This window comes from Talpa europaea (genome assembly GCF_964194135.1).
Source record: "Talpa europaea genome assembly, chromosome: 13".
NCBI lineage: Eukaryota > Metazoa > Chordata > Mammalia > Eulipotyphla > Talpidae > Talpa > Talpa europaea.
In genome coordinates this window covers 41,894,626-41,966,714 of record NC_140080.1, presented here as the reverse complement: position 1 = coordinate 41,966,714, position 72,089 = coordinate 41,894,626, and the positions used below count along the sequence as shown (strand labels likewise).

The window sequence follows — 72,089 nt, the reverse complement described above, 5'->3', positions numbered from 1 at the left end:
ATCTTCTTTGCACACCACATTTTGTAATTTAAATTATTTTTAAGAAAGCTCTTGCTCATTAACTAGACAAACCATACAGACATTGATAAAGAGGTTAATTAGTCCTCCATTACCAATCCCCAAATAGGTAGCCAAAGATACATAGGAATCACCAAGAGCACCAATTAGGTATGCAAATTCTTTCTTCCACAAAGTTTCTGATTCAGCAGGTCAGGGATGGACATTTTCACACGCCCCTGATCAAAAGTCCCTTGTATCAGGTATTCTGACGCAAGTTGTCTGCAGATCATTTTTTTTGAGAAATTCTGCTCTTAATCTTGTCCTACTAAGGAATGGTTGAAGGAATGAAATAAATAAAGAACCTTCAAATAAAGAACCTATGCCTGAGAGCCTATGCCTGAGAGAACAAACATGTTTGCTCTATGCCCCATGAAGCACATAAAGGTCAAATCAGAAAAGTCAGAGCTATTTAGAAATATTAGGCCACAGAGCCAAGAAGGGAAGGAATTGCCAAAATCACTATGCTTGCAGAGGAAGGACTTCTAGGTTGAGAAATAAGTACTTGGGGATGACATACAGAGTAGGCAAAAGACATCCCAGAAACATGATAGAAAGAGAGAGTTTTCTGAGGAAAAACTCCCCTCTATAAACACATGAAAAGGACTACAACTCACTAGACAGGTAATGTGTGTCTTAATACAAACCAAGTAGCAGCTATTTGCCCTAAGTCATATTTTCCTGGCTTTATCTGCAAAGCCTAAAATGGCAGAGAAAGAAGAAGGCACAGTATTTTGCAAGAGCAGTCCTTACAAATTTTGTAATGGCAGTTCTTGCCCAGGCCCTGTTCTTACAATTTTGGATCCAGAGATTTTTTAAATTCTTAAGCCTGTCAAGAAACAAGCAACAGACTCTAGCTCAACAAACATCATTTTGCTTCCATTATGGAACCTAACCACACGCCCCCCCACACACATACAATCGTTAATTAAACAAAATGCTTTTATTTGATCTAGAGCAGAATCAACCAAGGCACCGGTTAGCACAATAAGCTGCTGACCCAAGGGGATGTGAGCCAACTGCCAACAGCTCCTGTACCCTGGCAGAAACTCAGCTGAGCCTCCACCTCTGGGTAATGTTGGGTGTTGCCTGGATCCCCATTTATGTCCTCCTCTTTCTTCTCATTTGAAAACAAACCATTCAAAGAGGTTAGCGAGGCCCAATAAACAGTCCTTGTTAGAATGTCTGGTAGTTTCCACATAGATACATTCAGCATTTTACCCTGGGTCAAATATTGAGAGTGGTGCTTTATTCTAAATAAGTACACTCTTACTTCAGTTCTGTCACCAACTTTATGTTTGCATGTTTATAATTTTATTTATTTCAGATGCAGCCCAATTTCTTGCAGGTCATCCTTTCCAAACTGGCAGCGCCATGATTAGTCAGCACTTTTATGGAGCAGATACTACATGCCAGGCTCTGGGCTCATTCATTCTTAAGTTTAACAATAACTGAAGGATGAAGCAAACAATCTTAACTCCATTTTACAAATAAAACTGGATCTTAGATAGGCTAAACTCTGTGTCCAAAATCACACAGTTAGCTGTGTCCAGCAGTTGTCTGGACTCAAGGTAAGTAAGTACTCACTCCTTCACCAGTTGCTTTCTTTCAAAGGAGCAATGAAATTACTCTGGAATGGCACAACCCAAGGGCCAGGCTTCAGCCTCTCCTTACGGCAGGAATGCCTCACGCCAGATCTGAAACTGTGTTTCATGGGCATGAGCCCCTTTGTGGGAAAGGGATCCAGATTCCAAAGGGCTCAGTGATTCCAAGAAGGTTAAGAACCAGTGCCTGGGCAGACTGTGGGCATCTCCACTCCCCTTTAAATTTCGGGTGCTCACTGTGTGGGGTCACAGACATTCTGGCTTTGAGTTCCAGTTTCAGCAATATTTTCCTGAGGGCCGCTGGTCAAGGCAGCTCACCTTATGGACCTCATATCTACATTCTCTTTACCCCTGGCCTCGTCCGTCTATTCATAATTTTACTGTCCATGGCAAAATTCTTTACCATTGTTTGCATTATTCCATTGTTTAAACATGAGTTCTTTTGAAAAACTGCCCCAATTCAAAGCAGGTAGGGATAAACAGACACCAGGGATAAGAATTAGTTCTCACTAGACCAGCTTACCTCTTTGAGCCTCAGTTCCCCTCTGTAACCCAACACCTGGATCACATGGTCAGGTTGCTTGCATTCCCATAAGGCTCAAACACACGGCTGGATACCCAGCAATCCCCACCGTGAAGGCTCCTGCGGTCCCCCCACCTCCCTTTTCGGATCTGTCCAGCAGCTATTTCCCGGGCCCCCTCCCCGACCCCATCCAGCCGGCCAGCCCCAGTGGCCTTGGCAGACTCACCGCGCGCGCCAGATGCCTAGCTCACGCGCGTAGCTCCGCCACCAGGTGACAGTGCAACCCCGGCCAAAGGGGCTACCTGCTCCCCCGACCCGCGCCGCGCTGGGGCCTGGGCGCGGCGAGTCCCACGAAGGGCGCGGGAGGGCGCGGCTCTGCTCACTCTGCGCGCGTGCGTGCGCCGTGGAGGCAGTGGGGGCGGCGGATCCCCTGCCTTTGTTAATTGTCTCTCTGAAGTCAGGTTGTTTTTCACTCTCTGCTACTGGTGGCGGCCTGGCCGCAGCAGCCACCCGCCGTGACTTGGCCCGCAGCCATGCCAGGGATCCACCCACTGCTCACTAAGCCGCCTGCTCCTGGCCTTGGCTCCCCAAAACGAAAAAGGGGCAAGCACTTAGGCCACTGTGTTCACTGGCTGGCTGTGTTCCTGCGTGAATCATCAAACTTCAGGGCTGTGCCTTGATTTATTCTGAGAGCCTGCTGCCTGGATCTCTGAATTCTTACCCCAGCTCTTCCTCTGGAAGATTTCTGCTCAACCTTAGACAGATCTGCCAATCCGCCTGCACCCTGTGAAGGTATTTTCTGTGCTGTGAAGGTATTCGTTCAATGTCTCATTATTGTGAGCTGTATTAGCTAAGTTTTCAGCTGGGAACACGACATCACAAGGTCCCCACCCTCTTGGGAGCTTGGTCTGACATTGAAGATATATGAGTGTTAACAGCTATGATATATTACGTACTGAATGCCCTAGAGATTCCACCCAAAAGCTATTAGAAACAATAGATAAATACCGCAAAGTGGCAGATTAAAAAAAAAAATACAGGGCCTTCCTGGTGGCGCAAGGGGTTAAGTCTCAACACTGTGACGCTATCACCAGCTACTGCAGCAAGAGTTCCACCCCAGCCAGGGAGCTAACTCACATAGCGCAGCAGTCCTCTCCTGTCTCCCTGCTGCTTCCCTCAGCAGTGTATTTCAGTGGATCCACCTGTTCTGCTCCAGGCTCTGTCTCTGGTGAACCGTCTCACAACCCCCCTCCCATCTCTGGCCTACACCCCAGCTCTAGTGTGCATAAATAAATAAAATAAATCTTAAAAAAAAAAAAAAAAGAAAGAAAGAAAGAGCCTCCCCTAGTGGTGAAGGCGGTTGAACACAGTGCTGTGAAGCTGTCTGCAGCCTCTGCAGTGCTGGTTCAATCCCTGCTGGCGGGTGAGGGTCCCACATGGCACGGCAGACCTCTCCTGTCTCACCCGCTGCTCCCCTCAGCAGTGTATTTCGTCAGTCTGCCTGTTCTGTTCCCTGCTCTGTCTCTGGTGAATCCTCTCACCCTCTCGCACATCTGGCCTGTGCCCTGGTTCTTGAATAAATAAATAAATAAATCTTTAAACAAAAAAAAAAAAAAAGAAAAGAAAAAGAAAAATCCATAGCTACAAACAACAAACAAGGAAGAAAAAATTAAGAAAATAACTCCATTTACAAATGTTTCAAAAACAATCATACACCTGGGAATTAACCTAAGGAGGTGAAGGACCGGTAGGACAAGAACTACAAGATGTTACTGAAAGATAAGAAGACATCCTATGCTCATGGATAGGGAGAATCAAAATAACTATCCGGTGATATGTAAATTTAATGCCATATTCATGAAAATACCAACAATATTTTTTTTAAAGAAATTGATCAAAATTTATTGAAATTTATATATAACCACAAAAGGCCTCAAATTGCAAAAGCAATTATGAGAAAAAAGGAAAGAAACAGAGGCATCATGTTACCTGACTTCAAACTTTACTATAAAGCAACAATACTAAAAACAATATAGGTATAGGTACATGGATCAACAGAATAGAACTGAAAGCTCAAACATAAATTTGAATATAGATCAGTATCTAATCTAAGACAAAGCAGCTACAACCATACAAGGGGAAAGGAGAGCCTCTTTAATAAATGGTTAGGAAAACTGGAAGGTCACAAATAAAAGAATGAAACTGGAACACTCTCTAACTCCATATACAGAAATAAATTCCAAATGAATTAAAGATTTAGATATAAGACTTGTGACAATAAAATATAAGAAAAAATATTAGTGACCTGTCCCATGACATCAACGATAAAGATGTTTTTGGAGACTCAACCATTCGGGCAAAGGAAATAAAAGCAAAAATAATTATAAACATTAGAGGAATAAAACAAACAAGAAACAATTGTGTTGGGCCTCCTTGGTGGCGCAGGAGTTAAAGTCTCAGCATTGTCAAGCTATCACCAGCCACTGTGGCATGAGTTCCACTGCAGCATGAATTCAATCCCCAGCCAGGGAGCTACCCACATGGCCCAGCAGACCTCTCCTGTCTCACCTGCTACTCCCCTCAGCAGTGTATTTCAGTAGATCCCCCTGTTCTGCTCCTGACTCTGTCTCTAGTGAATCCTCTCATCTCCCTACCCCCCGCCCCCACCCCGCACCTCTGGCCTAATCCCAGTTTTTGTATGCATAAATAAATAAAATAAACCTTTTAAAAAAAATTGTGATTACCTAATGTTAAAAAGCTTTTGCACCATGAAAGAAAATATCAGAATATTGGGAGTCTCCCTGGTGGTGCAAGGGGTTAAGCACAGCACTCTGAAGCTATCCACAGTCTCTGCAGCATGAGTTTGATTCCCAGCCCACCAGGGAGCTACCCACATGACGCAGGAGACCTCTCCTGTCTCACCCCACTGCTCCCTTCAGAGTATTTCAGTAGATCTGCCTATTCTGCTCCCCACTCTGTCTTTGGTGAATTCTCTCGCCCCCCACAATTCTGGCCTATACCCCAGTTCTTGTATGCATAAATAAATCTTTAAAAAAAAAAGAAAAGAAAATATTAGAACATTGAAAAACATCCCACTGAAAGGGAGAAAATTTTTACATAATATATAACCAACAAGGGATTAATATCTAAGATATATTAAAAAATTCATACAACAGTAAAAAAAAATCCTGGGTCTCCCCTGGTAGCACAGGCGGTTGAGCGCAGTGCTGTGAAGCTGTCTGCAGCCTCTGCAGCACCGGTTCCATCCCGGCTGGCAGGCGAGGGTCCCACATGGCGTGGCAGACCTCTCCAGTCTCGCCCGCTGCTCCCCTCAGCAGTCTGTTTCATCAGTCTGCCTGTTCTGTTCCCCGCTCTGTCTCTGGTGAATCCTCTCATCCTCCCGTGAATCTGGCCTGTACCCCGGCTCTTGTGTAAATAAAAAATAAACAAATAAATAAAAAATCCAACTAATATATGGGCAGCAGATATGAATAGATAATTCACCAAAGAGGATGATATCCAGAAGGCCAGCAGACATGTGAAAAAAAGTTCATTATTGCTTCCAATAAGAGAGATGTAGGTTAAAACCACAATGTGGCTTTTTAACACCAGTGACAACAGCACGTATTAAAAAGACCCTCAACAGCAAGTGCTGAAGGAGACTTGGAAAAAGAGGAACCCTATTACACTGTTGGTGGGGATGAATGTAAACTGTTGCAGTCATTATGGAAAATGATCTGGATTTACCTTTAAAAACTAAAAATAGAAATACTGTGTGGGGCCTCCCCTGGTGGCACAGTGGTTGAGCGCTGGGCTGCGAGGCTGCATGCAGCCTCTGCAGCGTCAGTTCGTTCCCCAGCCGCCGGCAAGGGTCCTACAAAAACACAAACAAACAAACAAACAAACAAAACAAAACAAGAAGTGCTGTGTGACCCAGCAATCCCACTCTTGGGTCTATATCCAACAAACATGAAATCATTAATACAAAAGTCTTCTATGCCCTCCAATGCTTATTACAGCACTATTGACAATAGCTGGGATGTGGATGCAGCCTTATGTCCATCAACAGTCGCTTACTCCAAGAAGATGTGGTCTATCCACCCATGGAGTACTACTCAGCCAGGAGGAAAGATGAAATGCAGCCATTTACAGCAAAAAGAAGGGATTCAGGACTCCCTAATGGCGCAAGGGGTTAAGACACAGCCTATGAGGCTGTGCACAGCCACTGCAGCATGAGTTAGAGTCCCCGGCCAGGGAGCTACCCACATGGCACAGCAGACCTCTCCTGCCTCATCCACTGCTCCCCTCAGCAGTGTATTTCAGTCAGTCTGCCTGTTCTGTTCCCCGCTCTGTCTGTGGTGACTCCTCTCATCACTACCCCCACCTCTGGCCTGTGCCCCATTTCTTGTATGCATAAATAAATCTTCAAAAAGAAGGGATTCAAGGGAATTATGCTTAGTAATGCAAGTCAGAATGACAAAGACAAGTACTGAACATTTTCATAGCAGATGATCTGACATAGTAAAATGCTTATTAAAATATTTTGAAAATACTTATTTTTAAATATTGTGAGGGCTCTGAGGTACAGGGAGGGAGAAAAAGACAGGAGGTAAAAGAGCTGGTGGTGGGGAAAAAATAAAAAGAAGTGTGGGATACATCGTTGAGGTAGTTTAGGGGGCAGAAGAATTTTATAAGCCTAATACATCCAATTTACTTTTCTGATAAATTTTTTTAAAACTGCCTACTTATTTTAGAGTCTTGAAATCATATCTATTTTTTCATTTAACTTTGTGAAAGTTAGCACTCTAATTTCTACAGTAATAAAAATAGGCACCACTCATTGAGGGCCTAATACATGTTAGGACTTATTCATAGATTATTTCTAATCCTGATAATTACCCTCAATGATAGATATCATTCTTTGCATTTACAGATGAAGAAACTGAGGCTCAGAGAGATCAGATAACCTGTCCAAGATCACATGGCTCACAGGTGACATGTGGTAGCCAAGTCTGCTGCTACACCAAACTGTTGCTTGTGAGGTTGCTTTCTCTTTTTTTTTTTTTGGTGGGACCCTCGCCAGTGGCCAGGGATCGAACTGGCACTGCAGAGGCTGCGGGCAGCCTCGACCGCTGCGCCACCAGGGAAGGCCTCGTGAGGTTGCTTTCTTCAAAAATTCCCATCACCATTTTTTAGAAATTTTTCTGGGTCTGAATGTCAGTGCTGCGATTTATTTCTTCTACCTTCTGAGACATTAAGTTGATAGAAACATGAGTCAAGAAATTATTGGCTTAGTATCATTCTCAATGGTGAAAAGCTGAAAGCAATTCCATTAAGATCTGGAACAAGACAAGGATGTCCACTCTCACCACTGCTTTTCAATATAATACTGGAAGTCCTAGCCAGAGCAATAAGACAAGAGAAAGACATACAAGGAATCCAAATAGGAAAAGAAGAAGTCAAACTATCACTATTTGCATATGATATGATAATATACATAGAGAACCCCAAAATCTCCACAGAAAAACTAATTCAACTCATCAATCAATTCAGTAAAGTGGCAGGATACAAAATCAACACGCAAAAGTCAGTAGCCTTCCTATACACAAACAATAAATCTGAAGAAGAAGAAATCAAAAAAACCACCCCTTTTATTATCGAAACAAAAAAAATCAAATATTTGGGAATAAATCTAACAAAAGAGGTAAAGGACCTATACAAAGAAAACTATAAAACACTGTTAAAAGAAATAGAAGAAGACACAAAGAAATGGAAAGACATCCCCTGCTCATGGATTGGAAGAATAAACATTATTAAAATGGCCATTCTACCAAAAGCAATATACAGATTCAATGCTATTCCAATCAAAATTTCAATGGCATTCTTCAAAGAAATAGAACAATTATTGATGAAATTCATATGGAATCACCAAAAACCCTGAATAGCCAAAGCTCTACTGAAAAAAAAAGAAGGAAATGGAGGCATCACACTCCCAGACTTCAAACTATACTACAAAGCCATAATCATCAAAACTGCATGGTATTGGAACAAGAACAGACATACAGACCAATGGAATCGAATAGAAAATCCAGAAATAAACCCACAGATTTATGGTCAACTAATCTTTGACAAAGGAGCAAAGACTATGCATTGGAGCAAAGAAAGTTTGTTCAATAAATGGTGCTGGGAAAACTGGGTCGCTACATGCAAAAGAATGAAGCTTGACCACTACCTCACACCATACACAAAAATCAACTCAAAATGGATTAAAGAACTAGACATAAGACCTAAAACCATAAAATACATAGAAGGAAATATAGGCGAAACACTACGTGATTTGCACATCAAAGACATCTTTACAGACACATCACCCAAAGCAGTGATAGTGAAGACAAAGATAAACAGCTGGGACTACATCAAATTAAAGAGCTTCTGCACAGCAAAAGAGACAATAACAAAAACAAAGAGAAACCCCACCAACTGGGAGAACATTTTTGCACCCAACACTAATGATAAAGGACTGATCACAAAAATCTGCAAAGAGCTGATGAGACTCAGCAACAACAAAGAAAACAATCCAGTCAAAAAATGGGCAGAATAGCTAAAAAGAAACTTCTCTGAAGAGGAAATGCAAATGGCCAACAGACATATGAAAAAATGTTCAACATCACTTGTCATCAGGGAAATGCAAATCAAAACTACCATGAGATACCATCTCACACCAGTGAGAATGGCACATATTAAAAAAACTAGCAATAGGGCCTCCCCGGTGGAGCAGCGGTTAAGCGCTGGATTGCGAAGCTGCCCGCGGCCTCTGCGTCGCAGGTTCGATCCCCGGCTGCTCCCCGGCCACCAGAGGAGGGTCCCACATGGCGCGCAGACCTCTCCTGCCGCCCGCTGCTCCCCTCAGCAGTGTACTTCGGTCCTTCTGCCTGCTCTGCTCCCCGCTCTGCCTCTGGTGAATTCTCTCACCCTCCTGCGCTTCTGACTGTACCCAGTGCATGTATAAACAAACAAACAAACAAACAAACAAACAAATAAATAAATAAAGCATGCCTCTATTTTAAAAAAAATAAATAAATAATAAAAAAACTAGCAACAACAAATGTTGGCGAGGGTGCGGAGAAAAATGAACTCTTCTGCACTGTTGGTGGGAGTGCAAACTGGTCCAACCACTATGGAGAGCTGTGTGGAGATTTCTGGACCTACTAAACATAGAGCTTCCATATGATCCAGCAATTCCACTCCTAGATATTTACCCAAAGGACACAGAAACATCAATTCCAAAGAGCACCTGCACCCCTATGTTTATAGCAGCACTGTTTACAATAGTTAAGCTTTGGAAACAGCCCAAATGCCCAAAAATAGATGACTGGATCAAGAAGATGTGGTACATATACACCATGGAATATTACTCAGCATTCAAAAAAGATAAACACATGCAATTTGCAGCAACATGGATGGCGCTGGAAGGGATCATGCTCAGCAAAATAAGCCAAAAAGAAAAAGAAAAATACCGGATGGTCTCACTCATAGCAGGAATCTAGAAAACTTAAATAAGGGACCAGGAAAATGAATATAAGAAAGTGAAAATCAAAATCAACAAAAAACTATGAACCAGAGACACTTTTTGGGGGGTGGGGGGCGGGAGGGGAAGGATTGGGGTCAGAATGGGGCGTTTGCAATTGTATGGGGGAATATAAAAATAAAATTTAATATTAAAAAAAAAGAAATTATTGGCTTCTGTGTCTTTAGCAGAATTAAACTTTTATCATATGACTTGCTAGTTTAGTGACCTCATTATAACATATGAACATTTTTATAACAAGAGTGTCCGCTTTATTGAATCCATATAATAATCCAGGTGTTCTGCCAGTTTGCCCTAAAAGATAAGTATCACCATCTCTTTTTCACAAATGAGAAACGTGAGATTTAGAGAGGCTCAGAAACTCACCTTCCTATCTGGAGCTGCAATTGCAGTATCAGCACCATAATCTCGAAGCCTGCCATTTCTTCCAGTATGTCATCCTCCGTCTGGACCAGTTTTATTATTTGCAATGAAAATGTGACATAGTACCTCTTCTGTTTCTTCCTTTTTCTTGCTTCCAGTGCCTTCTACCTGGGTTCCTGCCTCTTGGCAGGTATAAAAACCCTCCAAAAGACAGATGTTCTCTCTTCCCTCCAGGTTTCCAGCTCTCTCTTCAAGGGCAAGGTCACCATATCCCCATAAAGACTTAGCCCTCACCTATGAAACAGTGCTGTCATAATCTATAGAATTATTTAGAATCTTAGCTTTGAAGCTTAGGAGGCTCACTGTAAGTCTACTTTGCTGGAACTATGCCACAGATAAGTGTGTCACTTCAAGCAATTGCCTTTAACCTGTAACCATTGTCATTTTTAGCCCAGTTTTAGGAAACTTGCTTTGCTTTCATCATACTACTTGTATTAGTTAATACTCAGTTCTTTTTTTTTTTTAAGATTTATTTATTTATACAAGAACCAGGGTACAGGCCAGATGCGCGGGAGGGTGAGAGGATTCTCCAGAGATAGAGCGGGGAACAGAACAGACAGACTGACGAAATACACTGCTGAGGGGAGCAGCAGATGAGACAGGAGAGGTCTGCTTAACCATGTGGGATTCTCGCCGGCTGGCCGGGATCAAGCCCATGCTGCAGAGACTGTGGAGAGCTTCACAGTGCGGTGCTCAACCTCCTGTGCCACCAGGGAGGCCCCAATACTCAGTTCTAATGTCAGAAATCCAACTCATCCAGAAACAGTACGCCCAGTAGAAGAAAAGGACATCTCTGCCTGTGTATCTCTTATAGCAAGAGCACATCCTTCCAAAAAGCTCCCCAGCAGACTTTTCCTCTGGCTTCCTTGACTAGAATAGCATGTCCACATCAAGCCATGAAGCCATTCCTAAACCAATCACTGGCTGCTTAGAGGGATGAAGACCCAGTACTGAATCAATGCCTTCTGCAGCAGACACTCATGTTGCCTTAATGAAATTTCAGTCTTGTTGGGAAAGAGGAAGGACAAGGGGAATGTTCTTGAGAAGGCAGCCAGCAATGTCTGCCACTGAAGGAGAGGGCAATTCTACTGGGCACTAGCAGAGCAGAGGATCAGGGAACTTTTTCCTACTGAGTTTTTAAAAAGAGAATTGTTGGGCCTCCCTGGTGGTGCAAGGGGTTAAGTCCAGCACTATGAAGCTATCTGCAGCCACTGCAGCATGAGTTCAATCCCTGGCCAGGTGGCTGACCCACAAGGCACAGCAGACCGCCCATCTTGCCTGCTGCTTCCCTAAGCAGTGTATTTCACCCAATACTTCTGTTTTGTTCCCCAATCTGTCTCTGGTGACTCCTCTCACCACCCCTCAACCCCACACACCTCTGGCCTGTACCCCAGTTTTTGTATGCATAAATAAAAAAATTTTCTTCAAATTTAAAGAGATAGATGGGCATGGAAAGTTATTCCAGGTAGGAAGCACTTCATGCAAAGGCATAAAAAACTTGGTGATTTTCAGAAATTATAATCACTTCTTTGTCACTGGATTGAGTGTTATACACTGGCAAGTACAGTGACAGAATGGAGAGGGTAGGCAACAGAACATGGAAGGTATGTATTTCATGCTAACAGATTTTATCTTTAGATAATAAGGGATTCACTGAGGAATGGACATGCATGATATTATTTGAATTTTGGAAATACCACCTGTTTAGAGAGTGGTACACCATAGAGGAATTCAGGCTGAAGGTAGGGAGATCAGTTAAAATGCTGAATAAAATTTAGCCACGGAAGAGATAATAAGGCCTCAGATTAAGGCTGTGGTAACAGTGAAGTAGAGGAGATGGTAAGAGTAAAATGTTGAATGACATAGGACTTGATGACCTACAGGATGTGAGGGGACGGAGGACATACGCTGACTAAGAGTTTGTCTTGGTCATGTAGGTAGGTGGTATAACCTTCACTAAAGAAAAGGCTAGAGAAAGATGCAAATGTTTGGAAGCCAATGATTGGAGCAAATGTTTGGGAGTAAGAAGTGAAATCAGTTTGGGACTAGCTGAAAACTGTGGCTTATACAATGAAGGTTTCCCATGGGAAGATGGATGTAAGGTTCTGGGAGAGGGAACTTTGGTTTTAGAGGTCACTAGCATGTTTATTGTACTTGAAGCCATAAGAATGAATGAGATCAGGCCTCCCTCATGGTGCAGGGGTTAAAGACACAGTGCATCAAGCTATCCCCAGCAACTGCAGCATGAGTTCCATCCCCAGCCTGCCAGGGAGCAACCCATATGGTGCAGCAGACCTCTCCTGTCTCATCTGCTGCTCCCCTCAGCAGTGTATTTCAGCAGATCTGCCTGTTCTGCTCCCACTTCCTCTGGTGAATCCTCTTACCCCCGTACCTCTGGTCTACACTCCAGTTCTTGTATGCATAAATAAACACATCTTTAAAAAAAAAAAAAAAAGAATGAGATCACCGCGTAACAGAGGAAGCTGTAAAAGGAAAAGGACTAAGGAATTAGACCTGTAGAACACAACCAAGGGGCAAACAGAGAAAGAGGAGTCAATGAAAAATACTGAGAAGCAGCAATCAGATAAATCCCAGAGGAGAGCAGGCCTTTCATTAAACTTCCATATGAACATTTCCCTTCCACTGCTGTGTCCCACACCACCACGCAATACTATAGTTAAACTATTTTAACCAGCATTGTTTGAATTATTCTAATATCTGATTTTTATTTGTTGATTTCTAGATGGAAATTTCCTCTGGGTCAACGCAATGCTTTCCTGGAAACCGCATGAGAAAACAGTCCAGCAAGAAAGAGAACCCTTTCCTGCAATATGCATTCACTGCCCTGGAAACACTGTCTTAAGGGCTTGTTAATACCCACTAAGAATGTGCAATTGTGAGGGCAAGGGTGTAAATACAGTGATATGTTACATAACAACAAGGATCCATCCTAAGAAATGAGTTGTGAAGAGAGAATCTCATAAAACGTAACCACACAAACCTGAATGGTATAGCCTACCATACTCCTAAGCAGGCTTTAAGCCCACCAGCATTGATGTGGTTCATCACCGACCAAAATGTCTTTTAAGGAGCACATAACTGCAGTTTGTTAGAGTGTAAGCTGTTAAGGCCTTTTGACTCAAATTTCACTTCTATTAATTTATCCTACAGAACCCCCTCCCCCAAAAGTGCACAAAGGTACCAGCATAAGATCGTTTATTGTGCCTTTTAAAAAAATCAAAATGAAAAGCTAGAAAGAATCCAAATATCTATCAGCAGGAGCTAGTTAAATAAATCCCAATATATCCACACCATGAAATACTATTCAACCCGCAAAAAGCAAGGCCAGGCTGTGGCAGCCTCAGCAGACAGGCACTCCAAGCGGTGGGGCTGTGTCTACGTGGACCTGAGACCCATTGAACCCTTCTTATAACTTGTAAAAAGGGATAGATCTTGTAGGCATTCGGGATGTTAATTTTAGTGACGGAGTCTGTAAGATTGAATTTGAACACAGAAGCATATCAGGCAAGAGAATGGTGTAGGATAATGGGAAGGAAAAGGTAAAAAGAGAATGGATGTTCAAATTAGTAGGCAAAGAAACCTCCTGCACTGGAGCTGCAAAGACAAAAGCAACCATAAAAAGAGAGGCTGTCAGTGGTTCTGTTTAGGAATGCACTCTGGCAATGATGGGAAAACTCTTCAGAAGTATATGGAGAACAGATCAAACACCACAAATACTTATATATTATGCTGAGGATATTAGAGTTGTGTTAGAAAAAGACAGGATGGATGTGTCATGCAATGGTAAAAAGAAAAAATGGAGACAGGGCCTCCCTGGTGGCACAAGGGGTTAAGACACAACCTATGAAGTTGCCTGCAGCCACTGCAGCAAGAGTTTGATCCCCCAGCCAGCCAGGGAGCAACCCACATGGCGCAGCAGACCTTTCCTGCCCGCTGCTCCCTTCAGCAGCAGTGTACTTCGGTCAATCTGCATGTTCTGTTCCTCACTCCATCTCTGGTGAATCCTCTCACCCCCCACATTTCTGGCCTGTACCCCAGCTCTTGCATGCCTAAATAAATAAATCTTTAAAAAAAAAAAAAGCTTAAAAAAAAGGGAAAGAAAAAAATGGAGACAGCAGCTGATTTTGTAGATGATGAAACTGAAACTCATTTCAGTATTGGCAACCATGACTCTTCCATAAGGCTGTCTGTAGTGGGATGTGAAAATAAAGAATTATTCATACTCTCAAGGTGGATAGTGAAATCCTGGAGATTTCTGAATGAGTTTTAATCTTACCAAGTAAAGATCAGGACTATTGAATTAACATGATAATTAAATGTATTCAATATACATACTTCTCAGTACATTAAGTTTTCTATCACCTCATTTTTTAGTTACATGAAACTAGCATTCCAAAGATCAGGGGAAAAGTTATGCACAATCACAAAAATTGCACTTATTTTGTAAGTAATGTAAAATATTCTACAATCAAGAGCCTCTCTGGTGGTGCAGGGGTTAAAGACACAGAGCTATCAAGTTATCACAGCCACTGCAGCATGAATTAGATCCCCAGCCCGCCAAGGAGCTAACCCACATGGCACAGCAGACCTCTCTGGTCGTGCCCACTGCTCCCCTCAGCAATGCATTTCAGTAGATCTGCCTGTTGTGCTCCCTTCTCTGTCTCTGGTGAATCCTCTCACACACCCCCATACCTCTGCCTTGTACCCCAGTTTTTGTGTGCATAAATAAATCTTAAAAAAAAAGAAAAAGTGTTTTGAAGGAGAGAACATTTTAGTAGTGACCTGAATGAGATGAGGAAGTATATGAGAGTTTTCCAGAAAAGCAGAGCCAACAGGAACAGGTGTGTGTTTGTGTGTGGGTGTATGTTTGTAGAAAGAGAGTGACTGATTTATTTTTAGACATTGGCTCATGTGGTTGTGGAAGCCTGGTAAATCCAAAATCTGCAGGGTAGGGAAACAGACTGGAGACCAGGGCAGAGTTGCAGTGTGAGTCCAAAGGCAGTCTGCTGACTTGCTTAGTGGAAGTCTTTCTGTTTTTTGTTTTTGGTTTTGGTTTTTGTTTTTTTGTTTTTGGTTTTTGTTTGTTTGGGTTTTTTGTTTGTTTGTTTTTTAAAGAGTGTAGGCCAGAGGTGCGGGGGTGAGAGGATTCACCAGAGACAAAGTGGGGAGTAGAACAGGCACTGCTGAGGGGAGCAGTGGGCAAGACAGGAGAGGTCTGCTGTGCCATGTGCGGGAACTCAGGCAGCAGTGATAGTAGTGTGATAGCACATAGCACTGAGTCTTAACCCCTAGGCTACGAGGGAGGACAGCACTGAGACTTAACCACTAGGCCACCAGGGAGGTCCCAAAGTCAGTCTTCATTTTATTAAAACCTTCAATGGTTCTATTAAGAGTAGAAGAGACTCACCCACTTTGTGGAAGGTATTGGCTTTACTCAGAGTTCACCTATTTTTTTTTTAAAGATTTATTTATTTATTCATACAAGAACTAGGGTGTAGGCCAGAGATGCAGGGAGTGAGAGAATTCCCCAGAGACTGAGTGGTGAGCAGAACAGGCAGCTGTACTGAAATTCACTGCTAAGGGGAGCAGAGGGCGAGACAGGAGAGGTCTGCTGCATCATGTGGGCACCTTCCTGGCTGGGGATTGAACTGGTGCTGCAGTGGCTGCCGCTAGCTTCATAGTGCTGCCTTAATCCCTTGTGCTACCAAGGAGGCCCCAGAGTTCACCTATTTAAATGTTAATCTCATCCAGAATAATGTTTGACCAAATATTTGCACACTATGACTCAGCCAAGTTAACATATAAAATTAACCATCACAAGTCCATCCCTTGTCAATTTGGCATCTATATGCATTTCTTTCCACCACCGTCTCCAAATAAAGACAATAACAAGGTCCAACTTCCACCTAACACAACTGTAAAGGTGCTGCCTCATTCCGCAAAGAGGATACAAAGTCCTTGGGTAATGTTTACTCTTTTTCCTTGACAACCAGTAACTGCTCTCTGTTATATGAAAGCTGCAACCTAGAAAAGGATTCTTATTCAACCATGTTGGCAACCCGATCTTTGACTTCCAGACTCCACAACTGTGAAAAAACAAACTTCTGTTCTCTCTCTCTTTTTTTTTTTAATAGAAGCGATACCTTCTTTTTTTTTTTTAAGATTTATTTATTTATGCATACAGAAACTGGGGTACAGGCCAGAGGTACGGGGGTGAGAGGATTCACCAGAGACAGAGTGGGGGAGCAGGAGAGGTCTGCTGCGGCATGTGGGCAGCTCCCTAACCAGCCGGGGATTGAACTCAGCTGCTGCAGAGGCTGCGGATAGCTTCACAGTGCTGTGCCTAACCCCCTGCGCCACCTGCAAGGCCCCAAACTTCTGTTTTTTAAGTCACCCAGTCTATGGTATTTTGTTACAGCATCTCAAACTGACTAAGATGAGGAAAAGGCAAGTGTTTCAACCAGTGATGGATGATGTTCGAATAACTGGTTTTAAATACAATCTTTGTTTTCTTTCGTCTTTTATCTCTTCCTCATGTAACATACAAGATACATTGACTTTCCATCATAATATTCAAATATTGCTAACAAGAAATCATAATGCTTAATCCTGAACTGGATTTGAACAAGGTATAATTGGTGAGATTTAAATACAGACTTTGGAATACATATTGTATCAACACTAAATTTCCTGATTTTGATAATTCTGCTATGGCTATAAAGAGACTTCCTTGTTATTAGAAAATATACTTTGATGTATTTGACATGATTATAAACACACAATTAGAAGTGGGAGGAGAGGGCCTCCCTGGTGGCACAAGGGGTTCAGCACAGCACTGTGAAGCTATCCACGGCTTCTGCAGCATCAGTTCAATCCCCAGCCAGGTTGCTACCCACATGGCGCAGCAGACCTCTCCTGTCTCATCCGCTACTCCCCTCAGCAGTGCATTTCAGTCAGTCTCCCTGTTCTGTTCCCCACTCTGTCTCTGGTGAATACCCCCCGCACCTCTGGCCTGTACCCCAGTTTTTGTATGCATAAATAAATAAATCTTTAAAAAAATTTAAAAAATAGAAGTGGGAGGAGATATAATTCTCAGTGAGATAAATACTGTTGGACTAAAAGAGAAACCTACACAAATCAACAAGTAAATACACTGGTCCTTACCATATACTAAAATGACAATGAACATTGTCTGGCTGCTCTACTTACTATCTTTGTGACTTTGGACTATACCTGATATTCAGTCTCTTAATCTATGTGAATTGAGTATAAAAAATTTATCTATGGGGACTACACCTGGGGTGGGGGGGAAGGAAATATTGTTTAAAAATGAACAATGATGTAAAAAATAAATAATGTTATGGGCCTCCCCTGGTGGTGCAGGCACTTGAGTGCCACGCTGTGAAGCTGTCCGCAGCCTCTGCAGCGCGGGTTCGATCCCGGCCAGCCGGTGAGGGTCCCACATTGCTGGAGACCAGCTCCAGCTAGATGTCGTGTCAGGGGTCTCAGAAGGAGAGGACGGCGTTGGCGAAATCTTGAGGGGCTGAGGGGAAGTGGAAATGAGGCAGACACAGACACTTTCTCTCGAGCAACTATCTTCTGCTGAGGGTCTCAGCGGGTCTTTATTTATACCTTAAGGCAAGCAGTGGGATTACATCAGCGTAAGCACTGAAGCAGAACAAAGACAATCAATACATGTTTTCTCATGAACATATAGAGACTCCCTTGGTCTCATATCAAAAGGGCATTTCTTTGGTTACCTTAAGAAACATCAGGGACAATTAGTTTCCTAGGTACAGCTCATTTTCTAACATGATCAATTATATAAGACAGCACAACATTTGGTAACAATTAAACATTCTATTGAACTTTCTTAGTTTTAGAGTGGGCATGAAAGTCCTAGTCTATATTCTATTACTAAAATCAACCTATCTCCTTAGCACTCAATTAACTTGGCTAATTTATCAATTACTTCAAAATGGCCTAAAGCAACTCATCAAATCTATGTTAGTTCTACTGAAGTCTTAACTCTTCACCAGAAATACCTAACCTCCACACAGTCTGCAAACTATGGACCTTTTGCATACACCAGGCTCCAGCACCACATGGCACAGCAGACCTCTCCTGTTGTACCCACTGCTCCCCTCAGCAGTGTATTTCATCAGTCTGCCTGTTCTGTTCCCCCTCTGTCTCTGGTGAATCCTCTCACCCTCCCGTGCATCTGGCCTAAATAAATAAATAAATCTTAATAAATAAATAAATGATTTTTTTAAAAAGAAAGGAAAAAAATCTATGTATTTCACAGGGCTGATAACAACACATGAAATACTCTATGAGGAAAAAAAAGTGTAAACTTTAGAATGCTACAACATGGGGTAATAATAATACCCCACATATAGGCCTATAAAGGTTCAAGCAGTTTATACAAATTCTGAGACCACAGACAAAGCAGAGTTTCTGACATTTTAAAGTTTCTGACAAAGGCCAGCTCTTGGAATAAGATGTCCTCACCAAATAATGACTGCCATATGTGGCTCTACTGGATCAGTAGCATGGTCTGAGTGGAGGGTAAACACGTAATGTGGTGGCTATCTCTCTTCTGCTCTTGTCCTTCACTGCCACTCCATCCTTAGTATAATGACTGGTCCAAAGTAGTATTTATTTGTTTGCTTGTTTGTTTGTTTGTTTGTTTATTCATTCATTTATTTATTTATTTTTAAAGACTTATTTATTTATACATACAAGAACTGGGGCAGAGGCCAGAGGTGTAGGGGGGTGAGAGTATTCACCAGAGACAGAGTGGGGAACAGAACAGGCAGACTGGCTAAAATACACTGCTGAGGGGAGCAGCAGGCAAGACAGGAGAGGTCTGCTGCACCATTTGGTTAGCTCCCTGGCAGGGGATAGAACTCCACAGCAGCGGCAGTGGATAGCTTCATAGGTTGCATCTCAACCCCTTGCGCCATCAGGGAGGCCCCAAAGTAGTATTTAATAATTAGCCTCAGACACATGCCTAATGGTTACTCTCCTTGGCAGTCACAAAAACATTAGATAGGGCCTCCCCGGTGGCGCAGCGGTTGAGCGCTGGGTTGCGAAGCTGCCCGCAGCCTCTGAGACGCCGGTTCGATCCCCGGCTGCTCCCGGGCCACCGGATGAGGGTCCCACATGGCGCACAGACCTCTCCTGCCGCCCGCTGCTCCCCTCAGCAGTGTACTTCAGTCCTTCTGCCTGCTCTGCTCCCCGCTCTGGCTCTGGTGAATTCTCTCACCCTCCTGCACTTCTGACTGTACCCAGTGCATGTATAAACAAAACAAAACGAATAAATAAATAAAAACACATGCCTCTTAAAAAAAAAAAAAACATTAGATATACAAGTATGTAGCACTTAAAGACAGGGACACATTCTGAGAAATTCATTTTGAGGCAATTTCATCCTTGTGCAAATGTCACAGTAACACAAACCTAGAAAGCAGAGCCTACTACACAGGGAGGTCACAGACACAGACCACTGTTGCGAGTGCATCTGTCATTGACCAAAACACTGTGTGATAAGTGACTGCATTTTCATTTCTCTTAGTAGTCAGAATGCTTTTGTCATGTCTAAATGTATGTGGTATAGCGACCAGAACACTGCTCTTGGGTGTGGAAAACTGGCTCTGCCATGACCCTGACTTTGTCCTCAACTGTCTAGGCCTGTCATTCATTAACTCACCAAATATTTACTTGATACTTATCACCCAGTGTCCTAATGCTGGGGATGTAATGGCGACACAACTATAAACAGGTCTTGCTCTCATACCCCGTGCTCCGTTGGGAGACAGACACCCAGACTGCATTACAGCATGATGGCACCATCCTAGGAGGAAAAGCAGCGTGCTTTGAGAGTACATGAAAGCCCCTTCCTATTTGTCCTGCATATACTATTTTTTTTTAACCAGTATGAAATAATATTTTATTTATTTACAAAACTAATGACATGAAGATTATTTCTTGCTAACAAATCAATATCTAACCAAGAAGCATGATCTTCATTAACCTGAAGGAAATGAAAGAAAAATGATGGTACATGATTTGGAGAAGGGGATTGAGGCTAGGTTGAGACAGATGATCAAAAGTTTGGATTTTGAAGGTAGAAATGACAGACCTGGTGACTGATTAAAGAGAAAATGAGAGTGAGAAAGGAGAATTCTAAGACTTTTGTTTGGAGAACTTAGTGGGAGAGATAAATAATAGAGATGATTGAATTTAGTTTGGGTCTTATTAATGAGATTTTTATATGGTGATGACCATTGAAACAGCTGAGACCAAATGCTTGGACTAAGCTAGCTTATATAGCAAAAAAAAAAAAAAAAAAAAAAGAGAGAGAGAGAAACCAAAAGATATCAGGTCAGAAAAAGGAGAAGCAACTCCAGAAAACAGTAAATTAATCAGAAGTCAGAAAATACAAATTTTTAATTTTGGGGATTTCATTCCATCTAAAGCATTTTGTCTATTCTTTTGACTGCTAACAAGATATGAATAATGGGCTTTCTAAATACATTACTTGCACATGGAAGCTTATGCATAAAACTATGAAATTTTTAAAAATTAGGATATGATTTATCTTTTCATGGTTTCAACTACCATCTAACAGCAAACAATGCCCAAATCCTCATCACCTGTTACTAATTCTCTCAATTATATACACTATTTGATTGTTCCCTGGTTTCCTGTTTCATTCATCTTTTTCCAAAAGCACCAAAGGTTTGCTCAAAATCCTAGAACTTGCTTAGCCCTTCAAATGTTATTCTAAGTTCCCTGGTTCCAGCCCTTTCGTGAGCACTTAACATTTGACTGTTGGATCCAACTAGGTAATTTTGGCCACTCCTGATGCTAGACCAGAGGCCAGCGAGAGTAAGAGTAAGTGAGCATCCCACAAGATGGCAGCATTGTATAATTATTGGAAGCCATGACGTGGCAAGGCCTCATGAACTATATACTCTGTGGCCTGTTCTATGATCATATCTGTGTTTCTATCTACACTTAATCCTGAAGTAAATGAGCAGTTTCCTTCCCAGGGTGTCTTACAATTCTGAGATGCATGGACTGGAGAAATGAAAAGCCAGCTTCTCTGGAGTAAGAAAAAATTCTGAGTTCAAGTACACAATGGACCCCTGACTCATTAGTGCATTTTTGGTCAGTTAACTAAGATCTCTCTGAACCTCAGCTGCCCTATCTAAAATTTTAAAACAATAAAATAACTTTCCCCATGAAATCCTTTTTATGACACAATATAGGTAAGAGTAATACTGTATAGAGTACTATATATATATATATATATATATATATATATATATATATGGAGTTATTATCTCAGCATGGGAAAATCAATCAAAGTAGATAGTATCTGAAAACTCTGTATCTTGAAGTTGATTGGAAGAAAGGTTCTGAGGCCTTTAGAATAGCCTCAAGTATTTGATCTGTTTCCTGTGGCACAAATAACAGCCTATCATGATGACCTTGTCAGGAACATCTACACGAAGAAATCAGCTATAGTAGTGTCATAGTTGCTATACCTTTCTTTGGAAAATAATTGTGCACTTCCTATTTCAGCTGATAGTCTGTCTCCTCTTCTAACCTTTCTACCAAGAAGGTTAGAAAAAGTCACCTCTGGCTGGATGTGCCTAATAATAACAGCAGCAGGATATATCTATATGAGGTTTATGGCTGAAACAAAGTGCTTTTACATATCCTATTTCAACTCGGGCATAGGCTATGGCCGTCAATGATGTAGGCCATACAGGCTAAGAAGGTCAGTAGATTTTGACATTCTGAGCAACAAAAGAAAATACAAACCATATATGAGCTTCATATAGGTTAGAGGGGAGGCATGCAGAAATGGTCTTCTGTCTAGAGAGCGCAGGAAAGTGGGAATCACGGGACTTCATATCAGGTTCAGAGTCCAGATAGAATGTAAGGAGAGTCTGGAAGGTCTGGTGGGTAACTAAGATTTAAATAGGCTTTAGAATCTGATAGAGGGAGAGGCAGAAGAAATTAACACTGGGCAGGCAGGAATAAGCAGCATTGTCTAGGAAGGATGGCTGGTGGGGATAGGCAGATGGAGGTAAAAAATTGAGATCAGGTAGACAGAAACCAGAAACCTGCTAGAGAGTCAGGTGCTATTGGGTTTGAGACTCCGATATGGGAGTTCCAATATGTGTCAGCACTCAAAAGTGTGGGAGTTCAAGTATCCAGGTTGGTGAACATGTGAAGATTTGGGGAGAATGACATGTTACCTTACCCTAACCATCTCTTTCTTCCCTCTGGATGTTCATCTGTATTTCTTTTTGCAACCTTGTATAATAAACCATTAGTCCTGGAAAAAAAAAAAGTGGGAGTTTAGGCACAACTGTAAATCAGATCCCAGACCCTGATTACATAACTCCTGTATTGAGGGGTCATTTGTGTCAGGGTATCATTTAATAATGTTAAAATCTAAGCCCTGCCCTTTCCCCAGCAGGAAGTTTTGGGAGGCTTGAATAAAGGGAAGTGATGAGATTGCTAGGGAACCAGGCTATAAGACTATTCGCTTTGCCCCTGAACAGGGAAGCAGGGCCAGGACACATTCTGTGTCAAAGGTCAACATCCAAGACCAGACATCCTAGCACTAAGTGGCCCAAACCAACTCCCAGTCATGAAAAGTCCCCAAAACAGGTTATAAAAGGGAGCCCCAAACCCTACTTCCGGCACAGACCTCTGTCTTGCCCACTGCTTTCCTTAGTAGTGTTTTTCAATAAATCTGCCTTTTCTGTTCTCTGCTCTATCTCTGGTGAATTCTTTCACCTCTGAGAGAGAGCCTCAGGCCTCACTCTAATCTCCCCAAACAATTTGGGCAGCAGATAGGTGGGGTCAACCAGGTGGAGAAGGATAACGTCAGTGAAATGTAGATCTACTGAGGTATTGGCTGCTCATATGCTCCCTTTCCAGATGTAGACCAAGCACTGAGGGTCAAACAGGACATGCTGATTGTGAGGGGAAACGAAGCAGTGCACATCACAGAATTCTCGAATTATAGGATAACTATGTGGCTTGCGGGGAGCCTCAAAAGGTGGTGTTATTAGGTAAGTTACCACACCCTTCAAGTTTTGGCTGCCTCACACACAAGATGACTATAACCTTAGCCACAACTATAATTGGTGAGCACAAAATACTTTAAGAACTGTAAACAATTTCAGAAATATAATTTGACTTTCTTCTTGACTTTGTGGCTGAGGGCTGTGCCCTACCATCCAGATTTGTTCTTTAGGCCCATCTGGCCCCTGGCTCTGTTCTCAACAGGAAGTCTTTGCAGCAGTCTTGGGCTTGGCTAGCATGGAGTGAAACAGCTATTCTATTCTCTGTCATCAGTATCAGTGCTTCCAGGCATCAGTTCGGAGAGTTGAGAGTTAACAGGATATGTTCTTAGGACAGCTCTCATCAGGAATGGCAACTCAAGCATCTTCCAAATTTAGTCTCACAAAGAAGAGTAGATTACTATAGTGAGTAATAATGAGTCACAAGGAGAACAGTCTCATGCCCTTGCCAGTGAACAATGCAGAAAAAGAGAACAGGGACTGAGGAAAGAAAGGGACATAAAATTACCAGAAATCCAAAACACTAATGAACCCTCCCAAATAAAAATAGGCAACACAAATATCCCCAAGTGCCATGTGTGGCAGTGCATTTCCAGGAATTAATGGCTCGTGTGATTAAAATAGAAATTTAAAAATATGATTTGAGTGTTTAAATATTGCCAGGTCAGACAGAGTGACCAGAGTAAGAAATGGGGGTCATGGGGTGGGAGGATGATGGGCAAACACATTTCCTTTTTCTCATGCCTTTCAAGTCCTGGCCTTAGTAAGGCTTTGAAAAATGGGTGTAGGGAATAGCAAGGATTTGAATTTCCTCCCTGTCAGGACATAGCTCTAGCTTTTAAGCATTACACTGTAGAATATACATTGCAGGCAAATGAGTTAAAGCCTCAGGCATTATTTCAAAGCAACCCTGAGAGGAAGGCTTGGTGAAAAGTTTTATAAGAGGACAAGAAACAAGCTTAGCTTGATTTTCATTGTTCAATCTCATCCTTTGCCAAGAATAAGATTGTGTTGAAGAGAAATCATTTTGTGCTTGCCTTCTAGGAGAATCTAGGCAAAGATTTTTGTTTTTTAGATGAAATAGCAATGACAGGGCTTCATTTAAGTGAGGCCCCTTGCCCACCTCCAGGAAAGGCTACAGGTACCTTTGCAAAGATACAATCACTGCCCATTCTTCAGTATTTCAAAAAGAAGGACTTCCCCATCTCTTCTAACTTAGGGGTCTCAGAATTTCTATCAGGAATCTGACTTCCTGATTTATTAAGTCGTAATTAAGGTAAGCTGGGACCTGCCCATCAGAAATTTACATATTATCTGAATTTTAAGAAACCAAAAGAATGTTAATTTTCTTCTACTTCAAAATATAGGAGTCATCTTCAGTACATAGCACTATATTTTAGAGCTAGAACAGCGTGCTCTCGCGAGAGGCGGGAAAGGGCGCAGGGTTTGAAACATGGTGGGCGACGTGGACCAGCAACAAACTACAAACACTGCAGAAGAACCCCTGGATCTCATTAGACTCAGCTTGGATGAACGAATTTATGTGAAAATGAGAAATGACAGAGAGCTTCGAGGCAGATTACATGCTTATGATCAACATTTAAATATGATATTGGGAGATGTGGAAGAAACTGTAACTACTATAGAAATTGATAAGGAAACATATGAAGAAATCTATAAATCAACAAAACGGAATATCCCGATGCTCTTTGTCCGGGGAGATGGTGGTGTTCTAGTTGCCCCTCCATTGAGAGTTGGCTGAAACAAAGAATTTATCCCATGTGGAAAATAGGAGACTTTGTGCGATTGCTCTTTAGATGTAGAAGATGCTCAGAGACACCTGCGTAAATTTTGATATTAAGAAATGATCAAGGATTCTTCCACTCCTGAAATGTGTTGATTTGCAGATAACTCACAATTTCTTAAGCTAAATGGCATTTTTATTTTTCTCCAACCCTTCCAATAAATGTGGTCAACAAGGCCGAAAACCTTTTCAGGAGTTAATTTGCTCCAGTTGTTTTTTTCACTTTTTTTTTTTTTTGTAAAATTAAACTTGTTCCCTTTTTTATTTTTTAAAAATGCAAAATAAATAAATAAATAAATAGATAAATAAATAAATAAATAAATAAAGCTAGAACAAACCTTAGAATCTGAGGTCTCTTAAAAGAGTATAAGCTTGAAGCCCAGGAAAATATTAACGTTCAGCTTTCCTGACTATTTATATCAGGATCCCTTGCCTGATACCATTTAACCTAGCCCTTAAATATCCAAATAAAAGCTTTTTCTTTTTTCCCACCCCAGGCTACTTTCCAAGAATAAAGTTAAATTTCCAATGCTTAGCATTGTAACAAAAATTGAAACAACTTAATTGAATTTTTTATTTTTATTTTTTTAAGATTTATTTATTTTTTTATTTATGCATAGAAGAACTGGGATGTAGGCCAGAGGTGCAGGGGGGTGAGAGGATTCACCAGAGACAGAGTGGGGAACAGAACGGGCAGATCCAGAATGGGCAGATCTACTGAAATACACTGGTAAGGGGAGCAGATTGAGGGGGGGGGGTCTTCTGTGCCATGTGGGTAGCTCCTTGGCTGGGGATCAAACTCATGCCTCAGTGGCTGGTGATAGCTTGACAGCACTGAGACTTTAACCCTGGTGCCACTATGGAGGCCCAAACAAGTTAATTTTAAAGATCTAATTGACTTTATTAAACGACTCATGAATTGGGAAGCATTCAAATTGAGAAATGCTTAAGATTGTCCAAAATAAGGGTTTTGAATCAGAAAGAGGGTGGCACAAGGTTATCAGCAAAAGGAAAGGAAGATTACTTCAGCCACTTGCCATTGGGGGAAGGCAGGGTGTGCAGATTGCTTCTCTGGTGTTCACTGGTAAACTCCAAATTGGTTAGTTTAAATTTCCACTTGGGAACTCCTAACACTGCAGTTGGTTAGGTGTTAAGTCTGGCAGGGCTTGGCATGAAAGACCCCATTTTTGGCCCGTTGTTTCTCTCTTTTTAACACTACTGTTGTTTCCAGGGGCTCTTGCTTAAAACTAGAAAAACCTCCTTGGTTCTCTAAGACTCTACATGTAGATGATGTTTTACTTAGATAGTTGGAGAGGGTCACATCATCATGATGTGACTAAAATATGTAACTCAAGCATCTACAAGATTATTGTAGGGCCTCCCCTGGTGGCGCAGTGGTTGAGCACTGGGCTGCGAAGCTGCCCGCAGCCTCTGCAGCTCCGGTTCGATCCCCGGCTGCCGGCGAGGGTCCCACATGGCGCGCAGACCTCTCCTGCTGTGCCCACTGCTCCCCTCAGCAGTGTACTTCATCAGTCTGCCTGTTCTGTTCCCCGCTCTGGCCCTGGTGAATTCTCTCACCCTCCCGCGCTTCTGACTGTACCCAGTGCTTGTATAAATAAATAAATAAATCTTTAAAAAAAAAAAAAGATTATTGTAAAGTCTGGGTTAACCTGCCTTAGAACAGTGACAAAATGACTTCATCCCCATCTCCATGACCTTGCCCATTGATTTCTCTTTTTTTTTTTTTTTAAATTTTGGGTTTTTTTTTCTTTTTTAAGATTTATTTGTTTATTTATACAAGCACTGGGTACAGTCAGAAGCGCAGGAGGGTGAGAGAATTCACCAGAGCCCAGAGCAGAACAGAACAGGCAGACTGAAGAAGTACACTGCTGAGGGGAGCAGTGGGCGGCAGGAGAGGTCTGAGGGCCATGTGGGACCCTCGCCGGTGGTCAAGGATGGAACCAGCGCTGCAGAGGCTGCGGGCAGCTTGGCCTCCCAGCGCTCAACCGCTGCGCCACCAGGGGAGGCCCCTGCCTATTGATTTCTGAGGGAATTCTTGAGTTCATGCAAAATATGAGCGATTTGAACATATATCAGATTATTCTTTTTTAAATACTAAATTAAGTTAAATTCTTGGTTTTGTGGGCCCAGTTCTCTTGCAGGAATGTAATTCCTCCCTTCAATTGCTTCACTGACGGTCAACAAATGTGTGAGGTTAGCTGTGTCCTAAAGGGACTTTTTCAGTCTTATGTGCACATCCTTGCAAACCAGAGACTTGCAAAATTCTTGAGATTTTGAAATGGGTAGGGAAGGGAACAGGGGAGTTACACAGAATTAAGTTAATTAAGTTGGGGGAGGAAGATGGTGAGGGGACCTTAACAAACTCTTGAAATTTGTAAAGATACAGTTAAGAAATGAGAAGATAGGAGACAGGAGATAGATTTAATCATAAATTGTGCCAAAGTGTAACTGGAAGTTATGATACAGGGGATTTGCAGGCTAGTAACCTTTTTTTTTTTTTTTTTAAGATTTATTTTTATTTATGCACAAAAGAACTGGGGTGTAGGCCAGAGGTACAGGAAGTAAGACAGGAGAAATACACTAATTGACTGGGGTACAGGCCAGAGGTGCGGGCAGGTGAGAGGATTTACCAGAGACAGAGTGAGGAGCACAACAGGCGGACTGACTGAAATACACTGCCGAGGGGAGAGTGGGCAAGACAGGAGAGGTCTGCTGCGCCATGTGGGCAGCTCCCTGGCCAGCTGGGGATCAAACTGCTGCTGCAGAGGCTGTGGATAGCTTCATAGCGTGGTGCTTAACCCCTTGCACCACCAGGGAGGCTCCTGGTGGTGCTAACCAATTCTAGAGAGGATCAGGCCACACTTGTGTTATTTTCCTCTTTATAGTATCCATCTATGCTTGTTGTGCACATCATCATTTTACTCAAAACACTGGTTACCAGTGACCCTTCCTTGGTTGGTAAATGCTGTGATTAAAAAAAAAAGGTTTTCAATCTAGCCTGACCTCTCTATGAACATAGATGACTGGAACGTGATTGTCCCAATATGCTTTTTACCCCCTTTTCCTCTTTTGGTTAGCTGGGGTTCTGGTCCTGTCTTTGCCACTCAGATCTGTACGCTCTATATGCAAGTCACTTTGTCTATATGAGGCATACTTGACATGTGTGAATGCATTCTGTGAATTATAGCATTTAAAAATATGATTACTGAATTTGATGATTTCTAAATTTCTTCCAAGGTCTAAAATTTTAATTATATGCATTGGATTCTATTTTTAGTGAATTCATCTGATCCAGAAGCCAGGAACTGCATTTTGGCACACTTTAAAAGATTCCTCCCATTTCACCAAAGCTGCTGATGATTCAATAAGTACAGAATGATTTGTAACTTTAATATAGCTGCAACAAAAGCAGGTACTTTTTCAATTGTTGAAGCTTAAAGTTACCACAAATGATACATGATTTAAGAAGACTGAGTCATAGGCAACACCTAAAAACTTCATATTCTACATTAAAAAGCAAACTTTTGCCCTTCTTAAATGCGACAAATTTAAAACTTAAGGTGAAATCAAATTTGAAAAGGTCACAACCACTCATGTGACATGTTAGTATATTTCACTGGACACCTTCTATGATGGAATAGTATGACTATAGCAGGCAGGAAACAAATGAGGTGGCCCACCAAGTATATACATAAAATAATAAAGATAAGAGTTGGAAGAGCTTCTAGAAGTCATTTTGAAATGGGGGTCCCAGCGTGCAGGGTTTTATTTATTTTTTTAAAGATTTATTTATTTATGCATACAAGAGCTGGGGTACAGGCCAGAAGTGGGAGGAGGTGGGGAACAGAACAGGCAGACTGACCAAAGTACACTGCTGATGGGAGCAGCAGGTGAGTCAGGAGAGGTCTGCTGCGCCATGTGGGTTGTTCCATGGCTGGCTGGGAATCGAACTCATGCTGTAGTGGCTGCGGATAGCTTCATAGGTTGCGTCTTAACCCTTGCGCAGCCAGGGAGGCCCCATGCAGGCTTTTAAAGGCATACAAAAATTCAAACAAAAAAACAAAAGGACAGGTAGTAACCACTTTAATTTTACCAAATAAAGTTACTAAACAACCAACCAAAGAAAAACCAAAAATCTCTAACATTAATACCATTTTACAAAGGAGCATTTGAATGAGGTAAAGATAAAAATCTCAGAATAAAGTACAATTTGAAATTAGATGAATAAAAAAATACATCATAATGCTCTTATTTTTCAAATCTCTATGGAAAAAAGTAAATGTGTGGCCATGCATACATAAACCTTTGGGAAACCCTAAACTAATCCACTCTGCACATACCCCTATTCCCTCCCAAGAGGTAAAACTCTTTTATTTATGCATATACGAACTGGGGTGCAGGCCAGCGGTACAGGGGGGTGAGAGGATTCTCCAGAGACACAGTGGAGAGCAGATCCACTGAAATATATTGATATGGGGAGCAGGGGACAAGACAGGAGAGGTGGGTGGGGACAGACATTGAACTCAGGAGGCAGTGGCTGGCAATATAATCCCTGTGCCACCAGGGAGGACACAAAAATTCGTTTAAAATTATATAACCGCCCTTCACTGGGAACTTCTCAAGCCAAGGAATCTATTAAGTTTGGGATGGCTATGGTAGAAAATCAACAGAAAAGTAACTATTTCCGGAAACTTCAGAAGCTTTAACTCGGCTTTTTTATTTTTTATTTTTTATTTTTAGATTAGACTCTAGCAGCAGAGAATTTTAAGTAGGCCAATCATGCTTCAGAGTCAGCAAAGGAGAATGTGTAAATAGTGCTGATTTGAGAATCAGGAGTCTGGGTTTTGGTACTGCCTCAGACTTCGTGCTAAACCGTAGGGGAAGTCTCCTCTTTCTTTTCTCAAATTCAAGACATTTAGCTTCTTACGACTAAAAATGTCTCAGTCAGCATGAGTAACACAGAAATTTTTTTTTATCTTTTTTTTAAGATTTATTTATTTATTTATACAAGCACTGGGTACAGTCAGAAGCGCGGAGGGTGAGAGAATTCACCAGAGCCAGAGCGTGGAGCAGAGCAGGCAGAAGGACCGAAGCACACTGCTGAGGGGAGCGGGCGGCTGGAGAGGTCTGCGCGCCATGCGGGACCCTCCTCCGGTGGCCGGGGAGCAGCCGGGGATCGAACCGGCGCTGCAGAGGCTGCGGGAAGCTACGGACAGCTTCTCAACCCAGCGCTCAACCGCTGCGCCATCGGGGAGGCCCGTAACACAGAAATTTGAGTTAAGATTTACCTTCCAGGCTGAACCCCACTACTAATTACTTGATCAGTTTTCAAAGTTAGTTAAGTCTACATTTTCCCCAATTCCTATTTTAATGAAATTATTTTATTTGGGGTAGATTTTCTCTTTAAATTTCTAGAGGTTTGAGTCATTCACCCAAGTTTGATTCTTCTGGTAACTATGATGGTATCAAACAAGGATCTTCCTTTTATGATCATTAGTACTACCAAGCCCAATTTCCTCAGGTCAAATTTTGCAAACCAAAACGTGGTCAAGATTTGATTGTTAGACAAATTCTATTTAAAAACTTTTTCTCAAGCTTTAGTGAAAAGCTTTGCTGTGTCAACTTTCAAACGTTGTCCATTTCACCATGTAATAGTTATTTCCACTGTATTTTTTTGCTAAATACTGCAGTTGTAGGCACGACCAAGATACAGCTCTTCAGGAAAGGATATTTTTAGCATGTGCAACTTTTCCACGGCTGTAAATTAATTAAATTAATTTTCCACCATTTCTATTACTAAAATTACTAAAATATTGGGGTTTTTTTGGGGGGGAATCAAATATACCATTGGGGCAACAAAACAAAGACTCAGGGGGCAAGGTAACGCCTGTTTTCTCTCTTTTCCCCTCCTGAAAGGTCTCCCAATACTTCGCAGACAGCAGACTTCTAATTAAGACTAGTGAACTAGTCTAAAACCGAGAATCTTGAACAACCCCAGCCCACCCAGGGCTGTTTTTCTCTTCCTCTCCACCAGAGGCGACAACCGCTTTCAAAAACAGAAAATGCGTTGAACAGGCCGGTCCGGGGAGTGGAGCGAGCAGAGATCAAAGGTCAAAACCGCCTCAAAAACCCGCCTCAGACAAAGAGCAAAGGTCAATACCCAATTCCTAAGGGGGCCTGAAGCCTCCATGTTCCACGAAAAATGAGGGTGACGCCTTCCTAACATGTCATGGAGCCCCGGGCTCCGCGGGCTTTCACAGACCGGGTAGCCCTAGGTGACTAACAAACAGGTAGCCAGGATAGAAGACCTGGCGACCGGAAGTGGAAGTGAGCTCGGGGTGGGGCTGAGGCGAGGCCACCAAGCGCCTGCGCAGTCCGCAGAACCGGCAGTACGCCTGCGCAGTTGGGCCGTGACGGGATGACGCTCGGAGCGTGGGCTGCGACTCCCACGGATCCGGTTCCGCCCTCCTCTTTCGGCCGAGCCTCCCGGGCGAGAGCCCGAGCTCCTTTCCCAGAGTGCCCTGCGCCGTGAAGAAGCGGCTCCCGGGGACTGGGGGCATTTTGTGTGGGCTGGAGCCGGAGTAACAAGATGGCGGCGTCGGCGGAGTGACAGGGGTCCCTCCGGGCGGGAGCCGGCGGCAGTGGTGGCAGCGGTATCGCCGCCCTAACTCACCGTACCCCCTTTCCAGCTCGCGACGTCGCTGCGAAAGCGAGGCAGCGGCGACCACCCAGAAACAAGTGGCCCAGCCTGGGGACCGCGAGAACCCCCTCAAACTCCGGCCTGGCAGAAAGAAACCTGACTGAGCGGCGGTGCTCGGGTCCTCCTGGGCGGTTTCTGGGCCTTGTCACGTCGAGAAAGAGCCAGCTTTCAGCTTCCTGCCTCCCTCCTCCGCTGCCTCGCTTCGTGGACCAGCCCTAGGGCCTCGGTCTCCCCTTCGAGGTGTCGGGGCTTGGCCCCAGCCTCCATCTTCGTCTCTCAGGATGGCGAGCAGCAGCGGCTCGAAGGCCGAATTCATTGTCGGAGGGAAATATAAACTAGTACGGAAGATCGGGTCTGGCTCCTTCGGGGACATTTATTTGGCGATCAACATCACCAACGGCGAGGTAATCACTTGGGGTGGGGTTCACTACGACGCTGCGCCTGTCCTCACCGCCCCCCAACCCCCGAACTGCTCTGGCCTCTTCCCCTCGCCCGCACTGGGTTGCCCAGAGGGAGCCGGTTTTCCTGGCTTAGAAACCTCTCCCACTCTCTTTCCCTACAAGGGAAAGAATCCTATAGAAAAATGGGGTGAACGATGAAGTTTCCCAGCTTGTTAAAAATGGTCCTTAATGGAACTTTTAAAACCGTCGTTGACGATGAAAACGGCAAAAATCCCCTGTCTGTGATCCCTATGTTTGTTGGTCTCGTGTATGTATATTTAGTTGTACTGGGGTTCTTGTTCCAATTAGGACAGTTTCCGATCTCCCGGTTGCTCCATAATCTCTCATTACGTTTTTTGGATGAATCATTTTCCTGCACTTTAGAGGACGTGCGGATTTCGTCACTACCCCCTGAAGAGGCCTTTGAGGCTGCTAGCCTCGTTTTATAATTACAAAGGGAGCTTTCTCTTCCCGGCCTCTCACTTCCACCTTTCTAGTCGCAGGTTGGAGCTTCGCTAATGTCTCCCCTCCGTTCCCAAGTGACATTGACTCCGTAGGGATGTTGATGCCATCCTTCCCTCTTTCCCCTGCAGGAAGTGGCAGTGAAACTAGAATCTCAGAAGGCCAGGCATCCCCAGTTGCTGTACGAGAGCAAACTCTATAAGATTCTTCAAGGTGGGGTTGGCATCCCCCACATACGGTAAGCACCCATAAACAAATAGGCGATCCCCAGAGGAAATTACGATGGGGAAAATGGGTCGAGGCAGGTAAGAGAAACAGCTGAATCCGGGCCTTGGTGTTTGAGTTACCCGACTTGCCCTTAGCTGGTGGATTCCTGTGAACCGTAAGTTGCCACAATCACAAAGTAAATTTTAGTTTGCCAACTTAGTTTAGAATTTCAGTATGTTCCATTGAGCTAGCGACATTCTCCCCGCCAGGCTTTCGATTGCAGTTAAGTGTGCGGGTCGTCTTTGAGCCCAAGGCACAGGCTTGGCTACTCTTTTTTTCCTTCAGCACCTCTGATGTTCTTAGGTTTATCCAGTGAAGTGGATTTGAAGGTGCCGAAGTGACCGTGCTCAGCCAGTTGCTATTGGAGCTGGCTTGGGAAATGGCTGCTCTTTTGTTGTGTTTTTGTTCCAACATGTCTTCCTCCTCCGCTTAGAAAATGGCGGAACGACGTGACTCAACCACCTATTCCTGCCCTTTTCTCTGCTTGGGTTCACGAATCATGCTTCCTTGATTCCCTCCTTAGCAGCCCCGAGTGAATTAAGCCGTTGAAAATCCCAGAATAAAGCTGTAGACGGCTGTGGGGTTCAAGGAGGGTGTTGGCATAATGATAGTCTGTTTGTGATCTCTGCAGCAGATGCGATGTGCAGTTGTTAAATTGTACTGTGCAAAATCCTTTATATTCCTCTTAAAGGTGTGAATTACTTTTTCATGAGTGGTAGTGTTTGCTGCGTTTCAGTCCGTGTACTAAATATTTATGGGCAATGACATAGGTTTGAGTTGCGCCAAGTGTAGGAAATGTACTCAAATCAGTTGTATTAAAAGAAAACTTAATCATGTAACCACAGTTCGATGAGTAACTTTAACCTGTTGAGCTACTTGGTCAGCAACACAATTGGGATGATTGTGGCCCTTTTTTTGGGAATGGAATATTGGTAAAAGCAAATAAAAAGGTGGCCAGATAAAGAAAGTGAATTCTTTTAAATGGGTAGCCTTACAGGGTTTCAGAATAGTTTGATTTTTAAGATTAAAGATCTCAGAATATCCGAGGTTAAAATGTAGTTTAAAACCCAGACACTTTCCAGCAATTACTGAAAATACCATTTGCAGTATTATTCTAGAGGTAGAATAAATGAACTTCTGTTACTTTCTAGCTTTTTCTTTTCTGGTTTCTATTCCTCAAATTTTAAGGACTGAATTACATTAATTCTGATGAGGAAACACTATTAACATAAAGTGACACTACTCTTAAAAGATTTCTGATGTTCACAGACCTTTTAATGGAGAAATTGAATGATAGAATTTTCTATTGCTTGTGAGCAAATAAATTATTTGGCAGAAAATTCCGATTTATGAGGTGAAGATTAATGTGGAATCTGAGAAGATACAAATTTGAGATTTTAAATGATTCCTATCCTTTAAGAAAACTCTGCTGTGTGGGGAAATAAATTTGTTATTGTGGAAGAATAAAAACCTTGATTAAAATATCTAGCTTTTTTTCCTCAGGGGAAAAAAAGAAAAGAAACATTAGTTGTGTTAGCCTAAACAACTGAAGCTCCTTACCCTTATTATAGTTTAATCCCCCCTCCACTTGTGGTGTCCCCACTGATTTGCTTTCCTTCACTCTAGCTTTTCCTAGAATTTTATAGGTATCAGTCAAACACTATGAAGTCATTTCTGTCTGACTTCCCTCCCTTATAATGCTTCTGAGAGTCATTTGTGTTGGGAGGTTTTATAAATTTTACAAATCAGTTTGAGTTTCTTGTATTTTAAATCATTTTCAGAAAAGTATTAAGCATCAGGCGTTTTTAGTGCTAACCCCAAATTAAATACATCCCCTTTTATCTGCATGCTTATTACATATTACAACACTAACAGAGAAGACCAATAAGAACATGTGCATAAACACATGAATCAATGAAATTAACTTGTGCAAAATAATAGGTGTCTATTATAGGATGAGTATAGAGAGAGTTGTGGTAGTCATAAACTGTCTGGGTGGAGCTAAAGAGAGATTAACCTGGCTTTCAAATTAAAGACTTGCTGGGAGAGGAGATGCGATTTCAGGATCTGCCACTAAGGAAGAAAGCTGGGTGAACTGGTTGGGGAGGGTATCCAAGAATAGAGTGTGGCTTCTGGGAGTAGTCTCTACGACAGAATTAAGTAACTGACTAGGGTGGAAAAAGAGTAAATTCATTTTAGGAGTGGTAGAATCCACTTCATAGAAACAAAAGTGGTTTATTGGTTTTAAAGTGAAGTGTTTTCCAAACGAATGGGAAAGGATGAAAAAGACGTAATGCATACAGGCATTCTTGTTTTGTTGAAGGGGATTGCTGTCTTCCCACCTCACTATTTACACATCACCTATATATGGTATACAGTTAATATATTTACTTGGTAAATTTTTGGTTAACTATAGTTTTAGCTTGATTAAATAAAACAGTTTTGTTACCAATTATTTTAGAAGTGATAATAGTAATTTTAAAGTTTTAGATATTGCTGAATTTATGCTTAATTTTTCCACCCCACTTCTTTTTTTTTTTTTTTTAAAGATACCATGGGAGCTCCTAAAGTTTTGTACTGCTCTGCAAAGCAGACCTTACAGTTACTGTTTAAGAACCTTACTAAGAAATCTGTTGTTAAATAGAAGCCAAGCATCCTATATAAAAAGCAAAAAAAAAAAAAATTATGAAAGGAGGATGACTTTTGAGTCTCTTGATTTTTTTTTTTTTTTTTTTTCTTTTTAAAGGAACTGAAATCCTTGAGTCTGGTGAATTGACATCCAGGAGCTCATTTAAAATTACTGCAGGGCCTCCTTGGTAGCCCTGGGGTTAAATACACAGCACTATCAAACTGTCTGTCACCGGCCACTGCAACATGAGTTTGAGAAAACCCACATGGGACAGCAGATCTCTCCTGTCTTGCCCACTACTCCTCTCAGCAGTATATTTCAGTAGAACCGCCTGTTCTGCTCCCCACTGTGTCTCTGGTGAATCCTCTCACACCCTCCCCCTACACTTGTATGCGTAAATATGTAAATCTTTAAAAAAAATACAGAAAATTACTGCCTTTCTCTCATAACCGTCCCATACTTTGTGCCGTGCTGAATTGAATTAACAAATTAATGTGTTCTAAAGAAACACAATTATGATATGAGGTAACTCAGGTTCTCCCATGTGGTTATCTACTGAGTGATGTGAGTTCAGTCAATCCCTTATTCTCTTTGGGCTTATACATTTCCTCATCTATAAAATAAAAAGGATTTTATTAAGTTAGTGATTTTATTATTTCTTGGGTGGAAAAGGTGGCTGCTGGTAGACAGGTATAGTTATGCCTTTTCTGTAGGAAGACCTTTTGCATACTGAGCTTTGGGGTGGACTTTTGTTTGAAGAAAGCTCCCCACTTAAAAGTCATTGACCTACTGGATCTCAGAACTTTCAGCTCTGCAATTTTAAGACATATTCTCAAATGACAGTAGCTAGAAAGCATGTCATCATAGTTTAATGTTATAGCTAGAGCTTACCTTTGAATGTTCTTGTAGTAGTAAGGCACCACATGCCACTTTAAAATGCCATCTTCATAGGGTGAACCATAGTTTGATCATTTAGAAGGAAGTAAATTAATGAAGATGGGAAAGGACATGGGAGAATTGTTGCCTTGTATTTTAATTACCATTTTTGCCCTCTTTGTCAAGCATTCTAGAAGATATTTATAAAGTACTAGTTAACCTTTATTCTTCATCTTGACTTTTTGGCACTGAACTTATGTTCTGTAAATAATGCTCTGAGGAGAAAGATGACATCTCTACTGCCTGTGTCTGTATTCTTGATAGATACATTACACACCTCATTAGATGCATAAGAAATGTAATTTTAACTCACAGGGTAACTGAATCCATGGTATATGTTCTAAAGGTGTTTTATACTGTCTTATGGTAGATATCTAATTATGGGATAGTGTGTTGATGCTTAGATAGCATTTTTGAGCTGCTTGAAACCTGAGAAATAATAATCCAACAACTCCTTTTTACAAATAAGATGCTTGTGTCACAGGGGGGTTACTAGAGTCTCTTAACTCCCCATTATCTTGTGAGCCATTTTCACCTTTATGTCAAGGTCATATATGTCATGCCTGCTCACATACCTCCACATCTTTGCACTTGATGCTGCAGAGCCATAGTTTGCTGCTTCATTGTATGGCACTTAGGTCATACAGAGAAACGGAAAATCTCTTCTATAAATATAAATAATCTATTGTTTCTACCACTTAATTGGATGCTTATAATTCTTATTCTCCCATATGAGCAGATGAATCTGTGAATTCATAGACTGAAGGCTATGTACTTAAGTTGGCAATTATTAATGTGCCTCTTAATTTGGAGCAAATACTTATGAAACTCTTGTTTGGTACCTGATTTTACTACCTTGAATTTATTCATTTTTAGAGATAGATCATTTTGTGTGGAAGTATATTAAGCTATACTTAAAGTTCTAGCGTAAGGGTTTTGTCATGATTTTGTCAATGTTGATTAGGAACTTGAATCTCAAGAAGTCTATAAACAATTAGAATTTGAAACACATGATACAAATTTATTGTTTTAAGCTTATTCTTAAAATCAGTTCTTTGAGTTTAACAGCAAGTTTTCTGGGTTTAAGTGAGTACCTTAATAGCCTTAACAATATAAGTGAATATGTAGGTAAAGTGATGTTTTTGTTAATGTTCCTGTTTCTGCTATCATTTCAGGTAGTTCTTAGAATTTTGGATGACCGGTCACCGCATAGGGTCTTTATGGATATTGGGGTTTTTTTTTTTTTTTAAATAAGGTATAATTTACCTACTAGAAATACACAGATCTTAACCCCACCATTGAATTCGTTTTGTCCACACCCTCTATTGAGATGAAGAATTTTTTTTATCCTTCAATCTTTGGTAAACTACATTCTTTGACAACATGGATTTTATTTATTTTTTAAGTGAATCTTATGGGTCATAGATACTTTGATTTCTGGTTTTGATATTGATTTGCTTGCAGAACTGCAGGTTGTTAATCTGTTTATCACCTTGAAGTACATTCTGAGACTTATCTGATAAATAGATGTACTTGGTGATACTCAAGCAGTTGAGGTTTTTCACCTGGTTCTCCTTTGAAGACCTGGAATCCTGCCTCTCCCTTTTCTGTGAGTGGTCAGTGGGGGAGGCATTGTGTTTTAATGGGGACTTTGAAAGTGCTGTACAAAAAAAAAGGTTTAGCTAGAGAGGACATTATGATCCTTAGAATAAAGGGAATTGGAAAGAACATTATTTTGACAGTTAAGTGTTCTGTTTGTGGTGTCTTCTAGATTGAACCTAGAATGAATTCTATTAATATAATTTGTAATGTCAGCTTTCACTTATAAGGGATTTTTAAGACAATCTAGGTTTTTTTTAATGTATAAATTGATATGATCAATTGGATAAAAGATTTCTTTGATGCAGTGAGAAGTTACTCTAACTTTAATGTGTAGTTCTTTTTAGTCATAACATTTGATTTGTACAACTGAAATAAGTGGTGAATGTTTGAATTCTTTGTTGGTATATACACCTGTTCTCCATCAAGAAAAAAAGTTGATTATGTAGACATTGTATTTGTTCTTGTATAATCATTACCACAATCCTGTAAGTTGTGATTTCATATAAAGTGTGCCAATCAGATAGGTTCATTTGCCTGAAATCACAGCTAATATATTTGAATAGATGTTATTGCCTCTTTTCAACTGTACTGATGGTTTCCAAACTTCACAGCACATGGGAGTCATTGGGAGCTTTCAAATTATTGACACCTAACTTCTAGCCTCAGATACTTTGATTTAATGACTTGGGCATCAGTAGCTCCCCAAGTGGTTATGATGTGCAGAAACTTCAGGAACCACTGAACTGAACCATATCTCAGAGATTAATAATCGTTGCTTCCTTACTTACACCTCCCAACACCCCTTTTCCTAGAACTACAACTTGGATGGCTGGATTCTTAGCTTATTCATTTTGTCTTATGAATTGGGAGATTAATTCAGGAAATCCTATACCAGGAAACATGGCAAAGTGCACTATAATCCCTTGCAGTCTAATGCTGTGATAAATGAAAAATACCTGAAACCAATATATGAGACCATTTTCCTGTTCATGTCTCATATGCATTCCTATAAGAAAGCATTCAGAAACTCTTTGAGGGAAAGAACTGGGTCTTGCTAATGGAAGTATCTTTTATGTTTCTTAGCATAGTGCTGGCAAAAATGCACTGATTTATAGTGAGGACATTTGATTTTATCTGTGTGTGTTTTTGTAATGGAACCCTGTGCACGGTTATGTTTCCTACACATTTTTAGCATTTTAGGAGTACTTGAAGCATGCATGGTTCCTCAGTTCCTAATAGGAATATGTGGTCATCTTATGATGTGGTATTTGGTATTTAAGTACTTGCTGAACTCACTAGCTGGCAGCCATTTTACAAATGAAAATGTGGCTGTACTAGTTTATACATCTTTAAATGCTAATGTAAAGAAAGATACTGTCATCTTCTTAAACCCATGTCTGTTCACTGGAAGATTTGCTTTTGTGGATATTCACCAGCTTAAGTTAGTGCTGCTAACCCTTAGGGAATCTTTTTGTTCTAGTTGAGCATCACCAGAAAGTTTAAATTTTTGTTACTGAAGCATTTTTTCTTTTTTAAGGGCAACAAGATAATTGACAGTGACTGAAGCATACATAGTATACATCATCCAGATGTTCTCATTTGTGCTACCATTAAGTATACAGTGGAGAGTTTTGCAAATTCTGAAATTGAGGTCTCCTGTATTTCAGCTCATCTGGAAGCTGTTCAGTGTACTTGTTATACTTCTATACGCTGCCAGACTATTCTTTCCTGAAGGTGACTTTTATGGAAAGGGAAATGTTAGATCTGATTTAAAGTTTCTTTGCTTGTTGGAAAGCAGTAGCATAAAATTTTTGTAAATTTTAAGTTCTAAAGTCTTTCATTATATTAGCAGCAAATTGAATTATTGTCCTTCATAACAATTGAAATAATGTTTTTCTAATCAGACTCAAGTTCATGCTTTTATAAATACCATTCTTTCCCTTTTCTATCCCTTTACCATGCTGTTCACTATGTATTCAGGTTAGGTTTTTTGGGGTTTGTTTGTTTGTTTTTTGCTGTTCTCACTTGATTGAAATTACTCTTAAAATTTAAACCAAATCCTGGTGTTCCCATTTTGAACCTTCCTAATTTTAATATTTTGTCTTCCTCTTAAAGAAGGGAATGTTGGCTTATTTTCTTTGAATGAAAGCTCTGATATTTGAGAGTATTTCAGTGAACTTAAAACATATATTGTACAGTACCTTCCAGAGAATAAGCAAGCATTTCTTTCAGTCAGTTGTGTGTGCGCGTGTGTGTAAAGAGCAGATAAATATAAATACAAATAGATCTAGCTATATATCTTTGAACATCTGCTATGAACCTGGCATATAGTTGTAAATTTTTCTCTTACTGAAAATTAGGAGAAACAGTGTTCTCTAAATCTCAAACTATGTGAGGACGTGAATGTTTCCTTTCCTTCAAACAGTACTCTGAACCAGAGAATGCTTAATTCATGAGGTTATTTGGTAACCCCTCTAAGGCTCCCTGTGAATTCTGCTTAGTCAGCATTTCCCAAACCTCAACCTTACATAATTATTACTTGCAGAGCTTTTTAAAAATGCCTCTCCTACACTTCTCTCTGACTAGTTTTGGAGTGGGGCCCAAGAGTCTGTAATTTTAACAAATACCCCAAAAACTTCTGCTAAATAGAGGACCACACTATGAGAAATGATGTGCTCAGGTTTTGGCACTCATTCCTCTGAGCCTTGGGGATAGTTAGCAGTTACTTTGCTTAGAGGGCTGTGACTATTGTAGCAGATGTTATTATGTGTTTCAGGCCCAGATTTCTGTCTTTTCTACTTAATTATGTCAGACTTGGGAGCAATTCATTGTTTTCTTTATGTGTTCATTTTCTCTGCAAATGTGGAGAGAATTTGAGTTAGTTTTGTCCTAACCTTTTCAGATACTTTTCCAAACCTTAAATGCTTAGTCCTTTATGATTGTACGTCTGTTCTTCTAGACTTAAGACGCTTATAGCCTATACCTGTGGTAAAAGACGCAGTCGGTGCTTAGTAACTGTTGAATCTGCTGAAAGTGCAGATTTTGGAAAGTGATTTAATAACTTTATTCGGATAGTTTATAAACCTAAAGTTTCACCCATTTGGAAGGTATAGATTAGGCCTCCGTGGTGGGGTTAAGTCCCAGCACTATGAAGCTCTAGATAGCCACTGCAACAGGAGTTCGATCGCCGGCCAGGGAGCTGACACACATGGCGCAGCAGACCTCTCCTGGCTCGCCCACTGCTCCCCTCAGCAGTGTATTTCAGTCAGTCCACCTGTTCTGCTCCCCACTCTATCTCTGATGTATCCTCTCTCCCTTCCCCCTGCACCTCTGGCCTACACCCCAGCTCTTGGATGCATAAATAAATAAAATTTAAAAATAAATAAATAAAAGGTATAATTCAGCAGTTGTGCAACCATAGCCTTAACCTTATTTTAGAATATTCTTAACAATCCTCAAAAGAAAAACTTGAACCTATTAGCAATCACCCATACCCTGCCAGCCCTGGACAGCCATAAATAATCTACTTTATGTCTCTATGTATTTGCTGATTAGGAAAGATTTGATCGAGCCTTTTTTAAAAACAAAAAAAAAAAGATTTATTTATTTATGTCTACAAGAACTGGGGTATAGGCCAGAGGTGTGCGGGGTGAGAGGATTCACCAGAGACAGCGGGAAACAGAACAGGCAGAATGACTGAAACACACTGCTGAAGGGAGCAGTGGGTGAGACAGGAGAGGTCTGCTGCGCCGTGTAGGTATCTCCTTGGCTGACCAGAGATCGAACTTGTGCTGCAGAGGCTGCAGATAGCTCATAGTGCTGTGCTCAACCCCTTGCACCATCAGAGAGGCCCTGATCAAGCCTTTTTAATTAATTAGTGTTATGGAAGCTCCAGGTATATTATCTACTTCCCAACAGAAAAGTATAACTATATTTTAATACTTGAGTCCTCTGGATCTTTTAGTTCTTTTCAGCACCACTGCTAGCAATGTTAGAGAAGTGATGATAATTAGACAAAAATTAGATCATCTGTGATCTTTGAATATAATTTTAACTGTGTGATAAGAATGATAACCATTGTACTGGGAACCAAAAAAAAAAAAAAATGAGAGCAAAATGGCTGATGGTAGGTTTTCAACAAGCTCAGCTAACTGAACGAGAAAATAAGGTGACCTTTTCTCACTGTATACCAACTACGTCTGCTGCTTTCAGTTTTGAGGACCAAAGTCACGGGCATACTAACCCCATAGTTATCCCTTCATGTTTTAAGAATCAGCTGGACTTCAGCAGAAAAGCTTTCTAATGCCTCCCTCCAAAAAATAGGTTGGTCCCCATAATTTGTACTCTCAATACCCAGTCACTCCTTGCCACGTGTGGTGTTTATTTGCCTGCACACACTGTTCTATAATCTTTGAGAACAGGAATTTGGGTTTGTCTTGTCATATACCATAAATACTGAATAAGCAAATAGTAGTTTTAGTATTGCATGGTGATATAGCCAAGCACATTTCTGTGTGTTTTTATAACTTTAAGGATTAAGAAACATTTCTGCCTCTTTGAAGGTAAAGGGCAAGGTATGGGGAGACTGAGAAATACGGCACTGTTACGCTATATATAGTTCAGATATCTTGGCGGTAATATTGTAAGGAGTAGTGGTAGCATTTAGGATGAAGAAAGTAAACTCTGCTGACAGTATATTGCTGACTAAACCATACACATGATGTCCACATTGTTAATCTTAGTCTGTGTCTGCTTACCTTAAAAAAACGGTGTGGATATGGGTTCTTATCCTGGTTGAATAATGTTTACTACCTCTATCCTCCAAGAGGTTAGTGAATTTAGATAGAAAGCAATTATACTTGTAATTTTCATAATCCTCTAGCAATCTAGTATTTCTTTTATGACTGTAGGCAGGAAACCCTCCACTTGTTTTAGCTGTACCTTTGGCTTTGTCATAGTGGAAATCAGATATTTTCATATTACATTATTATTGCAGATATCTCCATATGTTGCTTACACTGAATATTACAGTGCTAATTGAATTTGTGTCTATATCTTGTTATTTACAGCATTAATAAGGACAGCATGAATATTATTGTATCACAAAACTGATTTTTAAAATAATCTAATGTGGCCTCCCCGGTGGTGCAAGGGGTTAAGCACCACACTATGAAGCACTCCGCAGCCTTTGCAGCACAAGTTCAATCCCTGGCCAGGGAGCTACCCACATGGCACAGCAGACCTCTCCTGTCTTGTCTGCTGCTCCTGAGAGAGCAGCAGTGTATTTCAGTCAATCTGCCTGCACTGTTCCCCACTCTATCTCTGGTGAATCCTCTCACCCCTCTGGCCTGTTCCCCAGCTCTTGTAGGCATAAGTAAATAAATCTTTTAAAAATAAATAAATTATAGGTGGTCTTGTGTGCAAAGTAAAACGAAGGTCACAAATGTAAGGAGAACCAATTATATAGATTAATAGAAATCCTCAGAGAGACCATTTCTTGAGAATGTAGATGCTAGGAAAATGGATGTATTATAGCACTGATTCAGTTCTTATACTTTTTAGTTGGTTAGTGAGAAGCCTCTGACATTAATAATCTCAAGGTAGATAAGTAGCGTAGGTAAAGACAGTACAAATAAAATTGTCGCTTAAACCTTTGTAATTTTTTGACTTATTTGAATCGAAGATGAATAGATGTTTCCTGATGGCTTTATACTTTAATTGCAGGGTGTGTTTTTGTACTCCTTGTGTTGTTATCTCCTCTGCCAAATCAAGCACCTCATAGCCTACTACAGCCTCTAATAGGACTTTTCATTCTTGGTTAGCAGACTTTACTGAATTTTCCTGCGTATAAGGCGTTGTGCTTGATTCTTTGAATAAGACAAATATAATGACTGCCTTACTACTAGTTAGGATTCTCATCATCAATAAACATATATATATATATATAGATATAGCTATATGGCTCACATAAGTATGGAAGCTGAGAAGTTGCAATTTACAGTCTTTAAGCCAGAGACTCAGAAAAATCAGTGGTGCACTTCTACGCCAAGTGTAAAGGCTTGTGAAGCTGGAGTTCTGAATTCCCAGCTCTAGTGGAGAATGAATTCTCCTTTCTTCCTTCCACCTTTTTGTTCTCTTCAGGCCCTCCACTTGGGGAGGATGACTTTTTTATATGTTGATCTACCATTCACTTGCTAATTTCCTGAGATACCTTCATGGACAGAACCAGGTTAAGGTTTTATGGTCCATGCCTATATCTCTAACCAGGTCAGATTGACAGAAAATTAACCATCAAACTAATTGTCTGAACAGAGAATGGACATTAAATGCATATATTTGCTGATATTGTCATAGGGATAGAACATATTTAGGCACTTTGAGCTGCATACTTAAGGTTCAGCTGGAAGTCACTAAGTCTCTTAAGAGTATGTAAAACATTTAATTTCAGCCATTTTATTTCTTTCCTGAGATACTTCCATTTTCATAAAATGATTTCTCAGAGAAAGAAAACCCCTCACTTGAATCTTCAACTACAGTATCACACTTCCCTAGTTAGTCCCCGTGTTGTTGTCACTCTTTCTCCTACTCTCCTCCATTTCATTATTGCATACCGATGTTAAGCCTAATCCTACAGTATTGGTTTAATTATATTATGTTCCAGCCACATTCTGCTGATAGTTTCTTCAGTTATTTATAGAATTCAGAGCTCTTTAATGCAGCCCTAAACTGTCAGCCACTTTGTAGGACTCATGGTCCAAAATGATTTGTCCTTGTCTCTGTCTGGGACATCCTTTTGTATCTTCACTATCAAAATATTATTCCTCCAGGGTCTGACTTGTAACAGTATTTTCACAAGCCTTCTTTGCACAGATTTAAGTTCCCTTTGATCTTTTTGCATTTTTTTTTAATCAGCCCCAGTGGCATATGAATGTGTCATCTTATAATTGTGCTTTTTTAATGCATGTCTTAATTTTTTAACTAGATTTATTTTGGATATGCTTTTTACTTTGGATAGAAGATGAGAGTAGAGAGATAGAACTTGCCTTCTTTTGGCATATTCTTTAGACCTTAAGGTACCCTTTTTTATGCCCTTATGTAAGCCATGACTTTATAAAGTGCAAATCATTCTTCAGCCTTCAGGTAATACTCAAGTCGAAAGTACTGGTTGAAGCAAACAGGAAGCAAGACCCCGGCACACTTTTTCCCCCCACTTTCGTCCATTAAATTGATTCTTATGCATGTTTTGAAACTGAGGCAGAATAAGGTTCACATCAAACTGGAGTTGTTTAAATATAACTGCCTTCTTTGTGTGTACTTCCCTTTACCACAGTGTGCTTAGTAATAGCAACACCTCTCATACTTAGCATAAAAAAAGTCTCTAAAGATAAGACCGGTTTGAAGGTACCTAGCTAGAAAGTGGAGAAACGGGTGAGTCTTCCATGTTAGGTTTCAAATTGTCTGCAAGCTTCAGTTCAGTGCTTGTTCATTACCCGGTTCCGCAAACTCTTAAACACAAAAACCATTAAGCCCTGACAGGTACAGGAGTAGGAATAACAAAATAACAGTACCTGTATTGTCAAGAAGTTAGATTGTGAATACAGTTGTAGTCCTGGCTTAGGGAATTCTCTAAAATGGGAAGCCAGCACAGGATGGGCTACTTAAAAAAAGATTTCTTTGGCATCTGGGTATTAGGAGCTTGGGGTTAAAAATAGAGAAAAACTTCTAGAATAGACATGGGAAATATGGAGGTGAAGAAACTTCATAAAGTAGCATTTGGATCAGCAGACAACTGTTTTTGGCTCCTAATCTGGCGTAATGTCTAGATGAGTTAGTCCAGGTGGAAAGCACAGATGGAAGGTTGTGAAGTGTTAACTTTAGAGAAATAAGCTATATTTTCCTTAAGACCAAAAAAGCAAGAATGACAGACATACGTGTCAGTTAGGTTTAAGGAGTCATGTATAATAGAAAGATCTAATTATTTTTGAAATGCATGGTTTAGCCACAGAGAAAAATGCTAAATGCTTTTGTATTAGCTGCTTTTTATTTTCTCTACATTAAGAATAGTGGGTATATCTAATGTTCATACATTTAAGTAGGGAGAAAAATGGTCAATAACTTGATTTAAAATTTTTTTAATTAAAATCCTGGTTTCTATTTATGAGAATATTCTGTTAAAGACTTGATTTTAAGAGACTTCTCAAAATGAGCTTTATGAAATTATGCAGTTGCTTGAAGATAAGAAATATGAATTTGTACCATTTATATTTCGGGTTTGTCTTTGACTTAGATGGATGGGTGTTTATTGTAGTTTTGTTAGTGAGCTTTCAGTGCATATCAATGTAGAGATGAGATGTGGTCTTGAGAATTTTATTGCTTTCCTTTTTGTTTCTGACTTTTCTGTTACTTTAGCTCTTTCTGCTCATATAAGTGTCACTTTTCCTTAAACCTAGATAAGTAAGATTTATATTAAAAATCTGCTAAAATTATTAGTATTTGACATTTGTATTAGCAAGAACTGATTTTGAAGTTCCTGACAGCTCCCTAGCACAGATTTGCCTCTGAGGTTTAGTAAAGGAAAGAAGGAAAGGGGGAGGGGGTATGCAAAATAAAAAGGAAAATACAACTTTTTTTTTTTTTTTAAAGATTTATTTTATTTATTTGTACAAGCACTGGGTACAGTCAGAAGTGCGGGAGGGTGAGAGAATTCACCAGAGCCAGAGCGGGAAACAGAGCAGGCAGAAGGACTGAAGTACACTGCTGAGGGGAGCAGCGGGCGGCAGGAGAGGTCTGCGCGCCTTGTGGGACCCTCGCTGGCGGCCAGGGATGGAACCGGTGCTGCAGAGGCTGCGGGCAGCTTCACAACCCAGCGCTCAACCGCTGTGCCACCAGGGAGGCCCAATACAACTTATTTTATTCATCATTTACCTCTAGTATTATTTATGTTTTATGCACTTATTGCCACCACCAGCCCCATCAGTTAAAAAAAAAAATATTCCCAGGCCTCCCCTGGTGGCGCCGGCAGTTGAGCACTGCACTGTGAAATTGTCCGCAGCCTCTGGAGCGCTGGTTCCATCCCGGCCACCGGCGAGGGTCCCATGTGGTGCGACAGACCTCTCCTGTCTCGTCCGCTGCTCCCCTCGGCAGTGTATTTCGGTTGTCTGCCTGTTCTGTTCCCCACTCTGTCTGTGGTGAATCCTCTCACCCTCCCGCATCTGGTCTGAACCCCGGTTCTTGTATAAATAAATAAATAAATAAATCTTTTTAAAAATTCCATTTCCACTGTGAGCTTTCAAACAAATATTTGAATGAATATGACTGGTGTCTAATTCCCCTATGGAAAATAAAGAATGCAAGAGACAAAGAACAGCAGCTTTGTACAGTTTCAGATATAATGAGGACAGACTAGCTCTGCCTCTGCCATGCTAATATATTGACACATCTATTGCTTTTAGGCTAGTGGGCAATCTCAGCTAGGTAGCACAAGCTCTTAAGTCCAGTTCTCTTAAGTCTTTTATGCTCAACATAAGACTCTAAGAGCATATTCATTCTATCTGAATGTGGGACCGATATGAATAGGTCTGAATTTAAAGGTAACTGTGCTTTAGAGACTTCCTTTGTTTCCCTTTTTGGTATCATCCTGAAATTCCTGCAATTTTGGTAAGTGATGCCATCAAGGGGTAGTAATCAGTTGTCCATGACCACATTAGATCATTTTTTAGGGATAGCAGACCAGCACACCTGTATAGTTACTTAACTTTGTGTTTTCTAGGAATACATAATTTTCTAATATTAAATTCTATGCTCTTATTTTTAGCTTAATTTTCCTTTAAGTCATCAGCATAGCAACAGAACATCATATTAGAACAAACTTTTAAAAAAGAATGAGCACTAAAAGCACCAGTTATCTACCAGACTGATAGTTGTTAATGCTTCTGATACTGATTTGGGGTTGAGAGGGAGGTTAAATCTTTTTCTGTCTTTTGAATAGTTTAAAAACAGATTTTTCAAATTGGTATTAGTTTTTATTGGAGTTGCAAAGAAATTACTCCAGTCTACCTTCGAAATAACTTGCCTATTATTTTATTTTGTTTTTTAGACATTTTAAACATTGACCCATTTTATTTCCAAGAAGAATATGTAATTAGATAAATTTGAAATAAAAATGGTAGTGTTTATTTTTAGGAAAGTACCCTTACCAGAATCATAGAATTGGAATCATGTATTGCACTGATTCCCAATCCTAGTAGATTTTCTTTGAGTTACTGAGAACAAATATATATTTAGTCACAGTAATTTCAAATAATAAAATTAAGATAAGATTCCTCTTTGGTATTACTGGGGTTTTTTTTTTGTTTTTTTTTTTTTTGGTAATCTGAAACTAAGCAAAAATTGATTCTCTTTAAAAAAAAAGGGACATGTAATTATTGATTAAATAAATACAACTTGGCATGAAATGGAACAGGAGTTAAAATAAATGATCTTTGCTTTCTGCAACATTCTGGAATCACTGATACAGTTGCCTTTCTTTCTTAAATTAAGTAGTGACATTAAAGAACTTGTCCAAAGTCTCAAGCATCAGTGACAGGCTGGTATAAAATTTAGCTGCTTTGGTCAGAGGAGTGTTTGGCTGCCATTCCCGCCTTAAGAGGGACAGTGGGGACATTTGACCAGAGTGGGGTTTCATCTTTATTTTGTAATTAGTCCATGGGCTCATTATTTGAATAGAGGAAAACTTAACCAGAGGAGAAAAATTCCTATGTTTTGTAGGGCTTAAGAATTTTTTTAATGTAGTAATACTAAGTGATACATGCTTTTCATAATGCCCTCCTTTCTCCCCTTCTGTTTTGTTAGGTGGTATGGTCAGGAAAAAGACTACAATGTGCTAGTTATGGATCTTCTTGGTCCCAGCCTTGAAGACCTCTTCAATTTCTGTTCAAGAAGGTTCACAATGAAAACTGTACTTATGTTAGCTGACCAGGTATGTGAAATTTTTATGAAAATACCCATACTATTTAGATATAATTTGAATGGCTGTAAACCAGTACTATAGTCCTGTGTATCACTGTTTAATCTTATGAGCACCAGGGAAAAAAAATTTAATAGTGTGTTCTCATTCATGTATATTACCTGTAAATGTTTGTCTATGAGTATTGGGCAAACCCAGAGTATATTGATTTATTTCCCACCTGTAGACTAGGAGTTTTAAAGCTGCTCCATCAGATGGAAATATATTTGTTTTAGCATTGAATATAACAGGTTTCCTTGTAAAATTTTTGCCTGAAGAATGCCTTCAGTATGATTTAAAGATTAAAAATATATATGTATATAGTGAATTTTTAGTTAATTAAGCTCTGTGTTTTGTGGGACCCCTGTGAAAGCTGTCTTTTGGGGGAAATAAGGAATTGAAAGAATTTAAGGAATTCTGACCAAGTACATATTTTTTGAAGTAATGGATTCTCAATTTGTGGTAGTACTTAAAACCCGGAAACTTTTGAAGATGTGAATTAGATGCATTGGTGGAGGTTAGATCAAATTATTTTATTTATTTATGTGTTTGTTTGTTTATTTGAAAGATTTATTTATTTATGCACCACTGGGTACAGTCAGAAGCGCGGGAGGGTGAGAGAATTCACCAGAGCCAGAGCGGGGAGCAGAGCAGGCAGAAGGACCGAAGTACACTGCTGAGGGGAGCAGCGGGCGGCAGGAGAGGTCTGTGCGCCATGTGGGACCCTCCTCCGGTGGCCGGGGAGCAGCCGGGGATCGAACCGGCGCTGCAGAGGCTGCGGGCAGCTTCACAACCCTGCACTCAACCGCTGTGCCAGCGGGGAGGCCCAAGATCAAATTATTTTAAAACCAGAACTCAAGGTTTTTTGATTTTAAGAAAACAGCAAAGTTAGTTTTTGGGGTTTTTTAAAAAGATTTATTTATGTATGTATACAAGAGCTGGGGTATAGGCCAGAGGTGTCAGGGGAAGGGGGTGAGAGGATTCACCAGAGACAGAGTGAGGAGCAGAACAGGCAGGTCTACTGAAGTACACTGCTGAGGAGAGCAGCGGGCAAGTTAGGAGAGGTCTGCTGCGCCATGTGGGTCAGCTCCCTGGCCGGCAATCGAACTCGCTGTAGTTGCTGCCAATAGCTTCATAGTGCTGAGACTTAACCCCTTGCACCATCAGGGAGGCCCAGCAAAGTTAGTTTTAAGAAAATTAAGATGGAGGTGATGAGGTCAGGAGCAAGCCCTTGAGGAAATAGATATATAATAAAAGCTAATAGGTAAGAACTGGTAATTTTTTATTTGGGCAATATATCTTTTAAGCGCAGGGAAATACTGGGAACACTTCACTGTCTTTATAAAAATGCTATGGGAGAGGATGTTATTTCTTGAATATACACTGGATGTCATCATAAAGTAAAATGAGGTGATAAACAGAATTGCCAGTCGGTACCTACTTCCTAAGCATAACATAAAAACCACTAAATGGCTCAAACAAGAGTTAATATTTTAGAGACTCAGCGACATATGGCTGTCATACAATGACATTTAACTAGCACTCGGAAATACAAAGAATAACTGGTCCCTTCCCTTCAGGAGCGTAGAGTTTAGAGAAGGATGGGGAAACATGATATTCAGGATTCTGTGATAGAACTTTATGTTGGGTATACTAGTAACACAAGAAAGAGTATATAGATCAATGAGGGTTGCCGCTGAAAGCGTTTGTCCAAGGAGACAACAGCCAAGTCTTCCTCTGTAGATGACAGGCAACACTCGAAGTAGTTTCTGTAGTTTGTGCCATTAGCCATCTTTTGCTCAGTCTTTTCCCAGTAAATTATTAGTTCCAGTTGAATGGTAGGTATTACTTGGCTGGGACAAAAATGCTTGTATGGAGTGAGCTAGATGTTTTTAGTAACTTTATTGTACAAATTACTGCTGTATCTAAAGACAGTATTTGAACATTGTGTGTGTGTGTGTATATATATCTTCATCATCATTAAATGTATAAGTTGTTTAAGCTAGAAATTACAGGTTTGGTTTCAAAAGATAGTTATCAAGATAAAGGAATAAGATTTAGAATCTTTATATCCATGGGAATGAAAACTCTAAGGGAAATGGGGCAAATAAAAAATAGAATCCTGACATATATTACTAGAAAAGCAAGAACACATGGGTAGAAAGATAAACTGGCCATCTTACACATATAAAAATGCAATTCTAAATATCTCACAAAAATGATAGGCACATTTGGTAATTAGAAACTTACAGAAGAGATACCATAGTCAAATCAAAAAAAGACATCAAAAATTTTAATTTCTTTACATGACAGACAAAAGATTGTCTATTGTGGGCCTCCCCTGGTGGCGCAGTGGTTGAGCACTGGGCTGCAAAGCTGCCGGCAGCCTCTGCAGAGCTGGTTCGATCCCTGGCCACCAGCGAGGGTCCCTCATGGCGCGGAGACCTCTCCTGTCGCACCTGCTACTCCCCTCAGCAGTGTGTTTCATCAGTCTGCCTGTTCTGTTCCCCGCTGTGGCTCTGGTGAATTCTCTCACCCTCCCGCACTTCTGACTGTACCCAGTACTTGTATAAATAAATAAAATCTTTTAAAAAAAAAATTCTTAAAAAAAAAAAAAAGATTGTCAATTGTATTGAAAGAATTCTTTAACATTGAAAAGGACAAGCCAAAAGGATAATGGACAGTATATATAGATCAACAGTTTATAGAACAGCAAATCCAAACGGTCAGTAAAAATGAGCAGGTTTTCAAATTAAGTGTGACGAAAGTGCAAGGGAGATCAATTCCTGTCAAAATGGCAAAAATTTGGAAGGACCCAAAGTGACTTTGCTAGTGGGGAAAAAATAGCATCAAATGCTACTACTGGAAAAATTGTTAGAGCACTGTTTTGAAAGCCAGAGGCAGTCTGACAAGAGACCTATCAAAATGAAAAATAGACACATCCTTCAATGTAGCAATTCTTCCTTTATTATAATAAAATCACCGGTAGTTAAAAAGTTATATATCTACGTATATTAATACATTATTACTGTTCATAGTGGGAAAATACTGGAAACAATATGTGAGTGGGCAGTGATTTGGGGAAACATACCCATACAGAGAATATTTGTAACCATTAAAATAAAACAGTAAGACCTGTACCATTTGACTTGACATAATTTTCAAGTTCATTGAGAAAAACTTGTTAGAATGACATATTTACTATTCAGTTTTCAAACATGTTATGCAAATGTGGAGAAAAAAGCATCAAAGTAGAAAAAGCATGCAAGAAAGGAAATCAGGGCCTCCCCGGTGGCGCAGCAGTTGAGCGCTGGGCAGCAAAGCTACCCGCAACCTTTGCAGCGCCGGTTCGATTCCCGGCCGCCGGGCAAGGGTCCCACATGGTGCGTGGACTTCTCCTGCCGTGCCCGCTGCTCCTCTCAGCAGTGTGCTTCGTCAGTCTGCCTTTTCTACTCTCCGCTCTGACTCTGGTGAATTATCTCACCCTCCCGCACTTCTGACTGTACCCAGTGCTTGTATAAATAAATATTTTTTTTTTTTTTTAAGAAAAGGGGGAGAATCAATTGCGTGTATGTCCTCATTTATATAAATGTTGTATACTGCCAATTTCCAGGAATACTTAGAAAATATGTTTAATTTAAAACTAATTAACAAGAATAAACTGAATAAAATATTTCTAACATAATTACATTTGATAGCTGTTAATAGCTTTCAATTGGTCTATACCCCTTACTCCCAAGTATCTGTGTGTTTCTGAGTTTGTGTTTTTAAAAGCAATGAAATATGTTATACTTGTTTTAAGTAGGTTGCCATGGGGCATAGGATTAGGGATGGAAAGTGAAGATGTAGCTTTTACTTTTCATTATCACGACTAAAACAATTCTAAAACTATTATTTTTACAGTTTAAATTTTATAATTTAATAGGAATTGGTGCTACCACCAATTCTTCCCATGAGGGTTAGAGGCTGCCATCAACAGTGGGAGAATAAGCCAAAGAACAGTGTAATTTTATGCTGGTTTATGCTTACGTTGTCAGTCTGGAGACAAACGGGGAACCTAGTTGCCCTTTTCGTTTAATTTTGTCACTCTGTTATTTTTAACTCTAAAGTTATTAAAACATACCTGTGATTTTGAGAAAATAATTGAGATATGAAAACAATGTGTTGTTTTAAATATCACTTAACTCAGCTATCTCTCCCCTCCTCTTTTTTTTTCCAGATGATCAGTAGAATTGAATATGTGCATACAAAGAATTTTATACACAGAGACATTAAACCAGATAACTTCCTAATGGGTATTGGGCGTCACTGTAATAAGGTTAGTCAAATGTTCTTTGCATGAAAGAACAGAGTAAAATATCTCCAAGAATTGCTTTGGTGAATTTTCAGTCTTTAAAAGTTATAGTAAATTGAATTTGCTATTGATAATTGCTTTGAAAGATTGTGCTAGAAGGATAATCACTTAACTCTATTAACTTAGTAACTGGAAATAAATTTTCTCTGACTTACCCAACAAAGGTTATTTGTACAGAAGTATAAAATTTCCAAGGGCACTATAATGAAATGTAATCGTCTACGTTATTTAACTATATTCAGTAGTTTATCTTATTTTTCATTCATTTGAATAGTGAAACCCCATATACTTTTCTTCCTGAATGCTAAAAATCATATTTTAACCTTTGTCTCTGAAGTGTGGGTTTTGGTAATATATGTGCTTGTGCCAGTGTGGGAACCACTGACCCATCTGTCACCATGGCGTTAACATTGCTGATTTAGCATGGTTGATAATGAAAAATCTTCAGTCCTTGGATTTGTGTACTCAAAAGGATAACTTTTAGACTTGCTGCAAAAGTCAATGACAGTTTCTTACTTGGGTGCTAAGTTGGGTGGGTTCTCCCACTTCTATTTCCCCCTTTGAAGAAAAATACAAGTGATGCATTCATACAACAAAATTGGTGTTCATTGGGGTCTCAGAGTGGTTGAACTTACGGGGTAATTGGGTTTAGCTAGTGGCGCATGATTGTAGTTAGAAACTAATTGTGTTAATTTTTCCTGCAATGATTAGTTTAATGAGTGAATTGCTTTATTTATCAATTCAATGTTGAGCTCGGGCAGACAGGCAGCATTGGCAATGCACTAAGCATATTATGATCTGATGATTACATAGAAATTTTCAACTTCAGGACAACTTGGGGCTTTCTGTTTTTTTTTATGTTTTTTTTTTGTTTTGTTTGTTTTGTTTTTGGAAGGAAGATTCCCCTTTGTTCTATTAAACCATTAGGGTCTGTTTGGTGTTTTTAGGTCTAGCTCTAAATGTTTACCTTTGTTTGCCTGTGTGAATGCCAACTCAGAGCCATTACTATCAGAACTGGTGTTATTTGTTAACGCATTAGACATTAATAATGTTGGTCTAATCAGGTTTTTGGAAATTTTTGAAGTTGACTTTTAATGAAAGATACTCAAATCTGCATGTAATTTATCCTGCCACCCCCTAGTTGCATCCCCCCCCCCCAACCTCCCCCACTTAATGTAGTGTCTCTTTAAAGCAACCAGGTTCTTAGTTCTTTGAAAAGCCTGGTAACTTCATTGGGGGAAAAAAAAATCACTGTTCTTCATTTTGGGGGCAATTCTGTCTATTTAATTCAAATCTTTTGGCCATTTCCCAACCTTCTCCTTCCCATTTTCTTTCCCCTGAAGATCCATCATCCTCATATGAGCTGTGATCTGCATAATTGACATTGCAGTACATGATTTTTGCCTTAAAATTCAGTGATGGCCTAGATCATGTCTTTGTCTTTTTCCCCTTTTTAAAATACCTTGTAGTTGTGTTAGGAAACCCATATTGCCTAGGGTTGAAGACCTGGATCTTGTGTCCCGTAGAGATGATAAAAAAAATATTGTGCTTGCTGCTTGCTGTTGTGCAGATTCAGAAACTAGGGTAGAAGCACAGTGTCTTACTAAACTAACATTCAAATTCTAAATGTTGTTGAGCATTTTATTTTAGATTAGTGTTTTGTTTATGTAGTCGGTTTTTAGTGTTTTTATGTATTGTAATTTGATAAATGCCAGTTGTATGAGACTGGATTCTCTGGTCAGCTGGTTCCAGCAGTTTTCTGTTCATGGGAAAAATGTTTGGGGGGGTGATTGAAGTTGATTTTTTAAAGAAAAATTTCTTACTTGGAAAATTGTTCTGAATTTGATATTTAGGAGTGGCCACTCCAATCTTAGTGAATTTGCTCATCTCTTCCAGTAATCAGCCCTGCATGCTTATGAAAATAAATTTTAAGGTGACTAAATGCCTTCTACCTCTTCCTTACTGAAGATTTTTTTCCCCTGTATAATCTTTTTTGGGGGAAGGGCAGATTGTGGTACCAAAGACAACAGATCTAAATTCCCCATTTTTTATTAAAAAATTAAAAAGCCAAATGTCACCATCGCTATATCCCTGTTTCAGGCAGTGACACGATATAGTGGCATTTAAAAACCTGAGTATTTTCCAGAATTCAAAAGTTCTTGAGCATGTGATTCTCATTTGGAAAACTGAGAAGCTACAGTGCTTGGTGGAAGAAGGATGGCATTTGGCTACCCTGTTCTTTCTCTAATGCCTCGGTGTTGCCTGTCTGCGCCGGCCATTGTTGCAATGTAAGCAATACTGTTTGATGCACTGCCACCCTCTATTGTCTGTTTAGTGTTTAGAATCTCCAGTGGGGAAGAGGAAAAGAAGCATGACTGTTAGTACTTCTCAGGACCCATCTTTCTCAGGATTAAACCAGGTCTGAAACTGTCTCCTATTCCAACCTCAATCCCAAATTCATGTGCTTTTCTTTTTTATTGTTTTACTTTGATTATTTTTATTTTTGTTTTAATTCTGGAGAATGTAGATCTTGTTCAAGCACCTCTTACGTTGGCATTATTCAGACATACTTGGCAAACATATAACATTACTGAGATGTTTCTTTGTGGCTTTGCTCAAAGCTTGTAAAGTTTAGAGAAAACTTAAATGACATCAGGATTATATTTAGCGCTCTGACATCCACATGAGGGAACGATATGTTGGTCTAGTATTGAAATTCTTTATCTAATGGTACACTTGAGATAGAGTATTTAGTTTTTTTAAATGTATTTGGGGTTGCAGAACTTAATACACGATACATATCTAAGTTCAGTTGCATCAGAGCTGTGTAATGAATATATATATATATATATATACTGGCTTACCTCTAATCCCCTTTCCTAATGAAATTCGGGTAAGTGTAGATTAGTTTTCAAATCTAGTGTTTCTAGAATTGATTTACCTCATTCTCAAAATCTCTCGTCCTCAACCAAATGGCCTAAGATGCTTAAAAGAGCATTATATGCTCTGGAATTAGAAGACTCTCGCATCCTCAAAAAATCAGCGTAACATCAGTGAAGCACTTACCAAAACAATTAAAGTTTGTAACGCATGATATACTATAAATGAATGCCTTACCTGATGATTTAGTGTTTGGCAGGCTAAACACCTCAGTACTTTTCTAAATGTTTGTTAAATGTTAAACAGTCTTTTACTGTCATAGAAGTTAGTTTTCTTTCTTTATGTGTATGAATTTTCAGACAAACAAGGGAAAATAAAAACTTATTTTAATTTTAAAAAATGAATTTAAACAAATGAATCTTTATTGTTCATTATATCCTGAGAAGGAAGTATTGGCATAAGTAATTTTAAAAAGTTGTATTTGACTAAAGCATACTTTGTAGTTCCTTAACACCACATATATCATCTTGGTAATCATTTAATCCTTTTCTCTACTATCCAGCTTTGTTCCAGGGTCCTGCTTCTGTTAAAAAGGTTTCAGAAATTCAAATATATTTTTATCCACAGACAGTGAAATATAAACTGTGGTGACTAGATCTTGGTTGAGGAGAGAAGGAGGATGATGGATAATAGGTACATTATAAAGCAAATCTGGGGTCCATTTTTACTATCCATTCTTTCACATGTTTTACTTACAGATTATAGCATAATCATGGAATAATTTTCATTAAGTTGTATTGAATTGTTTTTATTCCCTACATACCATTTATCTGGATTGTGAGGAAATGTGATCTTGTGAATTTTTATGGACGGGCAGAGGAATGTGATCACTAGTCAGGAGAAAATTTGCCATGAGTGCTAAAAGCTAAAATTTACAGTAGTATTTCTGCACTTCTGAATGTTATGCCAGTATATCAAACATTAACTTGGGCCTCCCTGGTGACCTAGGGGTTAAATCTCAGTGCTGTCAGCTTTAGGGCCTGAGCTTGATCCCAGCCAGGGAGCTAACCCACATATCAGGCCTCTCCTATCTCACCAATGCTCCCCTTAACTCCCCACTGGTCCTCCTATCTCACCACTGCTCCCCTTATATTTCAGTAAATCTGCCTGTTCTGCTCCCCAGTCTGTCTCTGGTGAACACACACACACATACACACACACACCCTTCTTCACCACCACCACCCCACACCTCTGGCCTGCACCCCAGTTCTTCTACATTTAAAAAAAATTAACTCATTTCTACTTGCATTTGAAAAATAGACTGCATTTTTAAAAACAAGCACAAGTTTTACTTAAAATGTATAACTATAATCTCCAGAAAAGCAGCTTGGCCCACCAATGAGATTAGACTTTGCATGTGCAGACTTACAAAAAATACATTCTCTTGTGCCTTAATGAGCATTGACTTGCTTCTCCCTTTGTATATTTGCTGCTGTTCAGTTGTATCCCTGGTGTCACATAATTTCATGTAAGCACTTTCATTATATGTTAATATTCATTTTTTAATTTAAAGCATAGGGAGCTACTAGAGCGCTTCATACAGGTACCGGAAGATAGCAACTGACATTTGAAATATTTGTTTCAGGTAGTTTTCCTTTCAGTTCTTTGCTCTTAAAATAGGAAACCTTTGTTTTAGCAGTGACATTACTTTTCCTTGGTTTATTTTCAATTTCTACAAGAAGAGAAAGTTAAAATTGCTTAGTAGTTTGTTTTGATACTAAAGATTGAGATTTAAGAAGATAGTGGTTGTATATTTTTTCTTTGTAACTTAGTTTTTGTCCTTTAGAGTTGTGAAAGAACTCACTACTAGTGAGTCTTTTAGTTGTGAGAAACTCTAGCTTTTGAGTTGGAAATTGGAGGTACTGAGTGTAGATTTAGACAGTAATGAGGCTGTGGAACCTCTTCACAGCAGAGTTGTTGGCCTTCTTCTTTTTTCTTTTTGAAGTATTAAAGGAAGCAACCCCAGAAAATATCCCTTAGAGATTCTGTCTTAAATCATTTTACATTCAAATCCACATAAGCTTGTAGGGCTATTTTTAAAAACCACTATGTAGCCGGATGTCCTTTTGTGTTTGTTTTTCCTTGTTTTCTTCTATTACGAATCTGTAGAACTTAAGTTATTTTTATTTTGCTTAACAGAAGTGTATTTTGCTCATTTTAATCTTTGTGTACTGAGCTCATTTTTATATCCAGAGAAAATTAAACTATGGATTTTATTTCTCTTAGTGTTTTATAACTAATTCCTCATATTCCTATAGTAATTTGATTGCTTAGGAAATGAGTTTAATCTGCTAGAGAGCTTTCATCATCCAGTTAACATTTTTCTAAGAATTTAGTCTTCATTCTTTTATGGTAAGCCAAGTGAAAATAAGTGTCTCATTGTTAACATGGTTACAGAAACTCAAACCTCAGTGCCTTTTCCATCCATGGCATAACTAAGATTAGGTCACAAATATATCTTACATATTTGACCAAAATAAGTGTTTTTTCATCCACCTAAAGACTTCCTTGATCAGGTCTTTTTCAAATAAATCGGCCTTTAAAAAAGAAAAAAACCCTGACAGACTATTAGGTGATCAAGTTTCCCGGCATTATAAACTAGGACAGAAGAGACTCACTGTCAGCCTCATGGAAAGAATGGGAATCTTTAGGCATAACTAGAAAAGAACAGTAGTTTAGGTACATAGCGTATGAACACATGGACCTGCTTGACTTGATCATCTTTGTCGCTAAAGTAACTTTTCATAAGTGATTTTATGATAAAAGGTAAACATTTTAAGTAAATATTTTTATTTTACTTTAGAAAATAGGCAATTACTACTATTTTAGGTGTTTTTTGTCAAAAATAATTTTTCCTTTTAAAGGTTTTAATTTGGAGAGTAATCTGAATTACTTTTAAAAAATTAGCTACACTGTCTGATATCCTGTGTACCATATAAATGAGATAGCCACTAAATGTCAGTTTGTTCTTAAACACTAGTCTGGTTTTTAAGTTAGCCACATGAACTACAACCACTTGATTTAAATACTAAGTGCTTTTTAAAAGATTTTAAATCAGCTTGTATTTTCCAGAAATTTGACATGCATAAAATGGTAATGTAAAGTAGTAAAATATAATTGTTAGTAAAAATACTGGTTTTGTCAATATGAAACTTTCAGAGTTCTTATTTTAGATAATGAGCTTATTTCAGTATGAGATGGCATACTGAAGAGTGGCCTTTGTAGAATGGAAGAATTACAGATAGGTTATGTCTTCGTTTTTGAAACCTCATGCTGTTTACCAGTAGTAACAGGATGTCAGGTTCTGTTTTGGAACATAGTACACTTGTCAAATGCTATCAAGCATGTATACGATTCCCCACTAGTTTTCTAAAGATAGGCTCCTGGGTATACATTGAATGACCTGGGCCTGTGAAATTGTTCTGACACACGTTCAACCACTTGACTTAACTATGTTTTTTAAATTTGATTTATTGATGAGGATTAGTAAAAGTTTATTGGCGTGTTAGGTTTGTTCCTTATCTGTTCTATTTATAACACTTTAGTTTTATATATTTGATCAAATTTTGTAGAATAGATGCCATTTAATTATTAATAAGGAACTTAATTGAACAAGGTTGGAAACCTAATGTCTCTTTATTTTCTTTTAAAGTTATTCCTTATTGACTTTGGTTTGGCCAAAAAGTACAGAGACAACAGGACAAGGCAACACATACCATACAGAGAAGATAAAAATCTTACTGGCACTGCCCGGTATGCTAGCATCAATGCACATCTTGGTATTGAACAGAGGTGAGTTTGGAAATTGAATGTGTTTACCAAGTACATCGGAAAAATCATTAGTGGGGTTTTTATTTTTTATTTATTTTTTTTAAAGATTTATTTATTCATTTACACAAGAACCGGGGTACAGGCCAGATGCGCGGGAGGGTGAGAGAATTCACCAGAGACAGAGCAGGGAGCAGAGCAGGCAGGAGGACCAAAGTACACTGCTGAGGGAAGCAGCGGGCGCTGCAGGAGAGGTCTGTCACGCTTTGTGGGACCTTTGCTGGCGGCCGGAGATCGAACCGGCACTGCAGAGGCTGGGGACAGCTTCACAATGCAGCGCTCAACCGCCTGCACCACTAGGGGAGACCCCAGTGGGGTTTTTAAAAAATATTTCAGTGTTTCATAATATCTAAACATGTCTTCTGGCTGAGGATTTGAAGGATGCTTGTCAATCCTTTTACCTGCTCCTTTAGTCAGCACAGAGAAGCCAATTAAATGAGGCCTATTTGTTTGCTTTAAGGTGTCTCTTGGGAAGAAAATAATTGCATGATGGAAAGTTAGAAGCACAAATGCAATTTTATCTTGATGTTTGTTTTTGCACCAAAAGCCAGTTTAGCTCTTCCACTTCTAGGATCTGGTTTGAAGCAAAATTGATCAGTTTTGCTTGTTCACTTTTCATATGTTGACATGGGTTCTAGTCAAATTCATGTTCCCTTCATCTTTATCAATCATTCTTGCTCCTTTACACAAGCATATAAATGACAAATGCTTCTAGGGATCTTCGGGAGAAAATTTGAAGCTTAGGAAATACCAATGAATATTTGAATACTTAGCTTACATTGTAATTTCACATTTCCAGCAGGCCAGAGTATCACCATTTCTTCAATATATGTATCTTTCTGAGCATATACGTATGTGCTATATGTTTCGTTAGATGTTTGGTTCTTTTTTAAATGTTAATTTATTTCAATATCCCTAAGTTTATTTTATGAGTGCCTGTGAAACTTCTAAGTGTCCTGCCGAATTGTAGGAGTGTGTTGGTTTCTATTTTGAATTCAATGAGAAAATTTTAACTAAATACCTTCTTGTACAACATACCAAATAGCTCTCTCTTCACTTGGGAAAATTTCTTCTTATGTACCTGGCTTTTTTTCACATGTCTTTCATAATAACTCTAGGTCATAAATTCATATTTTCTTTTCCAGTCGCCGAGATGACATGGAATCATTAGGATATGTTTTGATGTATTTTAATAGAACCAGCCTGCCATGGCAAGGACTAAAGGTAAACTAGACTCATACTACCTACCAGTGTTTTGTTGTAAGAAGAAAAATGGGTATTGGAGATGACCTTAATGTCCCTTTCAAATACGGAGTTTCCTGAGAATAAATTAACTTTCTTTTTGCCTTTTATTTGGAAAATCAGGTCATTTCAGTAAGAATTAATAGAATCCCACAGAACAGTTTTCTTTAGGGACAGTAAATAGGTAACTTGTAGCTTTATCTGAGTGGTAGTTGACATGAACTGCGAAAGGTAGAGACTTGTCTCATTTTGCTGAGTTGCCATTTTGTTGAAAATAGTACTTATATTATCACCCCCCCAAAAAAAAGTGATCTATCCAATAGTAATAGCTATATCCTAACATTTTGTTTCTATTAACTAGGAGTTTCACTGTTAGTTTTGTGTTTGTGTTAATGATGAATAACTATGGTCTGCTGCACCATGTGGGTTAGCTCCTTGGCCATAAATGGAACTCAGGCCTTAGGGGTGACAGTGCTAAGAATTAACCCCCTAGGCCACTAGGGAGGCCCCTTGTGTGGGTAGCTTTATCCCCTATGAATATTTTTACTTTGAAACAGGTTTAGACTTACGCCATTTTGTAGTCTCTAATGATGAACACATTTTATGGTATGATTCTGTTTTTGTGTTAAATGTGTCAAGAAAACATGCTTTAAATTTAACTTAATTTAACTTAAATCACACACCTTCATGTTCTAATCCTAGTAAGTAAAAATGGTTCTGAAGTAGAAACTCAAAAATAACAGTTCAGTTAAATATTATATATTGATTTATTTTTTATTCTTGGTTAAGATTTGTCTTGAATCTTAATTGTAATTTATGCCAGTGTGTTTATCAGGTTCTTCTTGGTAGTGTTGAGTATGTCTGTGATTTCTTATTTTCCACAGGCTGCAACAAAGAAACAAAAATATGAAAAGATTAGTGAAAAGAAAATGTCTACTCCTGTTGAAGTTTTATGTAAGGTAAGTGATGAGTATTTTTTTAGAAATATATGAGTCAGGAACACAATGGAGCATTTTCCTTGCCAGCCTTGGTAATTAAATATCCTAATAGGTATAAACTAGCTGCTTACCATCTTAAATTTATTTATTTTTTTATTCTAAATATCTCTGGAATTGCTTTGTCTGATGTCTTCTGTTTGCTTGGGCTCTACAATCTTTAAATGATGCTTACAAATTATGAGGAAAATTAAATTTTATTCTTAACTGTAAACTAATGTCAGAAAAGGAAGGATATCAGTAATTGGTATATTAAGGAGGAGAGAGAGAAAGGCAGGAAGATCAGAACAATCCACAATAGGAAAATGTCAAACAATAGTGCAACATTGGTAACAGCTTCAATATATTCACTTCTCTGAAATTTCAAACTTCAGAACTAGACCAGTAAGTTTTGAATGGAGAGCTGTTTGTGTCTTGATGAGGAATCACTGTCTTTTCCTTAGAAAGAACTTTGCAACACTAGGGTTCCTGAAATAATTAGTAAACAGCATACAGTTAAATAGTTGGGTGACAAAAAGAATTGCAACTGTACATTTTGTAGAAAAGGTAAAGGTTTTTTTTTATGTGTCTCCTATTCACAAATCTGCTTTCCCCTTTGCTACCAATCTAAATTGAAAGAGGAGTGGGGTGTATGGACTATGATCTTTACCAAGTCTTTGGGATTTGTTTTACATAAATTTATAGAAACGGAAAACAGATTGGTGATTACCAGACGAGTGGAGGGCATTGGGTGAAAAGGGATCAAGAAGTACAAACTTCCAGTTACAAACGAATTAAGTCGGGGGTGGGGGGTGTACAGCATGGGGCTACAGTCAGTCATAGGGTGTTACAAAGTTGAAAGTTGCTAAGAAAAGATGGTACATAGACTTACTGTGATCATTGTTAATGCAGTGTATACAAATGTCATTATGTTGTGCACATGAGACTAAAATGTCGTGTCAAATTAATTATGACATTCTAGCTTAATGAAAAAATTCATGTGTTACCACCTACCCAAATAATTTAAAAATCTGTATACTCCAGGAAGCGCAGAACATTACATTTTCTATACACTACCTTTTTTATGCAAGAGAAAGATTCATTTGGTTTACTAAAAATAAAAACATCACCCATTTTTCAGGGAGATAGGGAATTTAGTACATTCTCTGCTTGTGGACTGCTTAATATTGATCTTGAAATTGTGGACTATTTCTATCTGGATTAGCAACATATAATTGATTCAGAGTTGAGTGGACACAGAAGTGTTAGATATTAGTATAAAATAGTAAGATTTTTGCAGTTTCATGGTCCAGTGGTATCTCTTATTTCCTGTCTGTATTGCTTCTGATATTGGTAGTTTGTTGTTGTTGTTGTTGTTGTTTTAAGATTTATTTAGTTATGCACACAAGAACTGGGGTACAGACCAGAGGTGTGGGGGGTGAGAGGATTCACCAGAGACAGAGTGGGGAACAGAACAGGCTGATCTACTGAAATGCACTGTTGAGGGAGCGCAGTGGGCAAGTCAGGAGAGGTCTGCTGCGCCATGTGGGTAGCTCCTTGGGTGGGGATGGAACTAATGCTGCAGTGGCTGTGGATAGCTTCCATAGGTTTGCGTCTTAACCCCTTGCACCACCAGGGAGGCCCTGATATTGGTGAGTTTTTTCTGTTATGTTTTGCCTGCTATCAGAAAGCAGCAGTGTGTGAAGTCTACTATTTGACCCTCAGTTGTGGTTAATTCTTTATCTAAAAGGTATTAATTTCAATTCATTTGGTAAATGTTACTTACCACTAACACAGATTGTGTGTAAAAAAATTTTTAAAAGAAAAATATACAATAAATTAGTTTCCGGTGCCCACCTCCAAAATGAAATAGCTTGAAAGTGCTTGGTGAATTTTATATCTGTTTATGTAAGTGTGGTCATAAAAATGTTGAAAGCATAGCCATTCTATCCTACTCTGACTATTGGGCATCAAAGGTTTTCAAAATGTTACAGAGTGTGGGAAGGAACTGCCTCTTTTTACTCAATCTTCCTTCACATATACTTGAGGAGAAGGGTATGTGGGGCTTTTTGTTGCTTTAATATTTTGTATTTCTTCATAGCTGGAAGTAATGTCCTTTTGGTGACTGACATCTATAACTTTAAAAATGTTGATGTACATCTTTGAGTATCTTTCTTCAGAAACAGAACAGTAATGCTTTTTTTTTTTTTTTTAAGATTTATATATTTATTTATTTATTCATACAAGCACTGGGTACAGTCAGAAGCGCGGGAGGGTGAGAGAATTCACCAGAGTCAGAGCAGGATGCAGAACAGGCAGAAGGACCGAAGTACACTGCTGAGGGGAGCAGCGGGCAGCAGGCGAGGTCTGCGCGCCATGTGGGACCCTCCTCTGGTGGCCGGGGAGCAGCTGGGGATTGAACCGGCACTGCAGAGGCTGCGGGCAGCTTCGCAACCCCGCGCTCAACCGCTGCGCCACCGGGGAAGCCCAGTAGTAATGTTTTTAATAGAGGAAAATTTGAATTCCCTAAATGTCCAAGTTAATTATGATCTGTTTAGTAGTTAAGTATATGCATCCATTTAGAAGTTTATGAAGAGGTTGGAAATAACACTGATGCTTATAGTATACTGTTAATGGATGAAAACAGAATATGTTACATATGTAATATGGTAATAGTTACGGGGGGGGGAGCAGTATCTATATAGGAAAAAACATTAGAATGAATTTGTATCACAACAATGGTGGTTTTGTGTGATTGCACACTTGGTGGTTTTACTTTTCTGTTTACCTAAGTATATACTGTTGTCCCAAGGGGTGAGAAAATGCACATTTCATTGTCTTCTTGTGGCAGAAAGAACATTACTGACCTCCCTTTCTCATTTCAAATTAGTAGATAATGATAAAATAACAAATTAGTGGGATGTCTTAATTTATTGAAGAACATAATGTTCTAAGAAAAGGATACATATTTCCTCTCCCAGTATAAAAAGTATACTGTATGTAATAAGGGCAGGATGGTGAAATTTTGTTAAATTTATGAGGAGGATACCAATTCACAAGTTATTTTAGTTGTTAGATCTTCCAGCAAAGTTGTGTAAAATACCCTCCTCAAATACAATTTTTCATGTAATTTAAATATATTTCTGTTCCTATGTTAAAATAAATTTGTTTTAACTCTTGAACTTCTAGGGGTTTCCTGCAGAATTTGCCATGTACTTAAACTATTGTCGTGGACTGCGCTTTGAGGAAGCCCCAGATTACATGTATCTGAGGCAGCTATTCCGCATTCTTTTCAGGTTAGTTTTTAAGACTGTAAACTTCATTGAGGGAAGTTAGTTAAATCCACCCAGCATACCTACTCTGAGAAGTAGGTTGTTTAGTGGATTTAACCAGTATGAGCAACATTTCAAAAACTGAGTTTGTCATTTTTCCATTTGTAATGCAAATATGCTTGAAATTGTTTTGAGATGGCAAAACAGCTGAGTAAAACTCAGTAGAATCTGATTTTTCCACAAGAATTAACAATTCACATTAGTGAATTCACATTAGTAAGTGACTTTCTCTGGCCCTTGGAACACTTCAGTTTTGGTACAGAGCCCCTATTCAAACCCAAAATGAAAGCAATTTAAAAAATGACACAGTCGTGGAATCTATAGGATAGTGTGGAGGCAGCCCAGCTCTAGAGTTCCTAGGAACAACTCATAACTGGTCTTGAACAAAGGGGGGAAATAAAGAGTACAATACCTCAGATCTTAGTTGGAAGAGTAAGATTTTGGGGAGTAATCCTTGAACCCCAGAAAAATCTTCCATAAAGCTCAGGCTTAGACTTGTCCCCCACAGAGTCCTTCACCTACTCTTAATTTGTTTTCAGGAGGCACCTTCTGCATAACTGATGACTTGACTCAGTGTTTTGGTTGCTTTGGCTCCCTTTTCTCTCTATTCCCCTGCTCCTTTCAAGAAATGCAAAGGCAGCTGCTTTTTGAGAAGGGAGAGGATTATTTTTATACTAAATAGCAGGCTGTTTTCTTTTTCCTCCAGTCTTGACATGCAACAAGTAGAGTTCATTATAACTGAATCGTTAAAAAATTATCCTAGGGATAGATATCTTTTAGAAGCTTCACACGTAAGAGAAAATACCCATCTCCTTAAAAATGCTCTGTCTGGAAAGTTCAGTGGACTCAGTTGTTGTTAAAGGATTAACATACAAATTTCTATTTTCCAGGACCCTAAATCACCAATATGACTACACATTTGATTGGACAATGTTAAAGCAGAAAGCAGCACAGCAGGCAGCCTCTTCAAGTGGGCAGGGTCAACAGGCCCAAACCCCCACAGGCAAGCAAACTGACAAAACCAAGAGTAACATGAAAGGTTAGTAGCCAAGAACCAAGTGACGTTACAGGGGAAAAAAAATTGAACACAAAATTGGGTAATTCATTCATTTCTAACAGTGTTAGATCGAGGAGGTGGTTTTTAAAATGCATAAAAATTTGGCTCTGTTTTAAAAAAAAGACGTCCTTGGAAAATTTGACTACTAACTTTAAACCCAAATGTCCTTGTTCATATATATATGTATATGTATTTGTATATACATATATGTGTGTATATTATATCATTTCTCTTGGGATTTTGGGTCATTTTTAACAACTGCATCTTTTTTACTCATTCATTAACCCCTTTCCAAAATACACATTTGGTGTTGGGAATATGGTATAATCAATCAATCCAAAATCCTAGACCTAACACTTGTTGATTTTTAATAACGAATCTGGTTAGCATTGGTATTTTGACTTTTCTTAGACTAACAGTGTTAAGAATTTTTTTGCATGTTAATGCATTAGCATTTAAAATGGACAATTGTGAACATAATCTAATTTCAAGATGTGAGTCTGGCATTGCCCCAACGTGTCTGTCTTCTCAGTTGCAGAGCGTCTCATTTACTCTCATAAAAGCTCAGGTAACTGAAAAGCTTGGCACATCTTTCCTAGTTACAAATCTCTTAATTGCTTTTTAACTACAGATGTTCTTAATTTCAAGATGATTCTTTGATTTTTGTCTTCATTTTTTAGTATCTTGCAAATACTCAGGGCCTGGGGAGTCCCGTGTGGAATTGAATTCTGCAATTAGACCTTGCAAATTGAAATGAAGTGGGGCAAATGCCATTGAACTACGAAGCTCTATTTCCTTTCTCTTTCTCAGGCACTCTTTATAGCACGAAGGAGTAGAACTGTTAGGGCACAGCTCCGTTTCTTACCACTGTTGCCATACAGTTGGACTCCTGTGTTTGATGTTTTTTGCTTGTTTTTCTTTTCCCCTTTCTGGGGCTTACCTGCTGATTACCTGCCTACTTTCTGGAAGTGGTGGGCTCTGGTAAGATTTGGTTTTGGTTTCTAATTATATAATTTCTGAATGACTGCTCTAGTCTGAACTTGATCTTCTTTGGTCCATATTTTTAGTGTTGTATTTAAACAATTTTGTAATTTAAAAACAGACTAATCTGAGAATGCTTTTCAAGAAGTATAATTAACTGATGTTATCCTCATCCCAGCAGCTTATCTATTGGGAATGAAATTGAGATCCTTCTCTTCCATGTTTTGTATTGGGGAAGGCTTCATAGATGGAGGCTGATGGTAGTGGGGGTTCCAAGATGAGGAATATTCTTAGCTTAGGATGTTAAACTAATGTTTGCCCAGTGCTCTGCCTTTGCATCTCAATTGGGACTTAATTACCCCTTTTGATTGTTTTAATTATGGTATCATTTAATCATAGTGCTGAGAACTTCTTAATGAGGTAGGTAGCTAGTGTCACTGAGAAATAGCCCTACCTTTTAGATAAGATTAGGTAGTCTGAGGACTTGTTATACCTAATGCCTATAGTGCTTTTGTTTTTTCTCACAAAATGAAACAAATTTTTGCCTAAAGCTAGCTGGGATAATAGGATCATCACGAGTTGCAGTTTCTAGAACTAAAATTAGATTGAAATCTCTTCTGACCTAGAATATTTCACTTCAGGCATTCAGCAGCCTTCAGAAAGAATAACTTTATTTTGAGCTAGTTTCCATTGTTAGTTTACTATGTGTCTCTTACTCAATAAACAAGCAGAATTTTTGTCCTGCCTTATCCAGGTCTAAAAGATGAGAAGTTGGATCCACTGAGTTAGTATGTTACCTTGGAAAAAAAATTGTAATTAAACTTAAGTTTAATCCTTATTTTTTGTATTGTAGCTATTTTTCATAAAGCAACTTAAAATCTTACAAGATTAAATAGCATTAGACATGGGCTGTACGATATTACATAACCACAGACTTGGAAAATTTTGAGGAAATTGGACTTACTATAAAACATATCACACACATCATTGACTGTTTTAAGATATACAGTTACAAGTGATGTATTTTGGCTCCAACAAAATACTGTTTGCTACTAAAGCATGCTACTCCACATAATACAAACAACAAAATTCTTTTTGATCTTTGACTTCTTGAAAACATTTGTATTATTTTGGATAATAAAAAAAACTTGCTGCCCAAAACATACCTTACACAAAACCCCCTATATAGAAAGCCATTGAAGTCCTTAGGTTTGAGGATGGTGAAATAAGTATTGCCCTCCCTTCTCCTCCAACCCCCTCCTCCGAGTCATCAACATTAAGAAATCTTATGAAGTCTAGAGATCGAAAACAACTGATTCAGGTTACTTCTCACTCCAATCTCTAAGTAAAAAGGTGTTTGAAATCATGGTTTCCTAGGGTCCACTGCGATAGGCTTTTTCTTCAAGAGCTGGTACGACTCAGTGATTCATTGACCCCAGTAAATTCTTTCAGTAATGATGAAAATACCACATTATCTTTTTCTAGTTAAGTTTTATAAAGTGCTTTTTTAATACATTACATGTAAATATATATATTCTTCATAGAAATTAAATTTTCAGAAGTTTTCGCCATCAGGGAATTGAATTTCTTAAATTAATCCTTGGCAAGTAGATATCTCTAATGTAAGAATATCTGTTCTTGCAGAAATCTCCCGGATGGTAGCATTCACTAACTAATACATTGCATATGATTTTCATTTCAGAAAACTTTATACCTAATATTTCTTCATGAAAAGCTATAGCAGATCATTTTAGCAGTCAGTAAGAATGTCCAAAGACTCTAAAGTCTGTTTATTCAGTCAAGATGGGTTTGTTATATATGATCAATTTCTATTCTAATTACTTTTCTAAAGAAAAAACCTTTTTTCAATTTTTCTGTTCCAAAGTCCATAAAAAGACGATAAAACAAGTACACCCCCTATGATTTATTGCTCAGCACCAAATTCACTTCACCACCCTTTCCTTCAGCTATAAGTTGGTTTTCAGAAGGTACTTTAAGACATTTAAAAAGTAGTAAAAGATATTTTTAGGACATTTAGAACGCAAGTAAGGTTACTGTTTCTTTAGTTGAGAACACAGATGTGAGAGAGAATTTCAGAAGTCATTAAAGGTAAAGGTGGATCCTCATATTATTCTACTATTACCATCATCTTAATCCATTTGTTCACTACTGCAGCCATCGATGCTAAGCATAGTTTTACCATAACATTACATGGATATCAAATTGTTGATGTTGAAGAGATTAGAAATACTTTTCCATCACATTATCCTACCATGTCATGGTCTTTCCTGAACTACCTTCCAGTATTTACTGGGCTTTTACCTACCATTTATGTCTAGCTTAACTTTTTTTGACTTCACCAATTGCTGCTAGGAACATGGTTAGTCACTCAGCAACGTAACCCAAATCACAGGGGAAGACCTTGAAATACCTGGAGAAACTGATCTACTTTGAATACACTCAATCCAAAGAAGTTGCAAGGGACTTTCATCTTGTTGCTGAACTTTTTGTCAGCTTTTTTCACTGGACAGTTAAGCTGGAGAGAAAGAAACCAGCCCAAAAAGAAGTGAAGATGAGGATGCAAGAGTTGATTTCTGGTCTCAAAGGCCTATTGGACCTATGAAACTTTCAAGCTGTCATACTGTCCAGATGATAATACAACAGTCAGGACACAGAAGAGTACAGAGTTGCTGCGTGTCTGGTGTATAATGCACTCCATCTACCATATGGGGAAGGAATCCATTGTAACAGGTATTTTAAAGTTCAACAAACTCAAATCTGTAGCAGATTGACTTCTATACTAAAAAAAGACCCCAAAAGTCAGATTATCAGTCTTTTTTTTAATGGTTAACATATGATGTGTACCGGCTATACTTGTCATTTATCTTACTTGTAATGATAAAAATCCATTTCCTTTGTCTTTCCCAACTTAATATACTTTAGTTTCTGTGGAGAATTAACAGTTTGTGGTTTGTTTTTCTTCTGTACTTTCAAGTAAAAAATCTTAAATTCTCCAAGCTAAAGTCTGTGCATAACCAGAAGACCACACAAGCATGTTTTAGAAAAAGTAGCATAAATGGCATTGTATAATGAATGTATTTCGTTAAAAATTGCTTTTTAAAAAGTCATGTCTTATACTATGAAAGGACATTAAATTTCAAAAGTCCAAGCCTTACTAATTAATATAAATAAACCTTTGTGAAAAACTTTGTGATTCTACCAAAATGTCAGGGACCTATGAAATAAATTCACAAATAAGAGTAGATAGTTTCCAGATTGAGGGCTAGAATCTCCTGGTTAGTTATATAAAAGTAAACTTTTTTTCCTTTTGCAGCTTTGAAAAAAAGAAAAACTTAAATGTAACTGTTAATTCCTGAGTTGTCTCGAATTAGTCCGCCAAACCTGTTTTAACTCTTCCCCTCCCCCTCTTTTTTTAGGAACAAAGGAAGTCACTCCTTATTTTAACTGTTGTTGCAGTGAAGATGGGTTTTTGGACTTTGGAAGTCAAGAGACACCACCTCAACTACAACATAAAAACCAAGGACTAATGCATATTTGGGAAAAGAATGCTTAGTACTTGAAGACTGAATGTTGAATCCCTGCTGAATGATCCTATGGAGATTTTTTTTCCTAAACAGACTTCAGTAACATATTAGGACAATTCACTGGAGAAACTGATTCCTGGGTGGAGTATCCTACCATTGGCCAGTCTGAAGAGTTAAATCTGGATTTGACTGCTCTGTTCTACCAGGAATATTGTTTAGGCTAGCTCCTTTAACCAGTCCCTAAACAATTGTAATCATTTAATTGACCCAGCCATTCCTCAAATACCAGATTAAAAGATGAACAAGTATCATTCGTACCTACACAATTCTTGTCCCTATTAAAGACACAAGAGTTTTCTAATATTTTGACTGACAACGTAACTTACATTCCTCTTTAGTTTATCTAATTTGGGTTTCATTAGACAGTCTTTAATATTTTCCTTGCTAATCCTATTTAACAATATAAATCAAATGTAGATAGTATTCACTGTGGTGAAGTACATTTTCAGGAAGTTTTGTTACCAATGCCATTTGTAGCATTTGCTTTCTGAACTTTAGTAATTATGCAGGCCGCGGAGGTCTTTTCTGTATATCTGGGTAATTAGGCACAATGGAGAGACAAAGAAGTATAGCACTTGGATC

General features: G+C 39.3%; 2 protein-coding genes across 4 annotated transcripts; both read left to right on the top strand.

The window, feature by feature from the left end:
* Nucleotides 1–24,564: 24,564 nt before the first annotated feature.
* LOC311183178 (U6 snRNA-associated Sm-like protein LSm3) lies at nt 24,565–25,090 on the top strand (the record flags this gene model as incomplete). Its single annotated transcript, XM_084252483.1, has 1 exon — nt 24,565–25,090. The coding sequence occupies exon 1, from the start codon at nt 24,782–24,784 to the stop codon at nt 25,088–25,090; it is 309 nt and encodes a 102-aa protein (XP_084108609.1). The 5' UTR covers nt 24,565–24,781.
* Nucleotides 25,091–32,134: 7,044 nt separating this feature from the next.
* On the top strand, nt 32,135–70,328 carry CSNK1A1 (casein kinase 1 alpha 1; the record flags this gene model as incomplete). Of its 3 annotated transcripts, none has more annotated exons than XM_084252198.1 (11): nt 32,135–32,257; nt 32,887–32,993; nt 49,041–49,167; nt 53,414–53,512; nt 55,884–55,967; nt 60,141–60,280; nt 61,462–61,540; nt 62,443–62,517; nt 65,722–65,828; nt 66,755–66,903; nt 70,276–70,328. In XM_084252198.1, the coding sequence occupies 11 exons, from the start codon at nt 32,135–32,137 to the stop codon at nt 70,326–70,328; spliced, it is 1,143 nt and encodes a 380-aa protein (XP_084108324.1). The 3 variants fall into 3 exon arrangements, with proteins under 3 accessions (XP_084108324.1, XP_084108325.1, XP_084108326.1); XM_084252199.1 differs by lacking the exon at nt 70,276–70,328 and adding an exon at nt 68,657–68,691; XM_084252200.1 differs by lacking the exons at nt 55,884–55,967; nt 70,276–70,328 and having other exon boundaries at nt 66,755–66,908.
* Between the last annotated feature and the right edge of the window lie 1,761 nt (nt 70,329–72,089).